The sequence below is a fragment of the Muscardinus avellanarius genome (genome assembly GCF_963383645.1).
Source record: "Muscardinus avellanarius genome assembly, chromosome: 16".
In the NCBI taxonomy this organism is placed as follows: domain Eukaryota; kingdom Metazoa; phylum Chordata; class Mammalia; order Rodentia; family Gliridae; genus Muscardinus; species Muscardinus avellanarius.
Window position 1 is genome coordinate 44,024,578 of NC_137802.1, and position 60,948 is coordinate 44,085,525.

Genomic DNA, 60,948 nt, shown 5'->3' on the forward strand with positions numbered 1-60,948 from the left:
GTAGCCGAGGCTAGCCACGAACCACGATCCTCCAGTCTCAGCCTCCCAAATGCTGGGATTACAAGCGTGAACCACCACGCTCAGCTCTTATTTTTTGTTTAGAAATAGGGTTTTGCTAGGTTGCTGAGAGTCTTGCTTCATTGCTGAAGCTATCCTCAAACCTGCAATGTTCCTGTCTCAGCCTCCCAAATCCTGGTATTACAGGTGTGAGCCACCATACCCATCAAAAGTCTTGTTTCTAACCCCTCCTCACTCAGACCCTGTTATCGATTGACTTTGACCTCCCCTCAAATGTATATGTTGAAATCATAACTCCAAAATTAGCAGTATTAAGGAGGTGGTGCCTTTCGGCATAATTAGGTCATAAGAATGAAGCTATTATGAATGGGATTAGTGCTCTGAGAGAGAGAGAGAGAGAGAGAGAGAGAGAGAGAGAGAGAGAGAGAGAGCGAGCTTACTAGTTCTCTTTCCACTCTGAGGATAGGGAAATGAGCAGTCTGTCACCCAGAAGAGGGCCCACACCTGGAGGCCATGGTGGTAGCACCCTCATACTTCCAGCCTCCAGAAGGGTGAGAAAGAAATGGCTGTTGTTTGTAGCCACCCAAGCCCAGCATGGTGGCGCACACTTGTAATCCCAGTACTGGGGAGACTGAGACAGGAGGATCACAGGTTTGAGGCCAGCCTTAGCAACTTAGTGAGGCCCTCTGTAACTTAGTTGAGACTCTGTTTCCAACTAAAAAATAAAATGGAGCTGGGGGAGTAGTTCAGAAGTAGAATTTCCCTGGGTTCTATCCCTAGTATCAATCAATTAATAAATAAATGCCATCCAATCTGTGGTATTTTAGTGATAGCAGGCCAAACTAATGGAGTACCACCTGGAGAAACATAAAAAGGTTGAATCCTTCCTTTCCTTGACCTGGAGTGCCCTTCCTCCCTCTCCCTCAATGAAGCACAGTCACCCCTGGGGACGCAAGCCTGTCTTGGCTTCTCCCAGCTGGCTTCAGTGTCTTTGTCCTTTCTGTCATGGAGCCTGTGTTCCTCTAGCTCATCTGTTCATCATCTCCATGTTAGCCCTGAACTTCACTTTGTATCCACCCACCCCAGCATCCAGCTGGTGCACTGAATGAATGAAAGAGCAAGACAATGGAAACACTAACACGCTTCCTTGGAGTGGGGACACGCAACTGTTCCCTCATTCTTTTGTAGGTGTTCTCCTCCCTCTAGCTCCCACACCCCAACATAGGACGATTCTAAAGATCCATTGCGGTCCAGGGTTTCCCGGTGAGGGCTGAGGATCCCACTGGGCTCCATCAGAGCTCCTCTTCTTCCTCGCACCATCCTGTCTCCAACTCACTCCTCTCACAGACATTAACACTCCCAAGAGCACGCCCCCACCAAGTCTCCTGCATGCCAGTTCTCTCTCAGAACCCCTGATTCCCAGGAATCCTCATGATACAAGCTGTTTTACACTCCTAATACACCTGAATTTGAGTCCTGGCACTTCGATTTATTTGCACTTGAGAAAACTTGCCCAACTTCTTAGAGGCTTCATCCGTAGTAAAAAAAAAATGAACTTACCAGGTTGTAGGTGTTAAACAAAATGTCCTTTGAAGGGCTTTTAGCACAGAGGCTGACAGGTTAATAAGCTCAATTAAGAATTATTTGTATTGTCATCAGTATCACATCGATGGGCTACCAGTCTGGCCCCAAGAGAGGCAGGTAGAAGTCTACTACGGCATTCAAGAGGGCAGACCGCACAAGGACAGACAGGCCCATGGTCTCATGGTGGAGATAATCAAAGTGTGCACAGAGAAAGAATTGTGTGCTGGATGCTTTGAGCTGGAAGGGGTTTCAGGAGGAACTCTAGAGTCTAGGTACTTCCCCAGCCCTCAAGCAAGTTCCGGGCACCAATGGGAAAACCAGTCTCATCAGCAGCAAGAGCAAGCAAGCATATATTTTTACATTGGTGTAAGTGATAATGCCCTAGGGGTATGCAATTCTGAGATATATCAGACCAGGGAATGGAGGCACAGCTGTTCTGTCTGAGATGTTGAGGACAGACATGAACATATGCATAGACATATCTGGGCTCTCAGTAACACTGGCTTCATTCTATCTCTTAGTCTTAAAAGCTACAAGTACAAAATTACTTTTGTCCCTTAAACCATCAGGAAACACAAAAAGAATGGCTCCAGCTAGGCGTGGTAGTACACGCTTGTAATTCAGTATTTGGGAGACTGAAACAGAAGGATCATAGGTTCACGGCCAGCCTCAGCTTTAGTGAGGCTCTCTGCAACTTAGTGAGTATGGTGGTGTACACCTGTAATCCCAGTACCTAAAGGGCTGAGACAGGAGGATCACAAGTTCAAGGACAGCCTCAGTGACTTAGTAAGACCCTGTTTCAAAATTAAAAAAAAAAAAAACAGAATTGGCTGAGGATGTAGCTCAGAAGTAGAATGTTCCTGGGTTCAATCCCTAGAAGGAAGGCAGGCAGGCAGGAAGGAAGAAGATAATAAAGCAACCCAAAGTACAATCAAATGCTGTAAACCTATTTCACTAGGCTCGTTTAAGTATCTAGAAGAATATAAACCAAACTTCTGTCTACTACAACTCCCCAGTACATACTCCATGAAAGAGAACCTAATAAGTGCAAAATCTCAATATCTCTCTCTCTCTCTCTCTCTCTCTCTCTCTCTCTCTCTCTCTCTCTCACACACACACACACACACACACACACACACACACCCATAGACACATATTAAAAATATTTTTATGCATGCCCACAGGAGAATATAAAAAATATTCCTACCCATTCCTCCAGCAATTAACTTGTGGCATAAAGGCATTAAACTTGAATACCAGGAAAGTTTTTGCTAAGAACCCAGGGCAAGGGATACAAAAAGGGCATACAGCAAGGCATGTTCCCTAAAATCCTGCAGCACCAATAATGAAAACAAAATGATTCTAGAGGATTCCAGAAGAAACAAGGGGAAATCTTTGCCTTGAAAATAAATTGAAACAGAATTTTTGTTGGTAAGATTTCTCAACAGTAACCTGGTAGGCCAGAATAATGATGCCTCAAGCTTCTAAGGGCTTTAGTTTTCTAATTTAAGTCGACATTTTCATTTTCATACATATAAGTTCCAAAAAGAACTTAACTTCCAACATACCCTATTTGAGAATATACTAGGAAAAAAAAAAAAAAAGGAGCTAAACCAAGAACATGCAAGATGTAGGAGCCAGGAAACAGTGGGTAACACCCGAGAAAGCTGTCAAGGAGAATCCAGAGGCCAGATGGGAGCAGAAGGAAGGATTCTGGAAAAACAGACCCCTGATCTAACAGTACAGCTGGAGACAGAAACAAAATAGAAAGGAAGATATGAGAGTAGAAAGCAATAGAATAAGTTAAATATAACAAAGACATGTTACTTCCCTTTCTAGTCAATCATATTTACTTAGCTATAATAACAGAAATACCTATTTAACTAAAAGTAATAAAATTCCTGTGTTGGGAGAATTGAATACAGGGAAAGCTGTGAAATTGAACTTACTAAAGGAGGAGGGCATAGGTCCAACACTCCAACATATAGGCACAGGCAGAAACTTCCTCAATAAGATCCCCAATGCTCAAGAAATTAAAACAAGAATTAATAAATGAAATGACATTAAACTAAAATTTTCTGCTCATCAAAGGAAACCATTAAGAGTCTAAAAAGAGAGCCTTCAGAATGGGAGATTTTTGCCAGCTATTCCTCTTTTAGAGGATTACTATCTAGAATATACAGAGAACTTAAAAGACTTAACACTAAAAAAAAAATAACCCAATCAAGAAATGGTCAATTGAATTAAAGACACTTCACAAAAGAGGAGATACAAATGGACAAGAAATACATGAAAAAATGTTAGCAATCAGACAGATGCAAATCAAAACTACACTGAGATTCCATCTGACCCCAATCAGAAAGACAGTAATCAAGAAATCAAACAACAATAAATGCTTAAAAGGATGTGAGGAGATGCTGAAACGAACTTGCTCAGTGCTGGGGGGCAAATCTGGCACTGAGTCCATTTGGAACCGAGATCCTCAGAAAGATGGACAAGGGCTTAGGTTGCTGTTCTGCAGCCACTTATCTGCAGCGATTTTTTTCCCTTTTATGAAATAAACTCCTTTAAGTTCCTGTTCACGGCGTTAAAAGTGGAGATTCCTCTCCAGGAAAAAATCTGAAATAATTATTGACATGGACAACCGCCTTCTGTGCAATTGACAGTGTTTTAATTTCCATCACCAGTATTTATACCCTATACCCCATGTAAGCACCAAAGGACAATAGTGAGGCATTAAGTGTAAACAAGATAAACAGGATAAAAGAAGATCCATGGTGTCACAGTTTAAGATTCATCTGGGACTAAGTGATTAAAGTCAGTCCCCTTGGCCTTTGTCATTGGAATCAGATTTCTGGCCTTGGGTGAGCCTTAGGGGGCAAGGTCTGGAGTCCGGAAAGGCATCTGGAACAGGCAGGCATCTGTAAAGGTGGGGGTTCACACCCAAAGTCCGTTTTGGGGAAATTCAGTCTTCTAGAATCTCCTTTGATCCTTCCAGAGTCTTTTTGTCTCTAGGGCTTAGTCCAGGCCCTCCCTTATCAAGATCCATGGGCTGTGTTGCAGATTTGTCCGATCCTGTCTGCTCTGCCATCCCCTATGAGGCTATACTTATATTACAGTTAGTAAAACAGGGCAAAAACATTATAACACAGGTGATTGGATTTCTATAATTGTTCTTTAATGCATGATTTTGGGGCAGACTTTTGAGTTTTTTACTGTCCTGCTGCTGAGTCCTAAAGATAGGCTTGTTAAGGCCAGATAAGAGCTTATTAGCATCTCTTAAGAGGAAAAACAAATGGCCCAGGTTCCAGAGATAGTTTTGCATCTCTTTGGGAAATGGGGCAAAAAGTGGGTTTGCAGCTTCCCCTGCTGGTAGAGAGGTGCTGGGAGCTAATCTTTAGATCAAAGGACTTGCCTTCGGAAAAAAACCCGAAAGGAATTTTGCAGCCCCTGAATTCTGGCTGCCCTTTACTAGAAAATTTATCTTTCATGGACTCAATTTTTTCCACAGTCCTAATTCTTGAGATCCTGTTTTACATCATTGGAGCTTTTTAGTGTAGAAATCTAAGAGCAGGGAGTATTTCTGCCAGAGATGATGCCTCTTTCCTCGGGGCGTGGCCTCCTTGGACCTTGCCGATTGATACAAGCGTCTGTCATGCTCGTATATGCCGAGGTGGGTGGTGGCAGGGAAACAGAAACTCTTCTACACTGTTGGTGGGATTGCAAATTAGTGCAGTCACTATGGAGAACAGTGTGGAGATTCCTCAGAACACTGGGAATGGATCGACCATATGATCCAGTTATACCACTCCTAGTTCTCTTTACAAAGGGACTGAAATAAAAATATTATAGTGTTATATGCATACCCATGTTCACAACAGCACAATTTACAATAGCCAAATTATGGAACCAACCCAGGGGTTCATCAACAGATGAATGGATTACAAAATTATGGGATATATATTCATTGGAATTCTACTCAGCAATAAGAACAAAATTATGTCACATTTGCAGGAAAATGGAAGGACCTAGAGAACATTATGTTAAGTGAGATTAGCCAGTCACAGAAAGTGAAGAGTTATGTTTTCTCTCATATGTGGAAGCTAAAGAGTAATGGGGACACCAGAGGGACTCCAGATAATGGAGGAGAACTCAGTGGAGCCAGGCAGGTGGTCTAGGGGAAGGGTGAGGGGGGGAGGATCAATGAAGGAATCATTACATATGTTACAGTTTGGGGTGACTGCTACCATTTGGGGGAACTGTCCCCAGAGACCCCGGTTAGGCTCCCAGAGGTTATTTCCCATAACCGCGGGTTCTTGTCCCAACTCAGGACACATGTACACTGGTCAGGACTCTTGCTGAAGATTTAAATGAGTTTATTAAAAAGATAGAAATACAGAAGACAGTTACAGCCTCATGCTACCCAGGGACAGCATGAGAGGATGCCCTGAACGAAGTCACCGAACCACAAAACATGGAACAACCTTTATAGACATAAGGCCCCCATCTTGCTCTCCAACGTAATCCACAATATAGGTAAAGTCCGTCCCCTTAATTTTTCTGCCTAACTCTTGGTTTACACCCAGGTTTCTTCTTTCAGGATGGCCAATTCCCTTCTCCAGTCCTCTTAACTAGATATCAGTTATTATGTAAACCTGTCTTTAGAATGTGAAAGTCCTAGCTCCCACTCCCTGTAGACTTGCTAATTACATTTAGCTGGGTTAATTTGCATTATAACAGTTACCTGACTCCTGGCCTTAACCAAGTCCTGACTTGCCCTTTCCTCTTACAACTCTGAGCTTCATCTTCTGTGACCCTATTTTTGAGATTATATATATATATATTTTTTTTAAAAAAGAAAGAAAGATATATATATATATATTTAGAGCTTCTTTCTCAAATCTTTCTAGGCCATTCCTGTACCAGTATTGGGAATGGCCTAGGAAGATTTGAGAAAGCTCTGATTATTATATTTCAAAAATTGGTGAAAGGACTTGGTTTCTGCCAAAAAAAGCAGGCAAGTATTCCAATGTAAATTAACCTAGCTAAAGGTAATTAGCAAGTCCATAGGAGAGGGGAACTAGGACTTCCTCGTCCTCATTCTAAAGACAAGTTTACATAATAATTGATAATCTAGCTAGGATGGGAGGAGGGGGTTAACCTTCAACCATGACCTTCGTGAAAAGAGACACCTAGGCAGGAAAGTACACCTTGGCAGGAAAGTAAGGGGAGGTACTTTACAGGGTAAGGAGAGGTATCTTACAGGGTTGTTTACTATGTCAGAATTACGTGAACAAGATGGAGGTCATGTGTATAAAAAGTCTGGTCTATGTGTTGTATCTTTGGTGAATTCATTCAAACCCCCCCCCTTCTACTTTTGAATGGCATGGGGCTATAACTATTTTCTGTATTTCCATCCTTTTTTAACCTTAACATATTTTATTTGGCACCCATGCGGGGATGACTTTGTTTCGGGTCATCCCACTAGGTCACTCTGTGGCGTGGTGCTTTACTCTAAGCTCCAGCTTTCCCTCGTGCTAAGGGCATCAAACCCGTTAACAATTCCCAGTACTGGTACAATGTCCATATGTGAGAACACCAATGCCAATCTCAATACCCTGTATGAGGAAGGGGGGGAGGAGCTCACCAAGTCTGTGTGCATGTATATCACTCTCACTATAAACTGCATTATAATGTGAGATTATAATAAACCAATAAATGTATTAAAAAATACAATGTCTAAAGATGATATATCATGAAATAGCAGTATAAGAATATTATTCAGAAAAAAAAAAAGGGGCAATTCTCAGGAGAGGCTGAGAGATTCCACAGGGCTGCCTCTAAAGGGTAAACCTGTAAGTAGGGACTACTTTTTCATGGCACCGTATGATTTCTTAACCCTGCACATTGTTGCCTTGATAAAAATTTTAAAATCTGAATGAAGAAGAAACCGTAAATCCAGTGGACAAAGACTAGAAAAAGCACATAAAATAACTAATGAATTTGGGACCTGGGGTAACTGTCTTTTGTCTCTTTAAAATATTTTGTCTTGGTAGTAGAATTGTATATATACACAAATATTTGTTATGTATTGCATATATTATATGTCATATAATTGTTTCACATTTTATATTTTATTTATATATGCATCATATATTTTATAGATCATTATATATTTATATAGTAGTACACACATACACACCCCCAAAACAAGAGACCAATAAGATAATAATATACAAACTAGCAATATTTGCATCATAATTTGTGTCATGGTTATACCCATGCACCCCAAAATACTAGTGAATGGGGACAAACCACCAGCAGCCAGCAGGAGAAAGTAGAGGAAAGCGAGGGGGCCACACTGAGCCCAGAAAACCCCTGAAATAGCCCTTGGGAACGCTTTGGGAGACACAAGAAGCCAGTGTAAAAACAGCAGCTGAATGCAGGGGAGAGCTTGTCCCTCTTCAATGCTGGGTTAGGGTAAGGGTCTGCAGTAAAGATCAAGAGCTAACTTTTATTTTATTTTATTTGTAGTACTGGGGATAGAACCCAGGGGCATTCTACCTCCAAGCTATATCCTTAGCCCCATTTTTTATTCTTTATTTTGAAACAGGGCCTCACTAAGTTGCTGAGGCTGTCCATGAACCTGCAATCCTCCTATCTCAGCCTCCCAAGTACTGAGATTACAAGTGTGCGCCACCATGTTCTGCTTGAGAGCTACAGAAACTGCACAACAGAAAGACAAACCCACACAACAAAATAAAGCTTAGCCATTTTCCCACCATGGGAATTAAACCCAGGGGCATTCTTTTTTTTTTTTTTTTTTTTTTTTTTTTTTTTTTTTTTGTGTGTGTGTGTGTGTGTGTGTGGTTCTGAGGGTGGAACTCAGGGGCTTTTCTACCTCTGGGCTATACTCCCAGACCTATTTTATATTTTATTTAGAAACAGAGTCTCACTAAGTTGCTGAGAGTCTTACTAACTGAGGCTGACTTTGAACCTGTGTGATCCTCATGTCTTAGCCTCCCAAGCATGGGGATTACACGCGTGTGTCACCATACCCGGCAAAACTTAGCTATTTACAATCAAGTCCCAAACTATTTATTTATTTATTTATTTATTTATTTATTTATTTATGGCACTGGAGATTGAACTCAGAGGCATTCTACCTCTGAGCCATACCTCCTGCCCTATTTGATTTTTATTTGGAAACAGGTCTCACTAGGTGGATGAGAGTCTCACTGCTTGCTGAATCTGTCCTCAAACCTGCCATCTTCCTGTCTCAGCCTCCCAAGTACTAGGATCACAAGCGTGTGCTACTGCTCCTGGCTCCCAAAAACATTCTTAAAACTACAAGATATAAAAGAGCATGTAAATCAGAACCAGAAAACCTCAGAAGTGAGGCGGCAGAACTCAGGAAAAAAGTGAAAATAAAAGAAAAAACCCTACTCCCAACTATGTAAGAGGCTGAGGAAGGAGGATCACAAGCTCAAGTTCAGCCAAGGAAACTTAGCGAGTCTGTCCTGAAATAAAAATCATTTCAGAAATAAAGACTAAACTAGAAAAAGCAAACAAGCACAACATGTTTCTTATGAGAAATAAGACAAGATTTAAATAAAAAGAAGGGAAGAAAGAGATAAAAAGGATGCAAGAGAAACTGACAAATATTGAAGACAGGCAAAGAGGATAATAGATACAGACAAAAGAACCCCTAAAAAAAAAAACAAATACCAAACACAAAATACAGAAATATAAAAAAAACTTCATATTGAAAGAACAGATCTCATACTTGGCAATATTGATCCACAATGACAAGCACAAATCTAGTAAAATTACTGGACTTTTTTTTATCTTTTCTTTTCCTTTTTTTAATTTTTTTGTGGTGCTGGGGGAGGAACCCAGGGGCTTTCTACCTCCGGGCTATACTCCCAGACCTATTTTATGCTTTATTTGGAAACAGGGTCTCACTAAGTTGCTGAGAGCCTCACTAAGTAGCTGAGGTTGGTTTCAAACCTGTGCGATCCTCCTGTCTCAGCCTCTTAAGAGGAGGGATTACAAGCGTGCACCACCACCCCTGGCATTACTGGACTTTTAGAAAAGAAAAAAAAAATAATCCTTTTGCTATTTAGAAAATGAAAGCATTAGTTTAATAAAAGAAAGTCAGATTAGCCGGGCATGGTGGTGCATGCTTCTAATCCCAGTGCTTGGGAGGCTGAGACAGGAGGATCTCACAGGTTCAAAGCCAGCCTCAGCTACTGAGTAAGGGTCTCAGCAACTTAGCGAGACCCTGTTTCCAAATAAAGTATAAAGTAGGTCTGGGAGTATAGCCCGGAGGTAGAAAAGCCCCTGGGTTCCACCCCCAGTACCACCAAAAAAAAAAAAAAAGAAAGAAAGAAAGTCAGATTATTATCGGACTTTTCAGCAGCAAAAGGAATTTCCTTTTATGATCAAAGGAAATGATATTTACACATTTAAGACACACAAGAATGAACCAAGAATTTGATATCCAGTAAAACTGACTTTCAAGTGTAAAAGGCACAGGTGAGTTTTATCACCACCAAAAAAAAAAAAAAAAAAAAAAACCCACCCCACTCCCCTACTTCTGTCTTCTGAAAATGTCTAAAATAATGACCAACATCAGTAGCAATAATCATTATCAGCAGTCAGAATATGGTCTTGAAATACAATTTCTCATTCCAAGAAACCAGTGATTCTGAGAGAAATGGCTCACTCTGGGTCTGGAGCAGGATACACACAAGAGAGGCCTGGAACATTTGCCAAACAGTGGTGAAGCTATAAACAACCACTAGGGTCAGAGCAAAAGGAACAAACCAAGAAAAGCTTCTGCTGGCCAAAGATGGTACAGCTTGAGCTTCATTGATCATAATAATGCAACACATTAAAACCTATCAATGTCCTTAAATCTATGGGTTCATAACGATATAAAAAATGATTGGTGAGCCAGGCATGGTGGTGCACATCTTAGATTGCTGGTACTCCCAAGCTCAGTACTTGGGAGGCTGAAACAGAAGAATCACAGGTTCAAGGACAGTCTCAGCAATTAGTGAGATTTTCATCAACCTAGCAAGACCTTGTTTCAAAATAAAGATAAGAGAGAGCTAGGAGTATAGCTCGGAGGTAGAATGCCCCTGGGTTCAATTCCCAGTACACCACACACACAAACACAAAATACTTATTTTTAATGGGCAAGACTAAACACTATAGTCTCAGAGTACATATTCAGATTTTAAATACTTTAAAAAGAAAATAAGTAGATACTATAAAAATGAGATGGTCACTTGTAGGGAGAAAAAAGGCTTTAGACTGGAACAGGGCACAGGACCAGTTTCTAAGTTTCTATGGTGGGTGGCAAAGTTCTTTTTCTCAACTTGAGTGTTTACTTAATAGTAATTAATAGTAATAATAATAGTAATAATATATATATATTATATATATGTTTCATTTTTCAATTTAAAATGTTAAGGTATGGCCGGGCGTGGTGGCACATGCTTGTAATCCCCGCGCTTGGGAGGTGGAGACAGGAGGATCGTGCAGGTTTGAAGCCAGCCTCGCTGGCTTAAGAGACCCTGTTTCCAAGTAAAAATATAAAAAATAGGTGTCTGAGAGTGTATCCCAGAAGTAGAAGGGTTTCCAGGAACCCCAGTACCACGAAAAAAAAAAAAACAAAAAACAAAATATAAATTATTTATTTTGAAACTGAAGTTAGGTGTAGCTTGGAGGTAGAATGCCCCTGGGTTCAATCTCTAGTACCACAAAAAAGATAAAAGTTAAGACATGTTTAAGTAAAACAATGGTAAATTGAGACCTTTCACATAAAATTGATGGGAATAGAAACTGATAAAGGTTTTTGTCAGGCAATTTAACTATCTATATTGATATTTCAAATCAATAATGGTCCCATATGTCTCACAAGTTCAGGAACAGACAAAATAATGCATGTAACTTCGGGTGGATAAGTGTAAAGGACTATAGAAACATTAGATTAAAAACACTAAGGCTCAGGTTGGCAAAGCACCCACCAAGGTGAGGAGCGGGCCCCATGTGACCCTTTACATCTTATTGCACTCTTTACACACGCCTGTGAGATCGTCATCATTTCAGATGTGGCGACAGAGGCTCAGCAATGGTTCAAAAGTCACCCAGCCAAACAGATGACAGAGGCCTTCACTTTTTTTTTTTTTTTTTTGGTGGTACTGGGGTTCCTGGAAGCCCTTCTACCTCTGGGCTACACTCCCAGACCTATTTCATACTTTTTTTTTTTTAATTTGGAAACAGGGTCTCTTAAGCCAGCGCGGCTGGCTTCAAACCTGCACAATCCTCCTGTCTCTGCCTCCCAAGCACAGGGATTATAAGCGTGCGCCACCACGCCCGGTGAGGCCTTCACTTTTAATACTCCAAAGGCAAGAGAAGAAGAAACTAGCAGCTACCTTGCAAATCCATGCAGCAGCAAAGACAATGAAAGCCAAGGCTTTTGTTGAACAAAATGGAATGTTCTTGGTAATTTTTGAAAGCAAGAAGCCCAGAGGCCTTGCATGAGAAGTTGTCTTTTGTGTAGAGTTCAATGGTGTAAAAACTCATTAGTATCTTTTCAGTCGTGTCATATGCATTATGATACAATACCTTTCACAAAATCAAACCCTTCTGCAATTTTCAAATGTATAAACATATGATAGGAGGGACTCACACTTTATGCCTCTCAAAAGACAACTAATTGAACTTCCAGCGGAAAGCTCAGCACACTTATTGCATGACAGAAACCTGCAGCTTTATGGGAACTGAGAGAAGCCTGCATCCGGGCCACACAGCCACAGGAAGGGGGTTCTGGACACTAAGACCAGGCAGAATTCTGACAAGAGGAGGAGCAGCTGGAAGGAGAAAGAATTCAAGAACATAAAAGTCAGTCAGGCAAGTCCCCAAGGGAAATATCATTCATTTCAGAGGCCACCGTGAGAGGAGGAAGGAGCCCTGGACTTGGAGTCAGGCCACCTGGGGTCCTGACTGCCATTTGCTGGCTTTGTGACCTCAGATCAAGTCATTTAACATTTCTGAAACCTAGCCTTCCCGGGGGTATAAAAGGGTTAATAACACCTGCCCTCCTACCTCCCGAGGCTGCGGTAAGGATCCAATGAGCAAGTAATAGCCACTGGCAGCCGCTGAACACTTGCTATGTGCCAGGCAGGGGGCACGTGCTTTATACGCTATAGTGCCTCTTAATTCTGTCAAGCCACTGAAGGGACCTCCATCCTTGTCTCTATTCTACGGGTAAGGAAACTGACGCTTGAAGAGTGTAGAGGATTATCCCAAGTTAAGGCTGACTTTAAACCCAAGTCAATTGACTCCAGGTTCAGTGCCTTAACGCTGATGTGCACATCTTTTAAAAGGATCCTGTGTACTTAAAACTGTTCCATGGAAAATGCGTACTATGTACCAACTGTCTTCTAGAGGGTCACTCCCCCTAGGCTAAGTAGAAGAGTTGCTTCAAGGGCACCTCCAAGCCAAGGTTGAAAGACGTAGAGATTCAGGGATATAGGTCCTCCAAACATTCAAGACAGGCCAGACTCTGAGAAAGCAAGAGAGGGCATGGTATGCTCCTTCACCTCCTCCCCAGAGGGACAGTCAGATATGATTTCTGGAACGGAGAGAGAGCCTGGCAGTTTCCAGAACTGTGCAAGACAGTCCACATTTTACAGAAGAAACAAGAGAAGCCCTCTTAGGACAGACTCAAAGCCTTTGTTGCCTTCTGGAGAGAAGAAATAGCTTCACTGAGGGTCCCTATAAAGCGACTCTCCCGCCTGGGGTACTGTGGTAGAAAGAGCATTAAAGTGCACCCAGAAGCCAGGCATGGTGGCACACACTTGTAATCCTAGTACTTGGGAGGCTAAGACAGGAGGATAGCAGGTTTGTGGACAGCCTCGGCAACTTAGTGAGGCCCTCTGCAACTTAGTGAAAACCTGTTTCAAAATAAAGAATAAAGAATAGGGCTGGGAGTATAGCTCAGAGGTAAAATGCCCCTGGGTTCCATCCCCACTACCAAAAAAATAAAAAAATAAAGTACACCCTAGACACCTGAGTCTGAGTATCAAGATCTGGATTCAAAATCTAGCTCTAAGCCTGGCATGGTGGCTCACGCTTGTAATCCCCGCACTTGGGAGGCGGAGACAGGAGGATCGCGCAAGTACGAAGCCAGCCTTGCTGGCTTGAGACCCTGTTTCCAAATAAAAAATATAAAATAAGTCTGGAGTGTAGCCCAGAGGAAGAAGGGCTCCATCCCCAGTACCACCAAAAAAAAAAAAAAAAAAGAAATCTAGCTCTGACATCCATGACTCACACACCTGGGACAAGCCACTTAGAGGTCTTCCCACCAGACCTCCAAGGTCCTATACAAAGCTGGGCATGATGGCGCACACTTGTAATCCCAGCACTTGGGAGGCGAGACAGGAGGACCGCACGGGTTCGAAGCCAGCCTCAGCTACTTAGTAAGGCTCTCAGCAACTTAGTGAGACCCTGTTTCCAAATAAAATATAAAATAGGTCTGGGAGTATAGACTGGAGGTAGAAAGCCTCTGGGTTCCACCCCCAGTACCACCACCAACAACAACAACAACAAAAAAATACGTCTTACAGCCCTATATTTTCTGCTCTGCCTGGCTGATGAGCACTGGGTGGAGGAAGGACATGCACTTATGAAGAGCCCTGTGTGCTATGTACCGTCAGTCTTTTAAAAATAAGGATAACAGTAATACAATATACATAAAAAGCTTACTCTGTGCAGGATCCAGTGCTGAATGTTTTTTGATTATGGCAATTTTTGATTAAGAAATGTTATTCCGCCAGGCGTGATGGCGCACGCTTGTAATCCCCGTGCTTGGGAGGCGAAGACAGGAGGATCACGCTGGTTTGAAGCCAGCCGCGCTGGCTGAAGAGACCCTATTTCCAAATAAAAATATAAAAGTAGGTCTGGGAGTGTAGCCCGGAGGTAGAAGGGCTTCCAGGAACCCCAGTACCACAAAAAAAAAGAAAGAAAGAAAAGAAAGAAAGAAAGAAAGAAAGAAAGAAAGAAAGAAAGAAAGAAAGAAAGAAAGAAAGAAAAGAAATGTTATTCCAAATTTGTATATATTATTTATCCCCTGCCCTTTCTTAATTCTAGTAGAGCATTGTCTAAGAAGAGTTACACAGGGCTAGGATTATAACTCAGTGGTTCTCTGGCATGCACAGGGACCCAGGTTCCAGCCCCAGCACCCTTCTCAAAAAAATAAAAAACAAGTCACAGTTGCATTCTCTGTCACCAAACTGAGATTGGGCTGGGGTAAGGTCGAGCCACCAAACAGAAAAGGGAAGTCAACTGGAGATCCAGGAGCTTCCAGGAGGACCTTGGGGGTTCCAAATAAACAGCAGAAATCCAAAGAATGGAGGAGTTTTCACAACATCAGAAGGAATTCCACGGAGTACAAGGGAGAGCAGGCCTCTGGGGGAATCGGGGGAGGCGGGGAAGCACGATGAATAGACCCCTCCTGGCCAAGTCCTACTCACTCTTCATCAGGGAGCCTTTCAGAAGCCTTCAGCCTAGGTCCAGGGGTCCCTTGGACCATGTTCTCAAAGGATTCTGTCCTCCCCAGGCAGTCACACTTGCTTAACTTGTACTAATACCTGCCTAATGTGTAGCTTTTCCTCCGTAAGTGCTTGGAATTCAGCATGAACAAGCACTGATACTCAGGCACTCAATCAACATTCATTGGATGGAAGGGTGGGCAGATGGACAGATGACAGAGGGATGGAGAGACGAATGGAGAGTGGATGAATAGATGGGTGGCTGAGAAGGTGGACTATGAAAAATCCAGACAATAGGAGAAAGACACTGTATTAGAGGAAACAGATGAGAACAGAGAGAACAGAGGCATATAAAAATAACAGTAAGCTTCTGGGAATTTGATTTCACTTTACTAAGCCAAACCCCTCTAAGCTTTCTGAAGAAGAGGCAGGACCTACAATGAGAGAATTTTATCACTGCTTAGCTGTCAATGAGAAAATGCATTTGCCAGCTGCTGGCTGACTCAAAGTTTCACGGTTTATTTTCAACACATCATCTATTTTAAAAACTGACTTAAATTTCGCCTCTGGCTACCTACAGTCCATCTCTCCCTATGCCTCTACTTTCCCTCGTAAGCGCTTCTTTACAATATAACCCCCGAAATAGTTCCAATTCCAAATATTCTGACCTGCTGTCAGTATAAACCATGCAAATATCTCAGAAGTTTTACCATTTGTACATTTACATTATATCTCCAAGATAGCTTCTCACATCTGAAAGTGGAACAAAAATCTTATGTATCAATTCAGTCAGGATCTTGATTCAGGACTCAGAAAATATACTATCCTTAGCATTTTATCTGTAATCAAATCAGGGTGTGTGTGTGTGTGTGTGTGTGTGTGTGTGTGTGTGTGTGTGTTACCATGGGCATTCAACCTCCAAGTTACACCCCCAGCCTTACTTTATTTTTATTTTGAAACAGGGTCTCAGCTAAATCGCTGAGGCTGGCCTCAAATCTGTAATCATCCTGTCTCAGCTTCCCAGGTACTGAGATTACAGGAGTGTGCCACCATGCCTGGCTAAATGAGATTTTTTAGAGCTCATAAAATTGTATATATAATACATAGAGCAAGCATTGAACTAGATGGCTGGAGATGCAAAATTGAGTAAAATACTGATAGTAAAGAAATACGCTAAATACGTATCCTTTATACAAGAATACATCAAGAATGTGGGGAGCCATGCATAGTGGTGCATGCCTGTCATCCCAGTACTTGGAAGGCTGAGACAGGAGGATCACAGATTCAAGATCAGCTCAGCAATTTAGTGCAAGACTGTTTCAACATAAAAAAAAAAAGAACTAAGGGTATAGCCTGGAGGAAGATGTCCCTGGGTTTAATCCCCAATACCAAACACACACACACACACACACACACACACACACACACACACACACACACACACACATTTATATGGGAGGGAGTCCTGCTTTTCCAAGGCACTAGTATAAACTTCTCTTCTAGATGATGTGGCTAACTCATATAACTCTTGTTCTCATTTTTTTCTGTTGAAAAAATAAAAAATCACAGCTCAAGTAGACCAAAATAATAGGTACTTTTCACTCATGAGATTATAAATGATAATATCTAGTAGTGGGAAAATCCTACAAAAGGTATAGGTACTATAGATGTCCGATCCAATTTACCACTTAGGATAAAAATATGTGGATGAAGACTTCCTGCTGAGTCTTGCTAGGTGAGCAGTAGCTGAAAGGCAGAAGAAAAGGCAAGGAGCGTTCATGGGCAAGAGCAAAAGCACTCGAGAAAAAACATCTTGAGTTATTCAGGGAGACTTCAAGTAGCTCAAGACTTGTGGAGTGTAAGGGGCGTGAGAAAGCTGGAAGACGGGGAGCAGCTGAAATAATAGGACTTCCTACCAAGCTACAGAGCTCCACCATCTTGTAGCCGACATAGCTGTGATGATGATAACGATGGCGGCTAACATTCACTGAGAGCTGACTAGTCCTACAAACCAGGCCTATTTTTATGCCTTTTCAATAGATAGGGAAACTAGAGTTTGAAAGAAATGAGTCATTAAAGGACCTTCAACAAGTATAGCATGTTGTGACTTAAAACACATCTCTGTATTACATCTACAGACGGGATGATGCGACCTGCCTCTGCTTTAACATAAACCAGGGCTTGGGGGTGGATACATAAAGGTTGCCACCAGCTGACTATCATACTAGTCCTTTATCTTTTGTTATGTTTGAGATTTTCCATAATTTTCTTTTTTGAGGTACTAAGGATAGAACCCTGGGACATTCTACTTCCGAGCTACACCCCTAGCCCTATTTTATTTTGAAACAGGGTCTCACTGAGTTGCCAAGGGCCTAAGTAGCTGAGGCTGTCTGCAAACCGTGATCCTCCTGTCTCAGCCTCCCAAATACTGGGATTACAAGCGTGCACCACCACGCCCAGCTCATAATTTTTTTAAATCACTGGCTGCAATATGGAGAACCTATGGGAAAGTATAAAGTAGAAAGTAAAAAAGAGCGAGGTAGAGTATTAATAAGGGATGAGAGGTAGAGAAGAACAGGTCAGAGGACATTTTAAGAGGAATAACTTGGTATGTGGGCTTGGTAAATAGGCGCTATAGTGGAGAGAGAGAAAGCTCATGCTTAAAGTCAGTCTTAGGTATCTAGCTTAAGTGACTGAGTTAAAGGGGGAACTGTTAACATTATAGGGATTACGAAGAGTTTGGGAGATAGAATGGTATAGAAATGTGTCATTCAGTGTGGCAATAGGTTGGACATCTGGGTCAGGGGCACTTTCTCAAAAGCGGTAATTCGAATGTGTTCTCCCAATAAAACATATTTACTATCTACATGATCTATAGCCTGAACACATTTTGAAATAAAAATATCTTTTGCACAGTATAGGAGGTCTAGAATTATCTCCCCATAGTCTAATACACTCTCATATTCCTATTCTGAGGACCACTGGTTTACATACAGGTGAAGCTTTAGGTTTGGAATGTCCCACCTCTTGAAACCTCAATGAACTTCCCTGTAAAATGAGAGTACTACCTCCCCTACTGAGGAACAGTGTGGCTGGGCAAGATGGTGCACATCTGTAACTCCAGAAACTGGCAGGCAGAGACAGGAGGATTGCAGGTTCAAGGACAGTCTTGGCAGGTAGCAAGACTTTCAGCCACCTAGGGAGACCCTGTTTCAAAACGAAAAATAAAAGGGGGGTGTAGCTCAGAGGTAAAATGCCCCCGGGTTCAATCCCCAGCACAACACACACACAACACGCACATGTGAGACTGCATACACATTCTCTCCCCCCCCTCCACAAGCACAGTAACAGGATGTCAGAAATGCTCTCCCATCCCGTATTTCAATGTCTCCCATACCTATTGCCCCAGCCTTCATTTCTTCCAATTTAGAATAAAAGAACAGGGTTGGAGGTGGAGCTCAGTGGTAGAACATTTGCCTAGCGTGTGTGAGGCCCTGGTTTCAATTCCCAGTAGCACCAAAAAAAAAAAAAAAAAAAAAAAAGGCAGTATCTTTGTCACTTGATGAAACTGGAGACGAATTCGAATACTATCACAATAGCCAAGAACTCTTCGAAGCACATTCATGTGAGCAAGCTCTGGATTTCGTGGGTATTTATCTGCACATCTGCATTCCATGCCCAAGCAGAAGTGCAGAAATGAGAGTCTCACACCCTGCAGTTGGTCAGTTCATTCTGTGCCGCTGAGAGAGCACACATACACTTAACATCCCACAAGGCAAATGATGGCTTGCCTATAATTTGTTCAAACAGTTAATGTCTTTAAAAGATCAGCAATTCCCCAGTAAATTGAATATTCAAGGAGATGGGAAGGAGAGGCGAATGGAATACATCAAAAGTTTCAACATGTCAATTTGCCGCTTCAAGTAGTCCCCGGTACATCCTGTGGCTTTGCATGGCGTAAGGTCACCCAAGTAAGTGGCATATGGTCACCTCACAGCCCAAGATGGCTCCTTGCAAAACAGAAAAAGCCTCTCATGTTATTGCAGCTCTGCCTGTAGAGAACTGTATAAGGGAGTTCATGGCTGTAACCTCCCTGTGGTTTGGCCCTGGTTATAACAAGAGCCTGACTCAAATCCCTAACTCTCATTGAGGGGAAAAAAATATTAAAGATATGTATGGGTCCTGTAGCCATCTCTGCCTGTAGAACTAATAACACATCGTCCTATCTTGGAGGTTAGAACTTTTTAGAGATTTTAACAAAGAACAGTTAAACTTTAAACTCTGATTCCAACATTTTCTCTAGAAAACTAAATTTCTGTAAATATTAAGACTAGAGAGAACTTAAAATCATGTGCGAAAAAAAGCACATAGAAGGCTTGGTGTTCATTTCGGAAACAAATTATTTTACTTGAAGAAACAGACAAGGTGCCTGTAAGACTACAAAGCTTTGCCTTAGCCTCACTCACTCCCCTCAAAGTCCACTGCTGCCCTCTAGTGGCTCCAGAGGGGAACGGCACCAGCCATTCAGAGGGGTTTAGGCATTTGTTTTAGCATTGGGAATTATTTACTATGGATGAAGTTGCTGGGAGGGGGCAGGGAAAGGTGCTTCACAATTATACAGCAACAGTCCATCTTAAGAGAAAATCTCTAAGAAAGATGATGAGATAAGAAAACACAACCCACACCTAAAACATTGCTCTGGATCATTTGCAGACCTGGAAAGGTCTAGAAGAAATGGATACCCTCCTCCCCTCTTCTGCTGAATATGCTTAGCTAAGGACCTCTTACTTCATTGGGCAGAACCATTCTGTCACTGGAAACACTCCCTCTACCCTGACTTCTCTCTTCCATGTCTGAAAGTATAAAGTATATATATATCAGCAGTATAAAGTTGCTATCGCTACTTGATACTCACACCGTCACCCCAATCCCTGTAAGACCTGTAAAGGGGGGCGGTATTAGGCATTGAATCCTGGGGGGGTCCCACCTCTGAGCTACACCCCCAACCTCATTTCTTTATTAAAGGGTGCCTTGCTAAGTTGCTGAGGCTGGCTAGAATCTGTGATCCTCCTGTCTCAGTCGCCTCCATTCTGAGATAAGCACCACCATGCCCAGCTTGACACTTTTTAAATAGATGATATGGGGTCCATTTCTCCTAAGGAAAAGTTATGTGACTAAATTACAGTGACTAAGTAAACATGGAGGTATACAGTGACTAAAGCAATTTATATAGTGACTAAGTAAACACTGAGCCAAATGTCAACCTTAGAACCCAAATTAGCTGGGCGTGGTGGTGCACACTTGTAATCCCCACGCTTGGGAGGCAGATACAGGAGGATCGCACAGGTTTGAAGCCAGCCTCAGCAACTTAGTGAGACCTTGTTTCCAAATAAAATATAAAATAGGTCTGGGAGTGTAGCCCGGAGGTAGAAGGGCTTCCAGGAACCCAGTACCACAAAACAAACAAACAAACAAAAAACCCAAACTAACTGAAGCACTGACTGCATGATGAACATTTCCAGGAGGGGACTAGTTAGCAATCAGGGCAATACCAGGTTTTTTACACGCCCACTCCCCAAGTAACAAAGACAAGGATTTGAAGTAATAAGCCCAGTCTTTCTACGCCCATAATCCAATTTCCAGGATGACTTACAAGTGTAAAACTCATCCCATGAGGTATCCTTGCTCTGACTGACCTCCACTGCTCCTCAGAGTATCTGCTGACTGACACCCTGAAGCAGGAAGAGTGTTTTGCTAGAAAGAGGAAAATACTAATCAGGACTCACTGGGAAGTATGAAAATATCTGCCATGATTATTTTTGTCGACAGACAGGTGTTTTTAATTTCTTGTGTTTAGCCAATCCTAAATGCAACCAATTTTTTTTTGGGGGGGGAGTAAGAACCACATACACTTATTTTCAAACAAAAACTGACATGTTTATTAAGACAATTCTGTTAAATTAAGCACAGATGGCTCCACAAATCATTAACCACGTATCATCACTTATTGTAGACATGTATGGAACAGGATTCTGTGTGTCTCAACTGGACCTGGGGAAAGAACAGAAGCTATTACACACCGGGTTTATAGCCGCTGGTTGTCAACAAGCAAGACATGCTGGCACTATTAAAGTCAGGACAGCTGAACTGCCCTCCTCTCTGGTTACAAAGTTGCTCAAAATTCCTCCTTTTAAAAATATCCTTGTCCCAGTCTCTTTCTCAACATTCATAAATCTCAGAAAACACCAGTCAACTCTGATGAACAAGCCAACTGCAAAGGTCAACCTCTTAACTACCACCTCTGGTCAAAGATCAAGCCATAACTGGGCGCGGTGGGGCACACCTGTAATCCCAGTGCTTGGAAGGCGGAGACAGCAGGATCGAGGGTTTGGAGGTAGACCATCCCTGGGTTCATCCCCAGTACCAAACACATACCAAAAAAACGGCTCAAGCCATGAGAAGGGAAGCATGCCCTACATTTAAATAACAGGCAGTAAAACTATAACCAAACATTAACTAGCTCCGTGAAACAGTGAAACTCACTTAACTCTCCCAAGAATAATATATAAAGAAAAAAGATGTGGTGGCACAGGCTTGTAATCCCAGTACTGGGAGGATCGGAGGTTCACGGAGAGCCTCAGCTATATAAGTGAGGCCCTCCACAACTTAGTGATACCCTGTTTCAAAATAAAGAATAAATGGGGCTGGAGGGAGGCAGCTTGGAGGTAGAATGCCCCTGGGTTCAAACCTCAGTACCACACACACAAAAAAGGGTTTAAGCTCATACAAGCTACAACTCTGTTAAGCCTATTCTCTTTTGTGAATTAACATATCCAGTAATTACAATTTTGATAACAATTACCAAATGCATTATTTGAGATCTGATCTCAGAAGAACAAGAGTCAGACTGTGATTTGGGATAAGAAATTCCCAAGGAAAGCTTGAGTCCATCCAGACAGCTCCTGATCTACTTCCTTTACACTCCCCTAACTAAAGACACAGCAGCGTAGAGGCAGAGAAACAAGGCTTGGTTAATGTGGTTTCCTGCAGAATTTATGCAAAATGATTTTCTTACTTCAAATAATGTCTTTAAAAGTCCGAGTAATGGTGCAACCTGAAAAGGCAAAACACAACTTTGTTATTACCCACAGTACAGCCAATCTGCTGCTTGCAGAATGGCACCTAGGAAGGCTGGGGGAGGTGCAATCACAATCACGCTCAGGCGGCAGTTAGGTTCAGACTTCCCAGTCTGACATTCTGGGAGATCCTTGTGCCTTAGATGGTAGATAAAATCATTAACCTTACTCCAACGCATGAAATCGGGGCTTATGAATTACCTGATGCTCAAGAGATGTGCTGACAATCTAACTCACTTATCAGTCTCATTCCAGAAAGCAGCGTTCTGCTAAGAAATCTAATGGGGGCTTACATAGAGAAAAGAAAATTTCAGTTCTAAAAACTGAGCTTTGGAAAGGAATTTCTAAGTGCAATAAAATCTGTTTCTCTTTATAAAATATATACTAAATTAGAAACACTAAAACTGATCAGAAATGAGATGAGCAGAATTATGCTGAAATAAGCCAGGCGTGGTGGCACACGCCTTGTAATCCCAGCATTCGGGAGGCTGAGACAGGAGGATCGCGGTTCGTGGACAGCCTCAGCTACTGACTGAGGCCCTGTGCAACTCAGTGAGACCCTGTTTCAAAATAAAGAATTAAAAAAAAAAAAATAGGGCTGGGGGTGTAGCTCGGAGGTAGAATGCCTCTGGGGTTCCATCCTCAGAACTACCCCCCAAAAAATAAAATTATCCTGGAATAACTCATTTTCCTTTCAAGGTTATAGAACTTCAATCCACACTGTGTGTTATGTTCTCGCTTCACAACCATTTCTAGAAAAACAACTTACATTCCTTTTTTTTAATCCTGTAGGCCTTCCATATAACAGTCAAACATAAACACAGGGTTCTACGTAGTACCCAAGATCAACATAAGGAGCAAGGAAAGGAGACTGATTTATGCCACAGATCTGCCTACTGAAAGCTATTTCTCCCTGAAAAGCCACCAGGTCACCAATATCTTCTAGCAGTGATGCAAGAAGACTCTGTTTGCTCCATGTCAAATATGTTGGGTGCAGAAAAAAAAACCTAGACCAGAGCACATAACTTTCAGGCACCTTTGTGATTAACACCTTTAGAGCTTACAGTTACAGGCAAAGAAATGCCTAATTTAGAAAAATCAAGGCAGGCGTGGCACACGCTTGTAATCCAAGCATTTGGGAGGCTGAGAGGGAAGGATCTCAGTTCATGGACAGCCTCAGCTACTGAGTGAGGCCCCTTGCAGCTCAGTGAGACTGTTTCAAAATAAAAAATAGGGTTGGGGTATAGCTCAGAGGTACAATGCCCCTGGGGTTCCATCCTCAGTACCGTAAAAAAATAAATAAAAAATAAAAATAAAAATAAAGATATCATTTAAATTTAGTGAAATAATGAATTGGCAAATCAGCAAAGATTAATCTTAAACATAAGACACCAAAAAATGATGGTATTATTAAAGTGGCTACTTTTCCAGTTTGACATTCTCAAACTATAGCTTACTAGGGGGGAAGATGATTATTATATAAACCACACATACATACACACACATGTTTTCATTCCTCAGGTGAACTTTCTGCTAGTGACTAGATTCACAAAGGTAGTTAAGAGTTAGGCTGAACACTAACGTTATGAGATCAATAAGTTGTGAGCACCTGTAGAATTAAGAAAACACAGTATCTCTTCTGAGTAACAAACATACTTACCTATACATCAGGGCCTTGCCCTTGTCATTCCCCAAGGCAAAATATCCACTTCTGGGAGAAAAATCCATGGCATGAACACAGGAAATATTACTCTTTCTAATGACTGGAAAGTTAGAAAACACTGTACAGGAAGGAAGGTGAACCTGTAAGAGATAATAAAAAGCTCTAAATTACAGGAGCTGGAAACTCGTCTTTATTAAATTTTAATTTTCACTCTATCCTTTTGCTGGAACAAAAAGTTCACTCTGACTATAGCACACATGGAAGAACTGTTCACTTAGTGCAGCAACGTGGTCCAAAATTAAAATTTGGTCTTTCATGTGCTATTAACTGAGAAGGAAAGAAGAAGAAAGCATTAATATAGCATCTAGCCTGGTACCTGGAGATTCAGATGTCTGCTAAACAAAGGAATGAGTAAATTCGAGTGAAAATCAATGCTAAGGTTACTAAAATCTGAGCCCGCTGCAGTGATGTGTGTCTATAATCGCAGCACTTGAGTGGTTGAAACAGGAGAATCGCAGGTTCCAGACCAGCCTCAGGAACTTAGCAAGACCCTGTTCAGAATAAATTAAAAAATGGGCGGGAATGTGGCTTGGAAACACAATGCCCTCAAGTTCAATTTCTAGTACCAAAAAAAGAGCAAAAGCTAAAATCTGGTTACTGAGAATAATTGTTTTAAACATTATGAAGAATCTGATTTTATGTAATTGACATCTAGGTAAAGTCAAACCTCATCTTCCAATATCAAATTTTCTTGTGAACTTTCTTTTTTCAACTATGTTATAAACTCTGCCATTTGCCTTCTCTCTTCAAAGAGAACTGACCTGTAAAAATCTGATTTACCAAGTAAAACTAAATTTAAAGGGATCCAAAAGCTCAGCTCAAAGTCAGTCCTAAGCATGAGGAAAAGGCAGGTATCTGTCCCCTGAGTCTTCTTCTGAGAAAAATGGGCCTGAGTCCTCATCCAGTGTGAAGACTCAATAGCATCTGATCACAAAGTTCCTCAAGGAAACCTGTCCCTACATTAGTGCCTCTTCCCTCAGCCCATCCGGCTAGACCTCAGCTGTGCTCAGACTGCTTTATGAACCCTGTATTAAAGCTGTAACTGAACTACCAATTAAGAAAGAGTCCCATAAAGACCCAACTTCCTTAACTCAAGAAGTCCCCTTTATTCCTAACACCATTTCTGTCATGACAGTTAAGGGTCCCGATGTCAAAATGCAACAAGTAAAAAGCTCATTCATCCTTGATTTATTGGGTAAGAAGCGCCACAACTTTCTACTACAAGCAAGATTGTATTTGTGATAACAGTGTGACTTCTGGGTCTCCTACTGGTGCAGCGGCTTAGATTTATATTCATTGCTTTGTGCTGGGATAACAAAACTGTTTGGATCATTATAAGCAATTGCATTTAATGACACCAACACTGTTTCACTGAGACAATCTGAAGCTGCTATGCCTGGCTTCCTTCCATTAGATATTATGGTTGACTACCATTTAAAAAAATGTGATTTGGCTGTTACTAATGAATTCCTTGTGCAATTTTGCCACAATAAAAAAACATAAAGGCTGTCATGATCACTGAAGCAAACTAGGCAGAACTAACTACCAAGCATCTTGTAGAATATATTATGTCAACAGGAGATAGATTCCATGGTTTCCTAAAACAATTTACTACCATTAAAATGATAAAAGGTTAATATGTACTAGTATACCAACACTCCCACTAAGGGTGCAGGGACTGAGGAGGAGGGATTTTAAAGTTGCCTTAAATTAAAATATTCTCATGTATTAAAGGATTCATTCAACAGAGGGGCAGTAAAATAAAATGTTGTAGTTTTTCAAGCTGTTTTTCCAGCAGAGCTCTTTCTTTAAAAAGGTTTAGGCAAGCCGAGCATGGTGGCACATGCTTATAATCCCAGCATTTGGAAGGCTGAGACAGGAGGATCATAATTGGTGGGGAGCCTCAGCTACTTAGTGAAGCCCTTTGCAACTCAGTGAGACCCTGTTTCAAAATAAATAATAAAAATTAGGGCTGGTGTGTAGCTCAGAGGTAGAATGCCCCTGGGTTCCAACCCCAGTACCCCCCTAAAAAAGTCTTAGGCAGAATCCCAATATATACCACAGAAGACAGTACTGCTGCTCTATGTAATTAGGCAGGAGCCAAGTCCTCCTTCCCTATCTGCCACATAGTCCAGAGCAGTAATGCCACAAAGTGTACAAAAGCTACAACCACAATTCTGCCCTTTACTGCTGACTTTGGGTCTTATATTTGACTCAATATTTTGGAAGAATCCTTTGTAAATCTTTGTAAACTACACATTATTATGTACCCGATAAAAGTACACAAGGTTCTTTGTTAAGCACACAGTCTGTTAACACACAACCTAGTCAGTGTACACCTAACAATGGCACAATGCAATGCAGCTATTCAGAGTTCTATGCCATCTGTTACAGCTGGCACCTAGAGCAAATTAACCATTAAATGAAGAAATTGACTGACTCTGTCTGAGGAGAAGGAAACTTTACAAATATTAAGCTGTGAGGTTGGGCTAAGAAGAGAAAATGCAGGCCTGAGGCTTGTATCTTCAGAAAGGCCTGCGTGCAGGGAGGCCCTGGGTGGTGTCTGGGAACTTGACTGGAAAACAGCTCCCTACACTGTGGTGAAACTTTCCCTAAATGATAAAGGTACTTCACTGGGCATAAGCCATTTATGCAAACAGCATGACATGCTCAACACCTAGCTCAACTTCTGGGAGCCTAGAATTTTGGTGCATGCTAAACAAAGTACCTACATGAATCCCTAATAAAAATCGGGAACACTGAGTCTCTGATGAACCTCCCAGGAAGAAAACACTTGACATATGTTGCCACACTCACTGCTGGAGGCATGTGCCAGGTCCTGGGTAGCTCTGCTCAAGGAGTCCTGGAAGGCTGCACGTGCCTGCCTCCCCATCTCACCCCCGCATTCATTCTGCCTTGTATGCGTTCACTGTAATGAACCTTGACCCCGAACAGGGTCATTACCAAGTCCAAACATGGAGGTGGTCCTGGGGACTCCTGACATTTCAACTGCATTGTTTTTAGAAGTAACTTATCTTCAGAATCTAAGAACATATGCTAGGGACATAGCTCAGTGACACAGTACTTGCTAACACAAACAAGTCCCTAGGATTGATTCCTAGCACCAAAAGAAAAAAATCTGAGAACTGCTTTTACTCAATTAAAACAACAGGTCTTTAAAAAAGTAGTTAAGCATGGTGGCGCACACTTCTAATCCCGCGCTTGGGAGGCGGAGACAGGAGGATCGCACAGGTTCGAAGCCAGCAGCGCTGGCTTAAGAGACCCTGTTTCTAAAAATAAAATAGGTCTGGGAGTGTAGCCCGGAGCATAGAAGGGCTTCCAGGAACCCCAGTACCACCCCAAAAAAAAAAAAAAAAAAAAAAAAAAGAAAACTGCAGAGGAAATCAACTGCTTGCCTTAAATATGTTATTTAGTTTATATGCAGAAAGAAACCTCTGAAAATAAGGACCACTGCTTAAGAAATGCTGAGAATGAGCCGGGAGTGGTGATGCACACCTGTAATCTCAGTATTTGGGAGGCTGAGACAGAAGAACTGCAAGGCTTGAGGACAGCTTCAGCAAGTAGTGAAACTCAGCAACCTAGCAAAACCCTGCTTCAAAACAAAGAATAAAACTGGGAGGTGTAGCTTGGAGGTAGAATGTTCCTAAAGTTCAATCCCCAGTACCACATACCAAAAGAAAAGGAACAAAGAAAGGGAAAATAAAAGAAATGCTGAGAATAGATAGTTCACCTTTCCCAAAAGAACTGACATAATACAAATCTAGTGGCTATTACATATTACTTCAACACCCAAACGCAAAAGCTAACAATACTAATAAATCTGATGAAAAAAATAATAGTCACTTTTTAAAATTAATCCAACATTCACCTTTCCTGTTATGGTTTCATGTTTTCAATCTAAATTTTAAAATTATCAATAATAAAAACAAAGAATAAGCCGGGCGTGGTGGCGCACGCTTGTAATCCCCACACTTGGGAGGCAGAGACAGGAGGATCGCGCAGGTTCGAAGCCAGCCGCGCGCGCTGGCTTAGGAGACCCTGTTTCCAAAATAAAAATGTAAAAATAGGTCTGGGAGTGTAACCCGGATGTAGAAGGGCTTCCAGGAACCCCAGTACCACCAAAATAAATAAATAAATAAATAAATAAATAAATAAATAAATAAATAAATAAAAAAAATAAAAACAAAGAATAAAGGCGTGTTACCAATTTGACTGCTTCTTTCATTCTTTCTGAAGCTATTGCCAAGATTTCTGTAGTAGGATTGAAGGTCAGAGAAGTAACACCAGTAACCAAGTTCATTATAGCTTTTATTGGCTTTGGGTTTGTTTCTTGGAGACAAGACTCTTGATTGTATATGTTTACCACTCCACAGTTAGAACTGCAAAAACAAAAGGGAATAAAACAGATTTTAAAACAAGTAAAAGGGATTTTACAACCTATTGAACAGAAACTTCATCCTAGCAAGTTGATATGTGCAGGATTCACACATTACACAGAACCCAGTTCTCTTCAGCTGACTGAGCCCTTGTCAGCTCCAGCAGCATTTTAATTGTGAGTCTAGCTAGAAACCCCAAGAAAGCACAGAATCTCCATTAATTCCTGTGAGAAATACAGAGTGCCAAATTTATGCCAGGTACTGGGGAATGCTTTGTATGCAGAGGCAAACAAGTGAGATCAAGACCATCACTTTCACAGTGCTTATGGCCTAACATTCTAATGTGTGAAAGAACTGACCCTAACCCCCTTGAAAGGTCCTCCTTTCTGTTATTCTACTGTATTTGTGAGAACTTCCAAAACAGAAGTGAACAACAGCAGTAAAAGGAAATACCTCAGTTTAATTTTACTGGGAATATTTAAGTCAAAGGATACAGAAGTGATCATCCACTCCAGGTTTACTTAAATGTTTACCAGCAATGACATATTCAAAACACTTAAAAGTAATTCCTAAGGCCGGGCGTGGTGGCGCACGCTTGTAATCCCCGCGCTTGGGAGGCGGAGACAGGAGGATCATGTAGGTTCAAAGCCAGCCGGGCTGGCTTAAGAGACCCTGTTTCCAAATAAAAATATAAAAAATAGGTGTCTGGGAGTGTACCCCGGAGGTAGAAGGGTTTCCAGGAACCCCAGTACCACCAAAAAAAAAAAAAAGTAAATCCTAAAGATTTATATTGTTAACAGAATTATCCACAGACAAAAACTTAAAACGTGTTTGACCTCAATGATCAGACCTAATATGGGAATCAAAAATAAGGTACTTGTAACTCAATAGTTAATTCAAACTGGTCTGTTTCTGCTGCAGTAACAAAATATCGGAGACAGGGTACTTTATATAAGACAGAAATTTATTCCCCACAGTTCTGGGGACTGGGTAGCATAAGACCAGGATGCTGGCAGGCTCAGTGTCTGGGGAGGGCAATTCTGATTCCAGGATGATCCTTAGCACTGCTAAGACAACTCTCAAGTGGACAAATACTGTCATCACATGACAGAAGGAACCGAGCCCACAAGACCTAAAGGTACTAATCCCACCCACAAGGGCTCCAGCCTCATAACTTAATCACCTCTTAAAGAGCTGGGGGGTTTTGTTTTGTTTTTGGTAATACTAGGGACTGAACCCAAGAATATCGTACCTGTAAGCTACATCTCCAGCCCATTTTAGTATTTTATTTTGAAAGAGGATCTCACTAAATTGCTGAAGGCTTCACTAAATTGCTGAGGCTGGCCTTCTACCTGTTAGCCTCCTGTGTCAGCTTCCCAAGCACTGGATGACAGGCGTGTATCACCAAATCCAGCTCTACTTCTTAATCCTATCACATTTCTTTTCTTTTCTTTCTTTCTTTCTTTCTTTCTTTCTTTCTTTCTTTCTTTCTTTCTTTTTTTTTTTTTTTTTTGTGGTACTGGGGCTAGGACCCAGGGACATTCTATTTCCAAGCAAACCCCCAGCCCTATATGTTTTTATTTAAAACAGGGTCTCACTGAGTTGCAAAAGGCCTCACTAAGCAGCTGAGGCTGGATGCAAACCATGACCCTCCTATCTCAGCCTCTCAAATGCTGGGATTACAAGCATGGGCCACCACGCCTGCTGCCAGTAAGTTTTTGTTTTGTTTTTTCAGTGGATGAAATCCAGGGACATTCTACCTCCAAGTTACACCCTAGACCTTTTTTTTTTTTTTTTAATTCTGAGTTGCAAAGGGCCTCACTAAGTAGCAGAGGCTGTCCACGAACCACAATCCTCCTGTCTCAGCCTCCCAAATGCTGGGATTAAGCGTGCATCAACACCTCCGGCTGGCAGTTAAGTTTGTACATATAAATATTGGGAGATATATTTAGACCACAGCACAAACTTAACTTGTAAGTGCAATACAAAATGCAAGAAATTAAGGCTTGATTTACAAAAATAAGATACACACATCCCATTAAATATTCTCTCATTCCTACCATTGAAACATCCTCATTTATTCACGTACTGCTTTTTGACTACTGATAATTAGCCAGGAGCAATGCATAAGGAAGACAAATTCAGTTCACCTGCAAGATTTCAAAGCTTAATATTAGAGCCAACATACAAACAGTATGTTAGAATTATCTAGTGCCTTAAAGTCTTCTAATTATTTACACAAACATTTTCTCATTTGCCTCTAGCTGTTACTGTTTTGTAGCACTGGAGACTGAGCCCTACACTCCAGCACACTGGGCAAGCACTCACTCTACCACTGGGCAACACTGCCCAGGCCTTTTTATTTTGAAACAGACCTAAGTTGCCCATACAGGCCTTGAATTTCCAATCCTCCTGCTTCAGCCTCTCCAGTAGCTGGGATTAAAGGAAAACATGTACCACCACTAGCTCCTTAAATAGAACTAACTATGTAGTCCATACCAACCACTTGGGAGAAACAATATATCCATCGTTCACAGAATTGTTATGGACTACTTGTGTTCCCTCAAAATTCCTATGTTGAAATCCTAATCCCCTAGGTGTGACTGTGTATGGAGGCAGGGTCCCTAGGAAATAATTAGGTCATAAGACGGAAACCCTCACGAATGCGCTTAATGGTCTTACAAAAGAGAGCCCAGAGCTCCCTCGCTCTATTCCACCCTGAGAGTACAGCAAGGGTCAGCCACCTGCAGCCTAGAAAAGGATCCTCCCCAGGATCTGACTGCCATCACCTCAGCCTCAGCTCTCCCTCCCTCCCAGGTAGGAAGAATAAGTTTCTGTTTTTTATAAGCCACCCACACTATGGTACTTTGTTACAGCAGCTCAAACGGACACAAATTTCATCTTTTCCCTTTATTTTTGACATGGATAAAATTATTTATTTGTTGTACTTGCTTACATCACATTTTCTTTCTTGGCTGAAAACAGATTTATGCCTAAATCCATGTGAAATAAGGACAAAAAGTTATAATTCATATATATATCCCCCCCCCAGTAGTGGGGATGGAACCTAGGAGCATTCTAACCTCTGAGCTACGCTCCCAGACCCATTTTTTATTATAGTTGAGTAGTTGAGTTTGTGCTAAAACAATGTAATTGGCCAGGCATGATGGCACACACCTCTAATCCCAGTACTTGACAGGCCGAGAAAAGAACACTGCAGGTTCAAAACTAGTACAGCAAGAAACATAGCAAAACTCTCAACAACAAAGTGAGAGTCTCAGCAACTTAACAAGACCCTGTTTCAAAAAAAAAAAAATGTATTTAATTTTACTGAGGGTATAACTAGGAGGTACAACTGGTTGTAATATGTACTAAAAATGGTTAGTAAACGTTTGAGCTAAATGATATCCGTATGTCCAGCCACATACAGTGCCACAGGAATATAGAATATCAGAAGGAACTTATCCTAGAAAAAAATACCTGCATAAAACAGCCAAAAATATGACAGAACAGAAAATAGCACTGAGGTTTGAGATACAGAATGTCAAAGAAGGGAAACCTCACTGTAAGATGAAGTTGCTTGGCCGGGCGTGGTGGCACACGCTTGTAATCCCCGCACTTGGGAGGCGGAGACAGGAGGATTGTGCAGGTTCGAAGCTAGTCTCTGGCTCAGGAGACCCTGCTTCCAAATAAAAATATAAAATAGGTCTGGGAGTGTAGCCCGGAGGTAGAGGGCTTCCAGGAATCCCAGTACCACCAAAAAAAAAAAAAAAAAAAAAAAAAAAAAAAAAAAAAAGCTTGGTCGAAGAGGCGGCACTCCAGCTTGGAAAGGCAGAAATGAAGTGGAAAAATACAAGAACAGAACACACAGAGAAATAGCCATGCTTCCCACCTCACTCCTTAAATCCAAACTGAAGGAATGACAGGCTGTTGTGCTCCCACCCTGAGCACAGCTACCTCTACCAGAAATGGGCTCCTGAACCAATCCATTAGCAGATCTCAATCTCCAGTGTCCTGACACACACAGTTCTTCCCATCATAAAAGATGGCCAGTAGGCAAATCAATGTCTCTTATAAGGTGGGACTAGGAACTACTATGTGCTGTTGGCACTAGGACTTGAAACTGAAAAGAGATACAGAAAGGGCACCTGGTTTACCAGGTGTGGTGGCAGATGCCTGTAATCCCAGCATTTGGGAGGCTGAGACAGGGGTGGCGGTTTACAGACAGCCTCAGCTACTTAGTGAGGCCCTTTGCAACTCAGTGAGACCCTGTTTCAAAATAAAGAATAAAAAATAAGGCTGGGGTAGCTCAGAGGTAGAATGACCCTGGGTTCTACTCCCAGTGCCACAAAAAAAAAAAAAAAAAAAAAAAAAAGAAAGTGCACCCGAGGCCAGACAAAATTATTAGAAAAACTACATGGCAGAACACATAAAATGGACAATTTTTATTTTCCTTGTGGTACTGGGGGTTGAGCCTGGGGACATTCTACCTCCAGGCTGTACCACCAGTCCTATTTTAGTTTTTATTTAGAAACAGGGTCTTCTAAGTTGCTAAAGCCCTCACTAAGCCGCTGAGGCTAGCTTCAAACTTGCAATTCTCCTGTCTCAGCCTCCCAATGGGCAATCTGCCCTCCAAGAGAACTGACCACCTCTAGAGATAGTGCAATTGTCACAGCTGGGGAGCGAGGGGATAAAGGTGCACCACTGGAAAGAGACTAAGACGCTGCTAAACATCCTACAGTGCACTGGACAGACCCCACAACAAAGACGTGTCCAGCCAAAACTACCAAGAATACTGACATTTAAAAACCTTGAAGATAAAAAAATAAAAATTTAAAAATTTAAAAAAAAAATAATAATAAAACCTTGAAGAGCCTGGCATGGTGGTACGCACCAGTAATCCTAGTTAAGTAATCCTGTAAGACATACAGAAAGGGCACCTGGGATGCCAGGTGTGGTGGCACACGCTTGTAATCCCAGCATTTGGGAGGCTGAGACGGGGGGGGGGTGTGTGCCTCAAAGAAGACAGCCTCAGCTACTTAGTGAGGCTCTTTGCAACTCAGTGAGACCCCGTTTCAAAATAAAGGGTAAAAGCCGGGCATGGTGGCGCACACTTGTAATCCCCGCGTTTGGGAGGTGAAGACAGAAGGATCACGCAGGTTCGAAGCCAGCCTCGCTGAATTAAGAGACCCTGTTTCCAAATAAAAATATAAAAAATAGGTCTGGGAGTGTAGTCCGGATGTAGAAGGGTTTTCAGGAACCCCAGTACCATCAAAAAAAATTTAAAAAAAAATTAAGAATAAAAATTAGGGCTGGCAGTAGCTCACCCAAGACAAGAGGATCACAAGTTTGAGGCCAGCCTGGGCAACTTTGTGAGACCCTTTTCAAAATAAAAAATAAAAAGGTTAGGGATATAACTCAATGGTAGAGAAACCTGGGTTCAATCCCCAGGATCCCCCCCAACCCCACCCCCACACACAGAAACAACCCGGAAATAGAGAAAAAAACACAAGCAAGTGACTAGTTCCCACACATGACAGTACCTCCCCTAGCAAATTAAAAGCAGATTCCTAAGCTTTGGGTGTCCATCGTCCTGGCCTCAGCACTGACTCAAGAGTTTTTAACCCCTACCTGGGTATTCTAATGCCAGAGCAGTTAAGAACTACTCTAAGAGGTACATTTAAAGACTTCAGAAAGTAAATGATAAAGCTACATAAAAGCTGAAGTACATGACAGGTGAACTTGCCTTTCCAAAGTCATTATATAGACGGCACAGAACAATTCAGACACAAGACAAACTGGAATACACATTTCCTTTACTTCTTACAAGACTTCTTAATTTATTAGATTCTTCATAACTGCACTGTTTATATATTTAAAAGGAATACATAGAAGCCTTTTTGTTTTTATTCTGTTAAATATACCAATTTGTATTTTATTTTATAATATATTTTTTATTGGTGCATCATAGTCGAACATCTCAATGGAATACAAGATTTATGAGGATATACAAGCACACATCACCCAATTAGCATTTATCCAAACCCCATCCCATTCCCTCCCCCTCCCTCGATCCCATGCTTGATTTAGTGATTGACATATTTAAGTACATCATGTACTTTAAAGAGATTCCATCTTTCCCCTCCCATACCCTCTGATAGGTCACCTTAATTGCTCCTCCATAGAGCCCTTTCTTCAACTAGATTTCCTATTACGCATTTCTTCCTAGTTTTTGCATATTGGGGAAAGCATCTGATTTTTTACTTTCTGTGATATTTCCCTGTGGATGCTGCATTGCAGGCTCCGATCCCACTCTCAAAGGCCCCGGCACCGGCCTCACCCCACAGCAGGCTCTGATCCCAGCCTCGCTGGCCCCAGCACCAGCCTCACTGCCTGGGAGGCTCTGAACCCAGCTTCGGAGGCCCCAGCACCGTCACTGACTTATGGCAGTCTCCTATCCCAGCCTCACAAGCCCTGGTACAGGCCTCGCCACACGGCAGGCTCCAATCCCTTTCCTCAGAGGCCCTGACACCCACCTTGCCTCACGGCAGGCTCTGATCCCAGCCTCGCTGGCCCCAGCACGGGCCTCACTGCATGGCAGGCTCCAATCCTGGCCTCAGAGGCCCCAGCACTGACCCTGCCTTATGGCAGGCTCCTATCCCAGCCTCACTGACCCTGGCACTGGCCTCACTGCATGGCAGGCTCCAATCTTGGCCTCACTGGCCCCAGCACCAGCCTTGCCTTATGGCATGCTCCAATTCTGGCCTCACTGGCCCCGGCACCAGCTTCACCGCACGGCAGAAAGCCTGCCTTTTTAAAGGCAGCACAGGAGTTAAGAAATCAGGCTTTGGAACCAGATTATCTGGATTGTCATCCATGCTCTCCCACTTAGTATTGGTGTGACCTTAAGCAAGTTCAGTAACTCACACTGCCTAGCATCCTCACTTGCAAACAGAGGTTAAAGTACCTAGATCAAGGAGTAGGAAATAAGTTTATATATTAAAAACACTTAAAGCCGGGCGTGGTGGCGCACGTCTGTAATCCCAGTACTTGGGAGGCTGAGACAGGAGGACCACAGGTTCTCAGCCAGCCTCAGCTACTTACTGAGGCCCTCCATAACTTAGTGAGACCGTGTTTCAAAATAAAGAATAAAAAGTAGGGCTAGGGGTATAGCTCAGAGGTATGGGCTAAGATTCTGACACATAGTTTTCAAAATGCAAAGATTCAAAGTGATTTCTAGCTTGCTAACCCCCTAGGAAGGTAAAGGCAGACACCCAAGCTAGCGATTCATGTCCTGGCTGCTATGTGAGACATCCCTAACTTCTTTACTGAATACAGAAAATAAAGCAACAGCGACAAATTGTTAAACAGGAACTTTCCACGTCAACTTATGAGGCTACTTGAATTTGGTGACCTATGAGGGCCTTTACACACAAAGGGCTTATCACATGTGTGAGAGTAATAGGCTACATCATAATGCTTTCCTGTTCTCCAATATACAATGTTGTATGCGCAGTGAACATGCAAGCATTTCTGTTTATACTGACTGGCTGGCAGACAAGAAAGGAAGGCCCTGGCTACAAAATGGAAGATTAATCCCAAATAAATTTACAAGTATGTTTCAACACTCACAGTAAATTAATGTGAAACATGCTAAAAATACACAGCAATTCCTAATCAAAACCATAAAAAAGTGACAATATGAACTAAGAAGTCTGTACTTATAACATTTTTAATTTCCCTACCATAGCAAAACTGTAAATACAAAGCATCCACTTTATGTCAGGAAACAGATTAAGAGGACACAAACACTACAGGTGTGTTTTGAGACCCAAGAAGTTAACTACCTGCTACAGAGGCCAGGATAGAGGTTTCCATTCCAGGAGGAGGAAGAAGGAAAAAAGGTAGGTTTCTCTAGCACCTGTAACTCCCCCCAAACTGCCTGATGACATCAGAAATTTTTCTAAAAAGGGTTAAAGCCTTTTTTTAAAGATCAGCTTATTAGTGGTTTGGTAAGTTATTTCAGAACTGTTAATAAGTATCCAATGCAACCTCTGTCTCCTCTTCCTTAGTATCTTTAGAATTAAGTAGCAGATGAGCCATCTTTTCTCCCATGTAATAATTCTTATTTCCAGAAATAACACAATGATATGTTTTAGTATTTTTTTAGGTTTCTACCATGCTAACAAATGATATTTCCAGAGCTGAGCAGAGTGACACATACCTATAATCCCAGTCCATGGGAGGCTGAAACTGGAGAATTAAAGTTCAAAGCCAACCTAAGCAACTTAATGAGATCCTGCTTCCAAATACAAAATAAAATAGGACTGGGGATATAGCTTGGAGGTAGAATGGAAAGGTATTTCCAGAGAACATATTTTTAGTTTATACCACCTAGTTAAAGGAAAAAAATTCTGTATCTTTAAAAAATAACCAAAGTTGACTTATTCTATCTTATCAATGGCAAGATGAAAATTACAGGAAAACTTGATGTGGTCAGATGGATATTTCAAATGTAGGAAAATACCCTGGCGTGGTGGCGCACGCTTGTAATCCCTGCGCTTGAGAGGCAGAGACAGGAGGATCGCGAAGGTTCAAAGCCAGCCTCGCTGGCTTAAGAGACCCTGTTCCCAAATAAAATATAAAATAGGTAAGGGAGTGTAGCCCGGAGGTAGAAGGGTTCCATTCCTGTGCCACCAAAAAAGTTGAAAAATATACAGTGATTTAAGCTATCACAGAATTTTCTTTGCTAACACAGACTACTATTAATGTAATTACTCAACATTTCATCAAAACAAAGCAAAAAGCTTACCTGGGTTACTGATCTCATATTACTAAGAAGTTTATAAACAGAGCTACTCATGTACCATCTTAGTATACTGACGTCCTCTCTAGCACACATGACCCAGGTTTCATGAACCTCTCCACTCACCCACAAGCCACGTACTGTCCATTCTTCGATGTGGCGATGCTTAATCCACGTAAACTGCCTTCATCAACAAATCTGTTCAGGCACTTCCTAGAGTTCACATCCCAAACGTAAACGTCCCCATCATCTGTATGAAAGAGCCAAAGAAGTGTTTGGTTAATTTTGCTTTAAACTTGAAAAGCAAGTGAACAGACATTCCTTAGTCCCTTCTTTAATAGTCCAAGGAAATACATAACCAGCATAACCCTCTAGCCTCTAGAAACCTGGAATAAAAATATTTCTTGTATACAGTCACACACATAGAAAAGTATATCAGTTAATTAACTAAAAAACATCTTTCAATTTACAACTTAAAAAAAAATCACACTTAATTCAAGTTGAGCTTTTAGAAAAAGCATCAACATTTCACTTGAATTACTGGAAAAAAATCTGAAGGGGAAAAATATCTATCAACAGACATTAGAGTACATGAGGCCTGGTGATTCTGACATCAAAAGTTTGATGACAATGTAGAGGGAAAAAAAGTGAAGAAAGAATGTGTCCAGACCACAAACAATTTATAAGTTAATCAAGACAGCACAATTAATGTATTACCAAGTCATTTAAAGAGTAAGAAATAAATATGTGTAAGCCAGGCACGGTGGTGTACTCCCGCAATCCTAGGACTTGGAAAGCTGAGACAGGAAGACTACAGGGTCAAGGCCAGCCTCAGCAACCTAGTGAGACAGTATTCCAAAACAAAAATAAAAAAGGCTCAGAGTGTAGCTCAGAAGTACAATGCCCCTGTGTTCAATTTTCAGTATATAAAAAAAAAAGAATGTAAACAAGAAGCACAAATAATTTAGAAAAAGAAATATGCACACAAAAGAATATTAAATACGAAAAGACTGCAAACATCTTCATGATGGAAATAGCCATCTAACTGCCCAAATCAGTCCTCCTCCTTTCTTCCCCCTCCTACAGTAGTTGTTGGTGATCACACTCTTCCCCACACCATTTCTGTAATGAATCCATAACCACCTCAAAGATGGCTCCTCACTCCTTATTTATCCCTTCCTTTTCTGTGGATATCACTCCAAAATTCACCCTTTATATGTACATGCTCCCAATGAAAACTCTGTGAATTTCACTGCTTTAACTATTTCTTTGACAAATTTTCCTAGACTGGAGTGGGTGTACAGAATACGTCAACACTGCACCTTTCGTGAGTAGCCTATCATTAGTAAAACCAACAAAAATTAAATCTAAACTAGATATGACTTTCTTACTAAAACAAGAAAATTGGAAATCAAGTACGTTTGGTAAAATCTGAAACATAAACACAAATTTCTCTCAGGTCATTAACTTAACTTACCAGAAGAGGTATATATTTTCTTACTATCTGAAGAGAACGTGGATGCTGAAACCCTTCCATTAATCTTCACACTACCAATCAGTTCTTTGGTCTTAAAAAAAAAAATACTACTTAACAACTGTCAAAGAGGTGTAGAGACAAAAACAATCTAGCTAGATTAAAACAATATAAGTCAATTTTCTAAAATTTTCTTGACTGCTTTTCTATACTCAGAAGTTCCCAAACTGCCCATAACTTTTCCCAACGTCTCACCTGCGCTCATCTACTTGAGATACAGATGTAAGGACGCCGAGTTAAGGTTCAAGACCGTCCCTACACTAATATTTAATCAGAAAAGAACAAGCAACAACTATGAATGCCTCACCTTCATTGCTAACAAATGAGAATACCCAGCAACACCACTTATGAGCAAGAAGGAGCCATCTGGGGAGACTTCAAATTTCCTCACTATTTTTTCTTTCAGACCTAAAAAAGGAGATAAATTGATTAAAATTTAATATGGCTTCTAATAAAGTTATCGTCTGACAATCATGTCTCTTACCCTTTAAAATGTCTACCACAAATAAAGCAAAACCCAGGCTCAGATTCTGAATAACTCTAATCCCATTCATCACTAAGAAGGACCCAACATAAAGTCACTACAAAGTACCTGACCAACTTCTCTTTGTTCTCTTTGTAAGCCAGAGATTCAGCTCCCCAAACAATAACCAACTAGTTTTCCAAATTCAAGCAGTAATACCTCCAATTAACAAAATAGACAAATTACATTTCCTTGTGAAAAAGTTCATTACCAGAAGGGAAATACACTGTCGTTAGAGGCAGCCAAAAACGCATAACATACATGAACTCTTGGAAGGCCACCTACTAAGCATCCTATGATGAACAGAAGTACAATCTTAACTCCCTGGGTCAAAAAAGAACTTATAAGGTTTCAGTGTGTTCAAGAGTTGATCAACTTCTCAAGATGGAGTCATGTAACCAGGTCACATGAGCTAGGTATATAAACCAGAGTCAACTTACTCATTTACAGTGGGACAGGTCCCTCTTCCCATGCCTAAAAGGTCTGCACTGATTTTATCAGGATGCTTTGGAGGATCAAGTTACTCACTAAAATGTTTCCTAATGGAAAGGATAATTAAGAATGGGTACAACTGGTTACCTCCAAAGAAGGTGGCCAGGGAGAAGGAGCAGAAGAGACTTCACTATCTATCTAACTGTACATGTTACATTTTGTGCCATATGAACCTTCTGCCTAGTCAAAAATATTTTTTTTGCTTAAATTTAAGTTTCTCTGTTAAAATATTGATTAGAGAAAAAAAATATGTGGTGAAGTACTGTTCTCCTTACAAAAAAATGCTGGTTAAGGTTCTTGGAGACCATCTAGAACTCTGGGTTATCACCTCTGACAGGTTAATGGAACACACATTTTCCATCAATTCCGTATTCTGCATTTTCATACTAGCATTTATGACAACCAGTTGGCTTGAATTCACTTTCATCCACTAGTAGGAAAATAACTGTAGAGAACTATTCATATCCTTTAATAGCCACGCATGTGTACAGGGACACTGCCAGAGAGCTGTGGCTTCTGCCAACACTTATCTCCCCAGATTTATGATTTTAACCCAGCCAACTCCACAATGCCTTTGGTTCCCAAAGGAATCATGAAGGTGTCACACTATATTTTGTGGCACGGTGGTTAAAAGAATACAAGGAGAGAACGGATAAAGAAAAATGATACATAAACTCTTTGCTCGATATTTATTTTTTGGCAGTTCATTTTTTGAAACACTTAAATACCTCTAAAAGTAGTGCCTTTCTTCCTTTAGTATAAATCAAACTTTATTACAATAAACACTAGAATTAAAGGGTATCCAGCCAGGCGCGGTGGCACACGCTTGTAATCCCTGCATTCGGGAGGCTGAGACCTGGAGGATCGCGGTTCATGGACAGCCTCAGCTACTTAGTGAGGCCCTCTGCAACTCAGTGAGACCCGGTTTCAAAATAAAGAATAAAAAATAGGGCAGCGGGTATAGCTCGGAGGTCAAATGCCCCTGGGTTTCACCCCCAGACCCGGAAAAAAAAAAAAGGGTATCCAAACTACTTATTACAGAAGTAAAATAATTTTCTAAGGAAGTGGAACCAGGTCTTCCAGCTCCCTGGCTCATGCTCTTTCTGGTGCCTCAATTGCTTACTTTACTATAGAATAAATGCAACTACTTCTCTGCCTAGGGGAACTACTTCTCTGCCTAAGATCATTCCATAAGCACTCAATAAAAAAGTCAATTCTCTGGTTTCATTCAAAGGCATTATCTCAAAACAATGATACTTTCCAAATATTATAATTAAATAAATTCTTACTTTTAAAAATTACCCTCTCAGCCCAATGTGGTAGTGTACATCTGTAATCCTAGTCCTTGGAAGGCTGAGACAGAAGGATCAAAAGTTCGAAGTCAGGCTCAGCAACTTAGCCAGGCTCTCTGCAACTTAACAAGACCCTGTTATCAAATGAAAAATAAAACAGGGCTGGGGGTGTATCTCAGAGGTAGAATACCCCTGAGTTCAATCCCCAGCACCACAAAAAATAATAATTCTGGAGTGAAAGAAGTAATCATAAATCCTGCTAAATGAACTCAATGCGGGCCAAGGGATGGTCAGAAATAAACTGAATAGAAATCTTACCTCTCACTTGATGCACAGGAATTAACTTTCCAGCTATCATATCATAGACATAAAGAACCTTGCTGTGAATACTTGTGGCTAACACTTCTTCTCCATTAGCACTAAAACAAGCCTTAAAAATTGGAAACTTGTCCAAAAAGATGCTCTGGATTTTAGGATTTGTTTTGCCATCAACCTAGAAGTACAAAACATTTCTTTGAGTTATTCTATGGCCCCCATAGTCTGGTAGTAAACATTTCACTAGTCTTCATTTAAAAATCCATTACCTTCCAGGGTGGTGACGCACACGTATAATCCCAGCGCTTGGGAGGCTGAGACAGGAGGATCACACAGGTTCGAAGCCAGCCTCAGATACTTAGTGAGGCTCTCAGCAACTTAGTGAGACCCTATTTCCAAATAAAGTATAAAAAAGGTCTGGGATTATAGCCCGGAGGTAGAAAAGCCCCTGGATTCAAGCCCTAGTACCACAAAAAATAAATAAATAAAAATCCATACCTGAAACAATGACACAGAGTTATCCAACCCAGCCACCATCACAACCTGCGCACGTGGATGGAACTGCACTGACGAGATCTGAGCAGTAGTAGGCCGTTCGGCATTAGCATGCTGGCAGTGTTTCATCTGTGGGAAAGTAAAGCTTTAATTTTATCAATTCAAATGGGTTAACATCATTTAGAGCATGAAAAAAAAAAATTATTGCTGAAAACACAGGAGATTTGGGATGACAACTAAAAGACCACAGCTCTGACACCACCAACAAATCATTCCACTACACAAGAATCTATACTTACCATCTTTCAAATGAAGAGATTAAATCACTAAGGTCCCTTCTATGTCTAGAAGTCTGAACTTATTAAGCATTCTCAGAGCACCAGCATCCAATCATTTCCTCAAGACACAGTCATTTGGGTTGGAAGACTTTCACTTCTAAGGAAATTTTACTTAAAACTCCTACTCTGTCATCTCCACAATGGTGGGACAAGAAAGAGATGCACCATGTAGTTGTCCCCACAGCTCTAGGGATAGCAGGGATGCTATGTTCCCTCGGGGTACACAGTGCTAGTTTAAAATGGTGATCTGTGTATCACTTGGACTATGTTCAGTTACTTATTTTCCTTTTATAGGTTTTCCCCTTCATTAACTCAACTGGAAACAAAGCAAGCAGTATGTGTACGTTTAGTCCAGAACCAATGGATTAAATTATGTAAAATAAAATACATTCTCAATGGAAGTGAATTCCCCCTATGAGCAGCAGAATGGTTTTCTTAACTGTGGGTGAAGCACAGAATCACTCTGCCTCTGGCAATTTACCACAATAGTTCCCCTGCTCTATCTAAATGCACATGCCATTTTATAATGGGGAGAATATGTCATTAAGAAGTCTGGACAGGAACTTAGCTAAAGCACTGAGCTGGATAGGTGATTGGTTACCACAATGAACCAGCTAGACAGAGTGATTAGAAAGTAAATAGTGTAGCCCACTTTATGTAAAGTCCTTTTCTAAGGTGCCATATCTGAGCAGAAAATAAGTTGGCCACCAGCAGTGCCTGGAGGCCAGGCAAAAGGAATACCAAGAGCAAAGGTTCAGAAGCAAGAAAGGACCCAGTTCTTTCAAGAAACAAAAAAAGTGCTTGCATGGCTCAAGTAGGGAATAAGGGGAAAAATGTCTGAGATGAGGCTAAGGGTGTGGACAGAAGCCAGATTATGAAAGGCAGTGTGGACAACAGAAATTTATGTTTCAAAAAGTAACAAAATGATGTGACTTGACATTTTATTTTTGAAAACTCCCTCTGGATACTATATGACAAATGTTTAGGAAGAGAAAATGTGGGAATGGAAAAACCTATCACTAAACCACTGAAGTATGTAGGTGAGGTGACAACAGTACAGAGAAGGCTGCTACCAAGGGAAATGAAGAAAAATTCAAAAGGAGAAATCATTTTGGATTCCTAGTATTACTGGGGACATAATTTAAATCTCGATCATTTTTGCAAAAGGAAAAAAAAAAAAAACGCCAACAAATAATTACAAGGCAAAAGTGGCAGCAAGCACATTTAATGATATATACTAGAAAGCATGTATCTGTAACTGGGAAGCAGGCTGGACTTCAGAGGTAACTGGACAGGTCCCAATTCACTGTCGCTCACCTTCAAGATTCCTCTTGGAAGAGAAGTCGATGTGGAAATGAAATTCCCAGTCCTTTGCAACAAATCATCTTCATCCTCTTCACTTTCATCTAAGTCAAACAAACCCACAATGCGGATCTTCAGCACCAACCAGATGGCCTGTTACCTACCCAAAACCTATTTCCAATTTCAATTTCCCTCCAACCACTTTTTTAAAGCTGCAATTAGTAAAAGCAAAACAGCAAAATACACTTATAAGAAAGGAAAACGATGAAAGTAAAAATCAAAGTCTGGTTGGAATGGAAGAAATACACACAGAGGGGGACCAAAGATGAAGTGAAATGAAAGGTTAAATAAAGCCAGTATTTCATTTAAAAAATTCTTAATTACAGAAAAATTAGCAAAGGATGGACAGCAGATATAGCTTAACAACACACATGAAGAAGTAAAACTTCATTTAGCTAAAAGATCATTGTCACGACCTGTGTATCAGAACTTCAAAGAGCTAAAAGGCAGATTTCCCCCTAGACTTGACCGATGATTCAGCAGGGAGCAGCTGAGATACTGAGCAGAACGTTTAAACACTCGTGGTGTTAAGAAGGCAAAAACAGCACCATAAAGAACTCTAAGTTTCTTGAGGGGAATCCGGTAAACCACCAGGCTTTGGTTGAGACCACAAAAGGCTACACATGGGATTAGGAATTAAATAAATTATTAAGAAATCTGCAATGAACTGAAAGCCAGCTTCTTTGAATCTTCAGTTCCTCACTGGAATAAGATGCTGGGATTGCTTGTGCCATCTACCCAGAAACAAACATACAAACCTTGATCCTACACCTAATTAAACCACATTACTTTTCCTATCAAATGTCCAGCACTCTGTGTCAATGCTGACCAAATAAGATGACAACTAAAACCGAACATGAAACCAAGTCTCTGCATAGGGGTTATCAGACACAGGGATTTAAAAAGTACGAGAATAAGTACTATGAAGCTCAAGCAGAACACACAGCAACTAAAATGATAGGAGGGGTAGTGAGTTAAATTAAAACAGTAAGCCAGGAGCTGTGTGTGTACTTGGGAGGCTGGTACAGGAGGAACACCGGTTTGAGATCAGCCTCAGCTGATCCTAGCAAGACTGTTACAAAAAATAAAAAAAGCTGGAGGTGTGTAGCTCAGAGGTAGAATGTCTCTAGGTTCAATCCCCAGCACCATTAAAAAAAAATAAACACACAAAATGAAATTAATTAATTAAAACAGTAAAAATTGCCAGGCATGGTAGTACACACCTGTAATCCTAGTACTTGGGAGGCTGAGATAGGATACAGGTTCAAGGCCAGCGTCAGCATTTAGTGAACTCTCAGCAACTCAGCAAGATGCTGATTCAAAATAAAAAATAAAAAAGGGCTGTGTGTGTAGCTCAGCATAGACTGCCCAAAATCCATAATGTTAACTGTTTATTTCTGGGCTTCGGTAAATTAATTTTGCCAGTTTTTTTCCTTGTTCTAAGGATTAAACCCAGGGCATTGTACCTCTGAACTATATCCCCAGCCCTATTAATTTTTTTTTTTTAAACAATCTCACCAGTTTCTAAGGGCCTTGCTAAGCTGAGGCTGGCTTTGAACTGCAATTAGCCTGTCTCAGCCTCCCAAATGCTGTGATTACAGGTGTGTACTACCATGCCCATCTATGGTTACATTTGAAAGAGACTTCTTCTCTTAAAAAGAAGCTCAAAAAGTACAGATAAAGACATGTTTAAGATAATTGTGAATCTGAGTTCTTATCACCATTCTATCAGTAACTGTACCTTGAATAAGTCATATTATTTCTTTGACACTATCCCATCTGTAAAAACAAAGGTACAGGCTGGTATATCCCAGATGGTAGCTGACTGGCTAATTGCTGACTTACCCATTTCCTTTTTCTCCTGAGCACAAATCCAAACTATAATTCCTGGCATCCCTTAGGGTTAGTGTGACCTCATGATTGGCTTCTGACCAATACAATGTAGACAAAAGTATCATGTACAACTTTCAGGTGAGGCCAATAAAAACTTCCTCTGGGTGAGCCTTTCTTTCTTTCTTTCCCCATGAGCCAACTGACAGCAACATCTTGGGCAATATTGGAAAGCCCAGCCTAAAGATGGCAGACATTCTGCCAATCAGGCTCACTGAGATAGAGCGTCACCTTCTTACCAGCCCAAATTTTATATGCAAAAGAAAATAATTTCTAGTCAATTAAACTACTGGAAACTGAGGAGTTTTCTCTTTCAAAAGGTACCACGCCCTTTTCTATAATTATATGTAACTAAAATGGTTTTGGTTCTATAAACACAGCACTCAAAATGGATGATAAAACTGTTCTCATACAGGAGACTGGTGACCTAGTGTCTAAAACTACGTCCTATAAAAAGTATATACGCCAAGTATGGTGGCACACACCTGTAGTCCCAGTGCCCGGGAGGCCAAGACAGGACTTTAGGACAGTCTCAACGACACAGTGAGACTCTCGGCAACCTCGCCAAGATCCTGTCTCCAAACAAAAAATTTTTTTAAAAAGGACTGGGGTGTATCTCGGAGAATTCCCATAAATTCAACTATCAGTAAAACACACACACACACACACACACACACACACACACACACACACACACGGAGAGAAAGAGAGCACGAGTGAGCACGCGCTAAAGGAACAATAAATATTTAACACAATAAGAAACAAACTTAAGAGATTCCCCAGCCAGGTGTGGTGGCACACACTTGTAATCCCAACGTTTGAGAGGCTGAGACAGGAGGATCACAGTTTGAGGACAGCCTCAGGTACTTAGTGAGGCCCTTTGCAATTCAGTGATTCAGTGAGACCCTGTTTCAAAATAAATAATAAAAAATAGGGCTGGAGGTGTTGCTCAGAGGTACAATGTCCCTGCATCCATCCTCAGTACCACAAAAAAATAAATAAATAAAAATAAAAAAGGAGATACTGCCCAATAAAAATTTTTTTTACATGAAAGAGAACTAAAATAACCTACATATGTTCAAAAAGTAGGAGTTATTGATCCTAAGTTTCAATATAAAAATGAAAACAAAGTCTAACAGTTCCAAAAAAGAAAGAAAAGCAAAGAAATTAAACATAGTGGCACAATCCTATGATCTCAATACTTGAGAGGCTGAGACAGAGGATTATAAGTTCAAAGGCCAATCTGGGCAACTTTCTGTCTCAAAAAAATTTAAAAACCAAGGCCGGGCATGGTGGCGCATGCTTGTAATCCCCGCGCTTGGGAGGCGGAGACAGGAGGATCGCGCAGGTTCGAAGCCAGCCGCACTGGCTTAAGAGACCCTGTTTCCAAAAATAAAAAAATAGGTCTGGGAGTGTAGCCTGGAGGTAGAAGGGCTTCCAGGAACCCCGGTACCACCAAAAAAAAAAAAAAAAAAAAAAAAAAAAAAAAAATTTTAAAAACCATTAAAATTTTTTAAAAAGGGCTGAAGGTATAGCTCTGGGGTAGGTGGCCCTGGATTTCCATCCCCAGTACCACAAAACAGGGGAGAGGCAGAGTGAGAGATAGTCTAGTAAAGAGTATGACATTATTTGATATATTTGAACAGAGGACAATATTGTAGAAGACTCTTGCAGTAGACAAAGTTAGGCCTATCACAGATTGCTTTAGCCTCTAAGAGCATCTGACTGGAAATAAGAAGGCAAATTTCTACTTAAGACCAAGCTTTTAACAGAATTATATGAGATACTGGCTCCCTGTGTGGGCTCTTTGTACTTCAAGATCCTAAGGGCTAAGGGGGTAAGAAGAGGGCAGAAGAGGTGGCAATCAGCTCACAAAACAAGAATGCTAAAAAAGAAACTCCTACTTTATGTGGGAGGATATACTCTAAACTTCTGAAAAAATGTCAAGGTTCATTCCAACTCTGAAAATTTAACTCTCAGCACACAAAATGTTGGCTAAGCCATCTGTTATTCATAATATCTAAGTCCAAGGATCTTCAAACCAGCAAAGAGTAATGATGTAAAGCAAATTTAAAAGCTGGAGTTGAAACATGGATTTTTATGAATAATCATCTGGATCTGACCTGACATGTGCTTCATGGAAAAACATCCCATTTCCAAGTAGACAACTAGATTAGCTCCCAGTGTGCGGAGGAAGCTCGATTACTCCTTTTCCCTTAATCCTATGCTATTTGCACAGTTCTTCTGAGAAAGAAACTAAGTCCACCACCTTTTATTTTTTTTTACAATACAAAATACATTACGTGCTGAATATCACTTATTGGAAATGCTTGGGACAAAAAGTGTTGTGGGTTACAAATGTTGGAATATGCACAATGAGGTACTTTAGGGATGGGGTCCATATCTAAACAAAAAATCCATTTGTTTCATATACACCTTAGAAATACAGCACAAAGCCAGATGTGGTGGCACGTACCTGTAATCTCAGTAGGTTTGGAGAATGAGACAGGTAAATAACAGGTTCAAACCAGTCTCAGCAACTTAGTGAGGCTCTCAGCAACCTAGCAAGACCCTGTTTCCAAATGAGAAATAAAATCAGGCTGGGGGTATAGCTCAGAGGTAGAATGCCTCTGCCTCTGGGTGCAATCCTTTTATGAAAGAAAGAAAGAAAGAAAGAAAGAGAGCGAGCGAGTGAGCAAGCGAGCGAGCAAGCAAGCAGGCCTGAAGGCAATTTTATGCATTATTCATAATAATTTTTGTGCAGGAAACAAGTTTCATGGTATGGCATTTTCTACTGCAGGCATCATAGTGGTGCCCCCAAAATTTCAGATTTTGGAACATTTCATCAGACTGGGGATGCTCAATCTATATTAAGTAAGCCTTACACTATTTTTAAAAAAAAATAGCTTCTCTCAGAGAAATGGTAGACTTCTAAGCCAAACCTAAAAACAAAACCAAAAAAAAGGACTCCTTGAAACACTTGGTTCAAGAAATCTAAGAAAGTTCAAATAAAACAAGAGGCAAACAGACTTAGGTCACTAATTTAAACAGAGAAATCAACACCCACCATCTGAAGATATTTTCCGCTTCCTCGCCTCTGCCCAGGCAGGCACACCCCCCATGGCATGCTGGAATCTAAGCAAATAAAAAAGAAAGAAAGAAAATAATCACTGTATACATTTAAAAAATAGGCCTGGTTGGTGACATACACTTAAAATCCCAGTACTTTGGAGGCTGAGACAGAAAGATCATAGGTTCAAGGCCAGGCTCAGGAACTTAATGAAACCCCTCAAAAACTTTGGAAGACTCTATTACAAAATGAAAAATTTTTAAATTTAAAAAGAGGTGGGGTTGTAGAGCTCAAGGGTAGAATATCCTTGGGTTCAATTCCTAATACCAAAAAACAAAACAAAACAAAAAAACACCCTTAAAAGTACATATGGAGCGCCGGGTGTGGTGGCGCAGGCTTGTAATCCCCATGCTTGGGAGGCAGAGACAGGTTCAAAGCCAGCAGCGCTGGTTTAAGAGACCCTGTTTCCAAATAAAAAAATATAAATATAAAAATAGGTCTGGGAGTGTAGCCCGGAGGTAGAAGGCTTCCAGGAACCCCAGTACCACCACCAAAAAAAAAAGTACATATGGAATTTCTTCCGAAGAAGTTACTACCTTAAACAGAAGTTATCTTTATTTAACATCAATTGGCTCTCAGCTGCCTTTACTGGAAACTTCCATGAACCTTTACCCACCTAAATAAGTATGTATCCTGGATATATACAGGACACCTGGATACATGACTGTTGTTAATTTACATCTAGTTACATAGCTGGCTATTTGCTTATATCAACCCAGTTCAGATACCATGACTAAGTAAAGAAGTCCCTTTGTGGTTATAAACCAATGCTTTAGTACATACACGACTGAACGTGTCTGAAAGAAAATGATCAAATTGGTAAGAACATACAAAACTTCATTCTATGTCATTTGAATAAAATGGAAGCATTTAACTCTTAAAAACATAAGCTTAGGTCAGGCGTGGTGATGCACACTTGTAATCCCTGCACTTGGGAGGTGGAGACAGGAGGATCGCGCAGGTTCGAAGCCAGCCTCACTGGCTTAAGAGACCCTGTTTCCAAATAAAATATAAAAAATAGGTCTGGGAGTATAGCCCGGAGGTAGAGAGAGGGTTTCATAACCAGTACCACAAAAAAAAAAAAAAAGCTTCAAAAGAAGCGTAAAGAGCCGGGCATTAGCGCACACCTGTAAGCCCAGAACTTGGGAGGCTGAGACAGGAGGGCTGCAGAATCAAGGACAGCCTCAGCAATTTAGTGAAACTTATTGGCAACCTATCAAGACCCTGTTTCAAGACACAAATAAAAAACACTGGGGAATGCAGCTCAGAGGTAGAATGCCGGAGTTTAATCCTCAGTACCCCACCCAAAAAGGATAAAGTAGGTGGAAAAGGGCAGTCATTTTAATTTTTTAACTCAGAAGTATAAATTAGCCCACCAAAGTAAATCCATTAGCCATAAACTAGAAAACCAGACAAAATATATGAAACAACTATTTTATGTTATTGGCCAAAAAGCAGCACAGGACCACGATCTTTGAGATAAGGAAAGTACACAGGTGAGGCACAGCACCACCACCAGGAATTGTCCCCAATGGCACTTGTAAGACCCTACCACAAACCTGCCTTTACAGAAGCTGGGTGAGAATGTTCAATTCTAAGCTCCACATTTATGAGATGAGCTCCGTGCAATCTGGCAAAGAACTACAAGCCAGTCTTAAGCTGCACCATACCAAAGCCTAGACATTTCAAGTTCCAGTCAATAAGGCGGAAAGTCCTTACTAAACACTAAGCATTTGTTTCCTGGGGGAGTGTGGCTTGGAGGTAGAATATAGACATGAAGGCCGGGCGTGGTGGAGCGTGCTTGTCATCCCCGCGCTTGGGAGGCGGAGACAGGAGGATCGCGCTGGTTCAGAGCCAGCCGCGCTGGCTTAAGAGACCCTGTTTCCACATAAAAAAGTTAAAAATTAGGTCTGGAAGTGTAGCCCGTGGGAGTGTATCCTGGAGGTAGAAGGGCTTCCAGGAACCCCAATACCATAAAAAAAAAAAAAAGAATATAGACATGAAGGAAAATCTCCTTAATTTTAGGTTATGTACACTGAGAAATTTGGGGGATAAAGCGTTGTATTATCCACACCTTACTCTCGGATAGCTTGGAAAAACATATATACTCCCAATAAATAAATATACATAAATGTTAAAAAATTCAAAACAAGGTGCGCAGGTATTTAAATTGTAAAAATTTTCCTATTGTGAATTTTGGGAAAGAGTTTACTATTTACGAACAAACGAGCAAGTTAATAATAACATTACTGAGCTGGACATGGTGGTACACACGTGTAATCCCAGTACTTGAGAGGCCAAGACAGGAGGACCACAGGTTCACAGCCAGCCTCAGCTACTTAAGTGAGGCCCTGCACAACTTAGACCCTGCTGAAAATAAAAAATAAAAAACAGAACTGGAGATTGAGCCTGGGTTCAATCCCTAATACTGCAAAGTCATAATGATAATAATAGTAATAACAGTAATTCATTATTATTATTACTGGTGATATGTGGATGGTAGCATTTCAAAATTTCTTCAAAATTTCCTTGAATTTGCTGTAGGCTCTGTCCCCTGAAAACTGACATACAGTCACTGCCTCCAACAGCAATGCTCTTCTGTTTCAAAATGGAAATGTGACTCTCCAACAAGCTGTTGCAGGCAAAGACAGAACAAACCAAAATAAAATACTGGTTACATACCTGTAATGATTTACCAATCATTCAAAATGGATACTTACTCTTCTTTTAATCTCTTCTGAAGTTTGTCTTTCGAAAGTTTATTTTCGCTTGCATTTTTCATCATATCTTTACGAAATCGATTGTTCGCCATGTCAACCCTATAAAGATACAGAATATTTTAAATGACTTTTAAAAAGTCATTATAGCCGGGCGTGGTGGCGCACGCTTGTAATCCCCGCACTTGGGAGGCGGAGACAGGAGGATCGCGCAGGTTCGAAGCCAGCCGTGCTGGCGTAAGAGACCCTGTTTCAAAAATATAAAATAGGTCTGGGAGTGTAGCCCGGAGGAAGAAGGGCTTCCAGGAACCCCGGTACCACCAAAAAAAAAAAAAAAAAAAAAAGTCATTATAAACTGATGCTGCCTTTAGTACTTTGAGAAAACATGTATTAGAATTTAGAACAGAGGTTAATATTTGTGAGATGTGGAACATCTCACATGCACATTCTTCCTCCTTTGGCGTCTCTAATAATTCTGGATCACCTAGCTTTTGCCAAAAACTCTTCATGACTTATCTAGAAACCATTCTCCAAAATAAATCCCAGGTGAGTCAAAGTTAAATACACAAAAGGGAAACCTTAAAATACTATGAACAAAGTCAGGCAGGTAATCTGTACTGAGTGCATGCCTGTACTCTGTACTGAGAGGCTGAGACAGGAGGATTAACAAGCATAAAGTCACCCTAGCAAGTTAGTGAGACCCTGTTCCCAAATAAAAAACAAATTAGAGCTAGGAGTGTAGCTTAGAGGTAGAATGCCCTGGAATTCAATCCCAGCAACACACACACACACACACACACACACACACACACACACACCATGAAGCCAAGCATGGCAGCTTACACCTATTATCCTAGGACTTGGGAGGCTGAGACAGGAAGACTGCAGGTTCAAAGCCAGCTTCAGCAACTTATCAAGGCTCTCAGCAAGACATTTCCAAATAAAAAATAAAAAGGAATGGGGATACAGCTTAAAGATAGAATAATTTTTTTTTAAATCTACAGATTTGACTACCTAAAGTTTAAAACTTCTGTGCACAGAAAGCTGAAGAAAATCTTAATATGAAAAGTTTAAAATTTTAAACTTTTTATATAAAAGTTTAAAATTCTCAATATCTAAAAAACCTGGTGTGTGTGTGTGTGCCTGAGGATGGAACTCGGGGGCATTCTACCTCCAAGCTACACACCCAGCCTGATTTTTATTCCCCTGGGTTTAATGCCCCTGGGTTCCATCCCCGGACCTGCCAAAATAAAAAGTAAAATTACTAAATTAAGTATACAGTAAATTTTATTTATTAAAATATGCATCATATCCTTGCTTTCTCTTAAGCCTTTACTCACTTTTAGGCACCATGCTAAAAATGCTACATGCACTATTTAATTAGAATGGCCTTCTGATACTGTTACTATCATTATACTCATCTAATAAACAAAAATAAGTAGAGTCAAATTTGCCATGGTTTAGAACTGGGCCAGTTAAGGAAGAAAGCTTGAGTCTAACTCTGTGGGCCATTCTTTTAGCAGAAGACACAGGAACCGGAGTATGGCGGCAATGTAATAGTGATTCTCCCTCAGTGGTGGGATTACAACCAACCTGTTCTATACAAAGTATAAGATATTCTTCATGCCTTCATAGAATCAGGTTTTTTTTTAAAGAGAATGGCTATAAAACCTGTGAAATAACTTAAAATGTCCAGGGGGATTCTGAAAAAGTCAGAAAACTTACATTTCCTCATCTTCATCTTCTTCATCCACCCAAACTGGCTTCTTCTGGGGGGGGAAATCATCTTTCGCTTCATTTTCAACTTCAGAGTCATCTAAGTCATCATGTACTTGAACCTACAGAAGAAGGAACACCTTTCAGCACAAAGTTTTCCTTTCCCCAGGTGGCAGAATCCCACACCTTACAGTTAGATGGCTTAAAGAATGCTTTGTTTTTATAGCCTTCTGATGAAATAATGGGATGGAATGCTATGTCAAATGCCAGAGTTCTAGAAGCAGAAAACAAGGACAGAGAAAGACACCTTCAGCTGGACAAGTGAGGCAAGCTGGAACAGTGCCGGAAAGAAAATCGACATGCTGAAAGGAAAAGACCTCCTCAGCCAAGAACCAAAGGTATGTTAAAAGATGGAGAAAGTGACAGGAGAAAGGCCAATCTACAGAAATCAGGCGACAAGAGGCACATCAGTGTCAAAGGTAACATAAGAAAATGTCTTAATTCCCTTCTCATATACTTAAAGTACATTTCTTCTTTAAACCATTCTTAATTAACCCTTGTCTACTTATAAACTTCATATCATACAATCAATCCATATCATAAAAATCCCCTCGAATGTAAGCTTGAGTTTTCTCCAACCCAGCAATATTCCGGTGACTTCTATCTGCACTAGTGGTTTAAGATCCTTCAAAGTCCAACGAATTCCATCTCGGGAGGAAGGCTGTTCTTCCGGATTACAAAACTGTCACACGGTTCAGCGCATTTCTGGCAATATTTATCTGCCAACATATTGGATTTTACTTATCTCCTTATTCCGTCTCTGCCACTAGTGGTTACACAAGCTCCAAAACAACAGAGATTTCTGTCAAGTTTTGTTCATTGCTGTGTCTCATCAAGTGCCTAGAACAATTCCTGGAAATTCCAACCTGGGACCAAAACCCAGGTATAAAATAAATGAATAAGCCAGGCGTGGTGGCTCACGCTTGTAATCCCAGCGCTTGGGAGGCCGAGGCAGGAGGATCGCACAGGTGCAAAGCCAGCCTCAGCTACTTAGAGGCTCCCAGCAACTCAGTGAGACCCTGTTTCCAAATAAAATATAAAATAGGTCTGGGAGTAGAGCCCGGAGGCAGAAAAGCCCCTGGGTTCCACCCCCAATACCACAAAAAAAAATAAAATAAAAAGACGAATGACTAAAAAAGTGCAAAAATTATAATCACCCAGGGCTTGCCATGGGCAGGATGAGTTCTGTGGCACCCAAAGACTTCCAAGTATTTACCGAACCGCGCAGGGAAATGGCTAAAGCGCAGATTCCCAGGCTTGTGATTCCATCTGCGGGACGGAACTCCTGAATCACTGGAAAGGAAGCGCAGCAGGTGACCAGACCACCAGGCTGAGTCCGGGCAGAGGACGTCGCAGCCGGGCTGCTAACGCTGCTCACGACGACTGCCGGCAAAATCGTGTTTGCGCGCCTGCTGGATACTAGGCGCGGCCAGGGCCCGCCCAACTTTCCAGCCCAGCGCCGGGAGGCGGGGTGCGCGCGGCGGCGCCCCCCCGGCGCCCGCGTCCGGCGGGCCCGCTCCCTCCCACCTGGGCGCCCGCAGCCGCAGGTCGCCCCGACTCCGCCCCCGAGCCCCGCCGCCCGCCCCCCCCGCGCCGCCGCCGCGCTCACCCGCGGGCCCCGCAGCCGCCGCAGCAGCGCATCCTCGTCGTCTTCGACGTCGCCGAAGACCAGCTCCTCCAGGCAGCGCTCCACCGCCGGCTTGTCGTCCTCCAGCGTCCGGCGATTACGCTGCCGGAGCCGTCTCTCCTCCGCCGCCGCCGCCGCCGCGACTGCGGTCGCTGCAGCTGCCGGGCTCGGGCGGGCCGGCGGCGTCCGCTGGGATGAAGGAGCAGCTTTTCGGGGCGGCCCGCCCTTCCCCGCCTTGGCTCGCCCGTCCGGTTTCATCGGAGTCTTCCGGTCTGGCTTTGCACCGGCTCTCCGGCCGGTTCTGGTCCGGCTCCTCCGTTCGGGCGGCATCCTTGGATTTGAGAAGAAATGCTGGCGCTCACGTGGAGCCGCCGCGCGCATGCGCCCAAGCGCCTCGCTGGCCGCCGCCGCCGAGGGCCCGAGGGACCGGAAGGAGCCTGCGCAGCCTCTGGCCACGTGACCCACACTGGCTACGTCACTCCCCTCTGCGGCCAGCCCCGCCCCCTGTGGGAGTTCCTCCGGGAGGGCCAATCTTCCGGGTGTAGGGGGAAGCGGCGTGACTGGAGTGGAAAATTTTTCAAACACAACTTCTCAAAAGCAGCATATTGGAAGGAGCGCCAGAGAGCTAGAGTACAAACGGAGGTGACTGAATGGAACTCCCCTTCCTTCTGATCTTTTAACCCGCTCGGCCTCGCACGGGCCTCGGTTACCTTTTCTTCCCTTCGTCTTGGTACGGTCCTGAGAGTACGGCGCCTGCCGAGGGTCCCACGCTGGAGCAGCGAGAGGAGGGTATGTAGGGAAGTGGGCCAATCGGGGCGCGGGTCACGGCGCAGGCGCAGGCGCGCTGCGGAGGGAGGGCTATGCTAATGTTGTTGATATCCTGGGGCCACCCGAGTTAAAGGGGGGAAATCCGGGGGCTGCCGCAGCCGCCGCGGGTCTGGGCCCTGCCGGGGGGGCCCCCTGTAATCGCCGCAGTCCCAGGGAGAGGCGCCTGCCCCCAGCTCGGGAGAGGGCTCCGCGGGCTCGGGGAGCACGGACAACCCCTACCCATGAGGCCCTGATGGAAAACACAAAGGATCTGGTGAGAGCCGAGCGCGGCAGCCGCTTTGTGTGCCAGGTGGGGGGAACGCCTGCAGCTCCCCGACCCCTGGAACCCCGCAGCCCCCGGACCGGGCTCCCTGGCCTGCTTCTCCCTCCCATGCCCCCTCCCCCTGCCAGCCGTTAAACGATTCAGGGGTTCCCCTCCCCCCACCCCCTCTGTCCCAGTCTCCTTTGGGTTCTCTTCACTTTCTGGGGAAGAAATTCTGAAAAGAAAGTTTTTTCTCTGCGTTCCCCTCACCCCCACTTTGGCTGGGCAGAAAGGTTGGATCCGACACTCTCTTTTCTAGGCTCCCAGGGTGGGAAGATTGGAGTCCTCACTTTACTGGGGGATGGGGATGGGGATGGGGAGAGACAGCTTGGGTGGTTTGTAAGGGAAGATGTCTATCCGTTTGGGGGCCAGTGCCGCGAGGCATTTTGCACGTGGAGGTGGAAATATTGAAAGGGGGCGGGGTGGGCACATGTGGTGGGAGTGGTGTTTGATAAGCAGCCTCCTAGGCTGCTTATTTAGAAGGGACCCTAGTCGGTGGGCTTCAAGGACCCTTGCGTTCTCTTTGTGAAATAAAAATCCTAACATTTCAGAGTCGGAGGAGACTTTAGAGGTCACCCAAAGCAGCCGTCCCCTCTGCAGCTTCTGACAAGTGGTAGGTAGCCTGGCCTCTATTTAAAAGCTTATAAACCCTTGAATGCTCACCACTCCCCAGAAAAGCTGCTTCTGTTTTCTCAGAAACTCTAGTTGTTGCTTGCCTACCCTTATTAGACCCTTCATTCTCACTCATGTCCTGGTTGAGTTGCTCCTTTTTTTTTTTTTTCTTTTAACTTCTTAAATTTTCTCTCACATCCTCCTCACCCACCCACCGCTCATTGGCCTATATTTTGTCTGCCAGGAAAGAACAGCAGGGAAGTGGAGGAAGGGGAGGGGGAGGGTTGAGATAGTGAAGGCCAGCTGAAAACTCTGCTGGGTCAGTTTCAAGTAAGCTGGCTTACCTCTTTGAAGACGGTTTTCCTACAGGAAATTAGGGAATTACAATCAGGATTTTGGTGGCTGTTTTCTTTCACCCTTTGAAGTAAGAAATTTCAGCAGCTTCTTTCTAGCTGTTCTACCATAAAACACGTTTACTTGTTGCCTAAATCACTTTCCCTAGAGGTGCCTCAGATTCCTCCTGGGGATAATAGTAAAGTTGTTGGGAGCTTCACCTGATCGAGGGAGAGCCGGAAATGCTCCTCCTCATCATTTTAACCTGTGTTCCACTCAAACTAGTCTTCCCTCCAAGGCTTCCTCTTCCCAAATTGTTTTAACAACTCTTTAATGAGATATGAAACTCAGACACCATTTCAGCTTGCTTAGAGTCTGCAATATTTTCAGTGCTTTCTACATTACTATGCAACCCCTTTTTATCATTTGGTAATTCGGTTTCAAATAACTTATCCCTCCATGTTTTTGTAATGTTCTTCTTATAACCAGCTATTCAGCCTCCCGTAGTTTCTTTGGCTTAAGAATCTGGGGGACACATGTTTTCCTCTTCCAAATATGGTGAAGTGGGAGGCAAGACATAATGTGGAAGTAATACGACTGGTCTAAAAGCCAGCAAATAAATTTTATCCTAACTACCCAATCCCCGGTTTGTTTGTTTATTTATTTATTTATTTATTTATTTATTTATTTATTTTTGGTGGTACTGGGGGTGGAACCCAGAGGCTGGCTTCAAACCTGTGTGATCCTCCTGTCTCAGCCTCCTAAGCGCGGGGATTACAAGCATGTGCCACCACGCCCAGCAGTCCCCAGTTTAAAATGTTACAGCACAGGCTTTTTTTTTTTTTTTTTTTTTAGCACCCTCCTCATGACTTAGAGACTTCTACTTTGCCCATGGTTAGAAAGAAAATGATCTTTTTTTTTGCACCACCTCCTCTAAATAGCAAGTAGCTTCTATTTCTGTAGAATCCCATACTCAAAACTTGTGAATACCTTGCAAATTGTGGCAAAATCTGTCTTGAATAAGTATTGTTCATAGTGTCTAATGTCATGTGTTTTAACCATCGAAACTTTGATGCATAATACTTTAATCACTAGACTTTAACATGGAATTAGATACAGCAAAAATGAATAGAGCTGTATAATTGTGTCTTGAAAGTATTAATATGGAGTTTCAGGTTGTTTTCCTGCTTATATTAAATACAAACTGTTATGACATAAGTTGACTGACTTTGGAAACATTTGCTCTCTAAACATACTAGACAGGAACAACTGGTTTTAGGTTTAAAGGTGCTGCTATATTTTTTAAGACTTGCTTATATGTCAACCTTATTATCTAAGCATGCCTAGACATTCACATAGTGTCCTAACTACTTAAGATTTTTTTTGAAATTAAAGTATTTTAAGTTGATATAAAACATATAACAGTGGTCAAATAAAGGTAAAATTATAGTTTGTAGGAAAAACAACATACTAATGTCATAAACTGCTGAATTACTTAGCACCAGGAATGCTCAGAGATCTGAGTGACCACATTCTAAACTTAGAAGAGTCACTATTCTTCCAGTGGCTCCTTGTTTCTCTTTAAAATGTTAACTAGATAAGATTTAACCTTTCACAGGTATGATTTGGAATAAGTTAATGTGTCATTAGTCTCCAGCTTTCAGTTCTGAGAGAGAAAGAAAAAGAAATGAGGACAATAGAAGAGAAAGGACTTAAAATAGATACAAGCTTAGATATGTTTTAGATTGCTTTGAATCTTATTTTTTAATACATTTCAGTTTTAAGGATACATTTCTCTTCTTGCTTTACTGTAACCAACAAGTAAAAGCCAAAGGGCAATCATTCCATTTGGGGAAAAACAAGCCTTGAAAATGAAGTAGAATGAAGTGACACCATGCCCTGGTGTTGTCATAAGGGCTGAAGGGTTGATCTAGAATGTCCAGTAGAACTTTCTGTAGTGGTGGAAATGCCCTGTATCGATGCTCTTCAATATGGTAACCACTAGCCACCTATTGCTATTGAGCTTAAAAGTGTAGCTAGTAAAGAACTCAATTTTTATTATGATTTAATTGACATCAATTAAATAGCCACATGTCTTCTGCCAGATTGGACGTGTGTAGAGCACTTTTTCCAGGTTTGCATTGGACTCACCTTGTAAAGACTCTCTTAAACATGTGTACCCCTCTCCTAGATATAGTCATTCATTAGTTCTACAGTAAGGTAAAAACCTTTAAAATTGGTTTTTAATGTACACCCCAGAAAGTTCTTTGTTCAGGTTAGAGAAACACAATAGATTTCTCAGCTCCTTCCTAGTTCTTACATTAGTGACAGTAATTTAGAATTTTGTTTGGTAGAAGTGAGCTCTGGACAAAGTCAACAAACTGGTTGAGCTCTTGTTCTGCCACTTTCTTATTTGTGATCTGAAACAAATTGCCTAATCTCTTTGAGCTTCATTTTCATCTGAAGTATTGGGTGAGTCTTGGCTCTTTGACTCCCTCCTGAGGTTTCTATAAATCCCCTCTCAGATGTGATGACTACTATGTAAAAATATGAAGTTTCACCAGCCGTAGTTGTACATGCTTATAATCCCAGTACTTGGGAGGCTGAGATGGAAGGGTCACAGATTGGCAGTCAGCCTCACTACTTAGGGAGGCCCTGCACAACTTAGTGAGACCCTGTTTCCAAATAATAAAAAATAGGGCTGAGGGTGTAGTTCAGAGGTACATTGCCCCTGGGTTTAATCCCCAGTACCACAAAAGAAAAAGAACTAAAATATTGGTCTGGGGGTATAGCTCACAGGTAGGATGCCCCTGGGTTCAACCCCCAATACTGCAAAAAAAATAAAAATAAAATAAAATTGCTATATAAAAAACTATTAATTTATACTGAATTATCTAATGCATACTACTATTATTATAATATTGGTTATATATACTCAGTTTATTAAATTATTGTGGCCCAATTATTTGGCCACAGTTTGCAGTCTACTTATAGAATGGGCATATGAAGTCCAATACTTTTATGTATTTTTGGTTCTTAGCATCATAATTTGCATATATTGCTCAATAAGTATTGGTAAGTAGAACCTATTTCTAAATTTTTAATTAGCTAATTACAGATTATATTATGTACCAAAGAAATATCCCCTTTTTATATGTATTCTTATGTGTTCAGTTCAATTTTAATTAATACTCTGCATGTAGAATACGTCTGAAAGTAGCCAATACCCCCCAAAGAAGGTAAACAAAAAAGAGTACATAAGAGAATGCACATTTATCACTGCATTTTTTCATTTATTTGCTTAAAGAGGGCATAATTCCAGTGAGGGCACTGAGTAGATTTTTTCTAAAAGAGGGGTTGTAAGCTAAATAAGTTTCAGAATCTATATTCTGTAGTTATTGTTTGTTTATTTGTAGGACCAAGTAGAACCACTGAGCTACATCCCCATCTTATTTTAATTTTTATTTTGAGACAAGGTCTCACTTAGGAACCAAGGCTGGCCTTGAACTTGAAATACTCCTGCGCCATCCTCCTAAGCAGCTGGGGTTATAGCATGCGCCACCATGCTCAGCAGTGAATATGTGTCATCTGCAATATTATCTCTTAATATGTTCTTAAGAGATGGGTGTGCTGGGGGTGTACCTCAGTGATGCTTGCCTAGCTTAATGAGCCTCTGAGTTTAGGCCCTAACACTGCAAGATAAATAAACAAATAGCCATGAGAATAATTCTTTGTTTTTTGGTCTTGATAATAATCATCTTAAAGACCCTTAGGGCCATTATGTGTTTCATACTTAATTTTGACAAGGTAATTTTTTTAATTACCCTTCTTAAGCTAATATTTAAGGATTTGTAGCTTTCTTCTGAAAAATTGAAAGTGTCCATTCATGAGAACAATTGTTTTTTTTTATCATGCATCCTCCGTGTGTGGTGAGTGGTATTTACCACATTTAGAAGAGAGGGAAACAGACCTAAGTAATTGTTGGGTCCAGAGGCGTTATAGGGGTAGAACCAGAGTTGGACTCAGAAAGGTAGAAATTTGTATTTATCAGTAGTGCGGCTGTGTTTTCAGTCCTGCTGGTGGGATGAGCAAGAGGCTGAAAGAGATCCCTAGCTCCTAAGTCTCATCATCAGAGAGTATCTCTTCCTATTTTT

At 41.6% G+C, this 60,948-nt stretch overlaps 1 protein-coding gene across 1 annotated transcript; it reads right to left on the minus strand.

Annotated features, from left to right (window-relative positions):
• Window positions 1–22,256: 22,256 nt before the first annotated feature.
• Window positions 22,257–55,065, minus strand: UTP18 (UTP18 small subunit processome component; the record flags this gene model as incomplete). The annotated part of the gene is made up of 13 exons (XM_080713410.1): window positions 54,703–55,065; window positions 53,043–53,155; window positions 51,321–51,419; window positions 48,538–48,605; window positions 43,536–43,624; window positions 41,884–42,009; window positions 41,389–41,563; window positions 39,071–39,171; window positions 38,707–38,797; window positions 37,356–37,479; window positions 28,252–28,426; window positions 23,964–24,106; window positions 22,257–22,281 (listed from the first exon to the last, which is right to left on the minus strand). The coding sequence occupies exons 1-13, from the start codon at window positions 55,048–55,050 to the stop codon at window positions 22,257–22,259; spliced, it is 1,677 nt and encodes a 558-aa protein (XP_080569536.1). The 5' UTR covers window positions 55,051–55,065.
• Between the last annotated feature and the right edge of the window lie 5,883 nt (window positions 55,066–60,948).